The 72089-nt window shown below is 35.0% G+C and overlaps 1 protein-coding gene across 1 annotated transcript; it reads left to right on the forward strand.

Annotated features, from left to right (window-relative positions):
• The first annotated feature begins 18185 nt into the window (after positions 1 to 18185).
• LOC136030102 (transmembrane protein 183-like) lies at positions 18186 to 51927 on the forward strand. Its single transcript, XM_065708772.1, has 2 exons — positions 18186 to 18272; positions 44736 to 51927. The coding sequence occupies exon 2, from the start codon at positions 44742 to 44744 to the stop codon at positions 45762 to 45764; it is 1023 nt and encodes a 340-aa protein (XP_065564844.1). The 5' UTR covers positions 18186 to 18272; positions 44736 to 44741; the 3' UTR covers positions 45765 to 51927.
• The last annotated feature ends 20162 nt before the right edge of the window (positions 51928 to 72089 follow it).

The raw sequence follows: 72089 nt of genomic DNA on the forward strand, positions 1-72089 counted from the left end.
TATCTATATTCACAGGTGGGACACAGGGACACAACAACAATGGCGCGTAACTAATATGGCGCGTAACGACTTACGCGCGCGGGGGGGATTGGGGGGGGGCGAAGCGCCCCCACCAGCTAGGTGTTGGTGTTATTGTTAGCTATTTATTTATATTGTTAGCTATTTATAACGTAATTATAACAATTATGACAACATTATAACAATAACATAATACATTATAACAATAACATTAACATTATAACAACAACATAACAACAATAGCATAGATAATGCTAGGTTTTATGCTTTGTGGCAAAGTAATTAAACATTAAGCGGATTTTAAAACTATCACCATTAATTGGGCATCAAGAAATAGACAATAAATCCGTTTCTGGGAACAAAGCAGACACCATCTTCTAGGAAGATAGTATTATTTTTAATTTTTATTTTTAAGAGGGATTTATATTGAAAACTACCATTTTTAAATTTTAAGCGGTAGATAAAAATAGCATTTAATGGCAAAGAAACAAAATCAAAGTGCTCCAGCAACTTTTCTGTCAGAGAAGCCAATCAAAGCTTTCTGCATACTCTTCACTAGGCTGCCAAATTGACACATTTTGTGTCATAATGACACAAGTTGATGTTGCGTGACACAATGACACATTCAGTCGAAATGATCACACAATCGAAGAAAAAGACACATTTTTCAATAAAAAATTACACAATCGACAAAAATGACGCATTTTTCAAAAAAAATGACACATTTTTGTCATCCAAGTCTTGTTTTTTAAATGGTAATAAAAGAAAAGTAAAATTTCAATTTTCTATCTCCAGAAAAGCTACAAATTAATGGAAGGGAATAGCACTACCTAACGGCAGCAGTAGTACACAGACAGTGCGGAATACAGGACAGATGCCATTATCATATTTAAAATTTAAACCACGCGAAGAAAACAGCCATAGGCGGAACTTTCAAATCAAAATGCACGAAGAATATCTGGCTTCTTGATTGAGCATGTGATGTAGCCAACTCGAACGGACTTAATGGTAAAAAGTAAACAGTATGTAGCTTACCAAAGCTGTATGCATAAGCAGCAACTCCAATTTTTAGGAGTACATGAGGGGTATCTCACCTCGGACAATATTATAAATTTCAAGAGATATCTTTCCTTCAGAATAATCTATCAGGCTTAAAAAGGCACCAACAAATATGACAAAAATACTAGATTGGAGCTGGTTGAATGGCTTACATACTGAGTAAATAAAAAGCTTAGCCAATAAAGCCGATTACGTATAGAGCCGATTACGATTACGACATCATACAAAAAGTCTATTTTCAACTTACTGTCGGAATTGATTGTCCCTAAAACTTTTATAAATGTAAACTTGCCTCGTTGGCCGCCCAGACACAAATTCATAGTGTGTAACATTAATTTAATCGAATGTTCCTATTTCTTTCATGACGTCATAAAAACGTCATGATCCCAAGATAATAAGATAAGGTTAAGTTTACTCTTTTTTGAACTGATTTGGAAAACATTATATATTCAAAACTCTAAGTAAAGATTTGATAATTAAATATGATACCACTTGTAGCAAAAAAATATGACACATTTTGTGACACATTATGGAATCTGAGATGACACAAAAAGCACACTTTCGGAAAAAATATGATACACTCCTTAACAAAAATTCGACAGCCCTGACTCTTCATGCTGTCCTAGCAATGGACATCTAATTAGAATTCTGTTTTATAATTAATGAAAATAAATCAAATCCAACATAAGAAGCAATGGAAAATTATTTCTGTCTATTTTAAGTTTCAAATTTTTCATTACTTCTCATAGGATCTTTTTCTTTATTTAGATTCTTTATTTACTGTTTTAAATAATACAGTTTGACTTTACTTCTTGATTATGGATGTCCCTAACTTGGTCATATCTTTGCCAGGCACAATTTCTTCTTTTTCATTATTGATGAGCATTAGAATCCTTAAACTCAAAATTGATTCTTAATTTAGTTATCTAATTCAAGTAATTAATTGAAAAATTATTAATTAAGTAATCACTTAATCACTTTTAATTTTGAATTAATTTAAATTAATTGAAACTTATTAAATAAAAATTGATTAAGAGCAAAACTAATTAATTGATTAAAAAATTTATTTTTTAACTTGGAATTTTTAGACAGGCTAATAAAAAACTTACAATGAGGCGATGAAAGTTGATCACCAAAGCTACTGAGCCTCCGTTTTACAGCAAAGGTAGATCTTCTTCTTCTCTTTGGCTTTTCCTTCACTTCTTCTAAAACGCTATCTTCTTTTGATACATTTTCCATGGTTCCTATAATAAATATTAAAATGAGTAACAGCTATTAATGTGACAAGTTTGATTTATGGATTACAGATAGCGAGTGTTTCATGAGCTCCTTGGACTTTTTCTTTCATAAATCCAGTAAATGTTTCTGAAGTATATGAGTAGCAACAGATCCAGAGGATTATTTTAGGGGTACATGCATCCTCCAAAAGAGCAAAAGTTATCCTAATTACATGGACGGAGGGTCGAAGAACACCAATGGGAGAAGCCAAGTTTCATTGGTGCCCCACCCAAACCGTAATTTTAAATCCACCCCTGTCTATGCGCCAGTTTGCCAAGATGTAAAACTGATTACCTAAACTAATTAATTTCATCATTTATTTTATATGTCTAGTGTCTGTTTACCAACTCGTTTATTCAAATACTTTTCTAAATTATCTGGTATCTACTTAGGTAGTAAATATGCTATTTCATAGTTAAGTTAGTTAGTTCAGTTAATTTAGAGAGAGAAAGGTTTATTTAAACAACAATCGTAGCTTAAATGGTTAATTTGACGTTGGACTACAAAATTATATAATGACGTAAAAAAAGGATTGTGTAAGTCTACATGGTTCTCAGGAGAACAATGCATATACAATTATACTTCAACCCTTGAAGGTTGTTAGCTACCTCAAGAAGTTGAGTCTTGGCAGAACAGTAAATAACAACAAAGACCACACCGCCTTTCCATTACAAAATGACAACAACAACAAAAATAATAGAGAATCTATAGAGAATAATAATATAGAGTAGATAAAGTAGAGAATAACATAGAGAATAATAATATATATTATAATAATAATAATAATATAGAATAAAAATATTCTCTATAGAGAATAATAATAATATCTATAGAGAATAATAGAGAATCTAAGACAGTAGAAATCTTAAATGAATATTCTGGCTCTACACCAAATCAGGCTCTGCCTCAAAACACCACATAAATAAATAAAAATAAGACTTATAGTAAAATATGATTTTTTAAACTAAAATTAAAACAGCCCCAGAATTATTATCTCAGTCAATTTCAACCAGGAATCTTATAGAAGATATCATAGGCCAATTGCTACCCATAAGCTAAGCATAAATAATGACAAAGACCATAGTTTGTTTGCCAAGGATACCTCTTGGATAGAGCCAAAATATTCATTTGAAAAATGAACAAATTTCACAGTCTGTCAACGTTCAAACAAATTTCACAATGGAAGCACACACAGATAACAGGCTAAGACTAAGAAGCACTAGAATTTACTTCCTGTGGACTTGATCTGGTACCAAAAATTATTGTGCATGATACCAGTTCTACAACTACTACAACTAATAACTCACTGCAGCACCAAGCCGCCTGAGGCCAACACAGCTACGCACGCTCCTCCTCCAACCTAATCTATTTAAGGCCTCCCTTACATCCTCCCAGGAAGTTCCCATTTCCTTTAAATCTTTATTTATGACATCCTCCCAACCCAGACGAGGACGACCTGCTTTCCGTGTAGCCACAGACGGTTGGCCAAAAAGGACAATCTTCGGCAATCTGTCATCCTTCATCTGCAGAACGTGGCCTAGCCATCTCAACCTTTCTTTCATTATAGCATTAGAAAGCAGGATTGAACCACATTTTCCGTACAACCTACTGTTTGAAATACAGTCAGTCAGCCCGGTACCCAGAACAATCTGTAGGCCATTTCTCTGGAAAACATCAAGTAAATTTTCATCTGCTTTTTGGAGCGCCCATGCTTCAGAGCCATATTTGACCACTGTCATCACTGTAGCTTCCAATATTCTAATCTTGGTTTGCAGACTTATCTTTCTATTCTTCCAAAATTTTCTTAACAGTGAAAAATTGGTCAACACATCCTCTATCTTTTCTAAAACTGCACTGCTCTTCCCTTAAAACTTTGTCTACAGCATCTCTCAGTCCAAAAATTATCATATTACTAAGTAATTTGCAACCTACAGAGACCAGACTAATGCCCCGATAATGACGACACTTACTCTTGTCACCTTTCTTATGCAGTGGTTTAATTAAGGTTTTCCTAAAATCATTAGGTACTTCCCCTTTTTCAAAAATCACATTCATAATCTTTAGTAGCTTATTCCTAACCTCAGAGCCACCATATTTAAGAAACTCATTTATCACACTATCAGCAACTGGAGTCTTATTATTTTTCAATCTTTTTAGTACTGTCGCTAATTCATCCTCACAAAATAAATCTTCCTTCACATCCGCCCTAGTGATGAGCTAGATGATGCTGCTGCCTTCTTTGCACGAGCACTAAATTTTAGATGCTTGTCAACAATTACTCCAAGGTCAAGTTCTTCCAACACTAGAGAAAGGGACTGACCATAAGGAGAGTAAGTTGTATCGATATTCTTGTGTCCAAAGTGTAAAACATGGCATTTTGACACATTGAAAGTGAGTAGCCAAGATTTTGCCCACATGCTAAGGAGATCAAGATCTTTCTGAAGTTGGGAAGTATCCTCAAGAGTGCTAGCTGGACTACCTTGGAATCATCAGCATATAGCATCATCTTGCTTTTAAGCGCTAGAGGAGCATCGTTTATGAAAATATTGAACATGGTGAGGCCAAGCACACTATCCTGTGGAACTCCACTGACAAAAAGCTGAGAGGAGGATAGGGTAGTATTGCCATCTGCATTAAATAGTCTTACATGCTGAACACAATTCCTCAAGAAATCCAGAATCTATTTAGGAGCTTTTTCTTCCAAACCAATAGATTGTAGCTTAATCTCAAGTCTCTTATAACAAACTTTGTCAAATGCTTTTGAAAAATAAAGAAGAATCACATCAACAGGGATTCCCAATTCCAGTAGTTTTGTAATATGACTCAAGCATATTAGTATCAACTGATTTGTTGCCTTAGAAACCATGTTGAGAGCTGTTGAGAAGATAATTCTGATCAAGATGCTCAATAACTGCTTTGTTGACAATATGTTCAAGAAGCTTAACAACAACAGAGGTAATACTGATAGGCCAGCAGTTTTCTGCGGAATCTTTCCTTCCCTCTTTATGATTAGGGATAATATGTGCCACTTTCCACTCTGCAGGAAGCTTTGAGCTATCAAGAGATAGTCTGATGAGCTTTGAGAGTGGGCATGCTATTTCTGTTCTGCACTCATGCAAAAGACAGAGGTGGAGGCCATCTGGCCCTGCAGATTCATTTACATCCAACAAAGCAAGCTGTTTCAAAACAGACTCCTCAGCTAGCTGTAGAGGTAGCATTGGTTAAATAACAGTATATGAGGGAGGAGCCGGGAGCTGACTAGCAGTTTCTGGTGTGAAAGCTGATGCAAACTGGTTATTTAGGATCTCGGCTTTAATAGCTGGGTTTGAAACTGTCTGATCATGATGGGTCAGATCAGGAAGAGAGTGCCAATTTCAACATTTAACAGAAGCATACTGCCAAAACAGCTTGGGGTTATTTTTTTATATTTTCAGCTAACCTTTCTTTGTGACTCTTCTTCAGTTGTTTGACGGAATTGGTGGCCTCATTCCATGCCTGTTGATACTTCTGATAGTTTGCAGTTGTTTTCTTTTTTTTTAAGTGTTTCCAGGTTTGATTCTGTTTCCAGGATAATGACCCACCATCCTTCCTTCATAATAACTGATGAACAATTATATATCAATAAAAACAGTTTCACAAACAAAATCAAGCAAACCAACTTAGTTAAATTAAGCATTAAGATAAACATCTATATTAACCATTTCTCTTATATGGACTGTGTGACTTTCCACAAACAAATGCATAACCATGTGGCATTGCTTCCTCTGCAAGTGGGAAGCTCCATGCATAGTTTTTTGCTAATTTAACAGAAGCATATTAGCCATTTCTCTTGTATGGACTGTGTGACTTTCCACAAACAAATGCATAACCATGTGGCATTGCTTCCTCTGCAAGAGGGAAGTTTTATACATACTTTTTTTGATAATCAATTGGCAATCTCAGAATTTTTAATTGATAGCAACTTGGTCCTCCATGGTGTGAAACTGTAGTTTGGTGCCACAAAATGGCAGAAAGCATTCCCATTGCACAATCGTTTAGGTCACTTTAAAAAGACACAAGTACTAGCAATTATTATTTAAATGAGACCTCTCTTAATCTTCTAGAACTATCAGTTTGACGCTATCATCCCTGAAAAAAACAAAACAACAATAACAAATACACATACATTAGTGAAAATGCAAAATTCTACATTTTTGCAAATGGGAGCTTGAAACCACCCCAAAAGTACAGTTCTTCAACATTAGAAGTCTAACAGCATGATTTTCATTGACACTACTAGCCTTTTTGGATACGTTTCCCGATTTTTTGAAAATCAGGCAAATTTTATCAGGCTTGTACTGCTGATGTGCAACATTAAACTTGATGAACTTTAAATGTTTGGGCTAACATAAAATGCAAATTCTTTTGGTGTAGTAATTGTTATTAAATTCACTTTTTTAGAGTTTTGGTGACTATTGACCCAAGTTGCTCTTTACCTACTGTTCATTACCATGAACTGTTTAATTCTTCACCATGTACTCTGCATGCATTTTGGAAATACGAACTTGTGAAGTTTTACATATAGCCTAAAGGTATATCTGGTCCATTAAGTGACAGAGGAGGTGCAATTATTATGGTAGAAACCATTATAATTGGAAAGAATGTTGAACTTGGGAATCCAATAGTACCACCTTTTATTACTATACTGTTTTGGTAAGTTTTTTGTTTTCTTTATTAATTTACTAGCTAAGAGACAAGTTGTTTCATTTTTTGGGGGGGCTAGTAGTATTAAAACAAAACACACCATTCAATTCAAAGATGTATATATTACAAGGTTCATGGGATTTGCCAGTAAACATCTATACATAGGGCTACAGAATATATGATGGTAAATATGTAAACTACTGGATACCCAGGGCTAGATTTAAGTCTTTGGTACCCCTAGGGGAGACACAGAGATTTCTGGGGAAATCCCAAAAATTTGGGGATAGTTGAAGCCATGAATAGAAGGCAACTGATGAGTGGTGATCCAAAAGTAATAAAAGAGAGGGGTGATAACAAAGTCTCAGCTACCATTCTTGAAAGACATCTAACAGTTCATAAGCAGCTACAGAAATTATGTATTGTTTTAAAAGTCTTTATCTGAGAATGGGCAACACAGTAGCAAAGTGCACCTGGCATTTTGAGAATAAGTCACATCAGTCTAGTTTTTGTTAAGAAAAAATTGCCTGGTGTTTTTTTTTTTGGAACCTTTTGGCATTGTGCACCCCTAGTCCTTGGCCTATACATAAATTCTGGCCTGTGGATATCTAGTAATAGAACAGCTAGGCCTAATCATCAGCACCTAAACCATTGTTAAATCTCTGTTATGCCACTTAAAAAGAGGATTGTTTCACTCTTGTGTGTGTCAAAATCTTCTTAATATGTAAGTGATCAGTTTGAATATCTAATATATAGTGATGTCTTCAAATATAGTGATGGACAAAAGTGAAGGCTAATCTTGACCACATGTTTAGAGCTTGAGCGTAATCTGGAAAAATTTTGTCCAATCTTGGACACATGATCTTAAGGTTAGAACAACATATCCTAATCACAGACACAGTCTAGTCAATCTTGGAGAGAATCATTCTAAGACAACTTTTGTTCAACATATTACTTATAATTCAATAAGCTAGGGTGTGAGGCAACTTTTGCTTCATTAAAATGTTGACAAAGCAGAAGTCTTCAAGGATTAGCCTATAGTCGGCCAATCCTAACTAGTCCAGTCCTGACTAGGCCTATCAGCCTGTTCAAACTAAGCCTAGGTTATCTAAACCTATATAAATAATGTAGAAGATTAGGAGCTGGTTTTCCACTAAAAAGAAGATACTTTTAAATCAGGATATCTGTCCTAGATCTGTGAGTGTTACTCCACTGGGTATAGGTTATTACCCAAGTCAACATTTACCACCAGGAAGTCAAGCATGATCAAGAAGCTGTACAAAGCTATTTTACATCCACAGCTGGAATTTGAAATAAACCTGGCTCTGCAGTATAAAATGGACATTAAAGCACACAAGAGTGTTCTAAGACAAGCAACCAAGCTTATACCAGCTTTGCATGGCAAACCATATGAGTGCATTGTGTCCCTCAAACTCCATATCTTAGTTAATCAAATGAAGAGAGGAGATGTAATTACTACTTGTAAACTGCTTGAACCTTTCAAGGCATTTTCTCCTTGTCTCTTGCAAGTACAAAAAGAGGTCACTCAAAGAAGCTGCAGGTGCCCCATTGCCATCAATGTAAGCACCAGCCCTTGTTCTCTGTACATGATGTCCCTCACTGGAACAGCCTCTCTGAGGCCACTATCCAGTCCCAAACCATAGATGTGTTCAAGAAAAGGGTAAAATTATAGTTGATTGACTTTTGGCTATCTTGGAAAGGAGTTAGGTTAGAAAAATGAAAGTTTCAGGGATGGGTCTAAAGGCTAAAGTAGGTCCTGGAAAGGTATTTTGAAGTACCCACCTCACTCTTTCTCCCTCTAGAGGGTCCTGAAATTTGCCTACATGACAGGTCTATACCTATTGAAATTTTGAAAAAACAACATTTTACCTTAATCCTCAGTTACCAGCTGCCTTTTCTCTGCCTTTACTTCTACAAATACAATTCCTGTTATTTGGGTAGAATTCTAATTGAGTGACTTCTTGCTATCTCAGAAAGGGGTTAGGTTAGGAAAATGAAACTTTCAGGGATGGGTCTACAAGCTAAAGTATATCCCAGGAAGGTGTTTTAAAGTATGCACCTCCACTCCTTCTAGAGAGCCTTGAAATTCACCTACACAACAGGTCTACACTTGTTTAAATTTTGACAAAACAATATTTTACCTTAATTTTCAATTATCAGTTGCTTTTTATCTGCCTTTAGCTCTGAAAAATGTAATTCCTGTTATTTGAGTAGAATTCTAAGTCATATCAATTTTGTTTTGTTTGAAATTTAGCAAATGAATTTGCATATTTTTAAAACCTTATAAATTGGGATTGAGCAAAACTGTGAAGCTGAAAATAATTTTTTTGTACTTCATTCAAGCAGAAGATCTATTTTGCAAGTTTTCACTTTTATACCACACATATTTCTGAAGGTCATCAAAGGTCAGGGCCCTATAGAGAGGGAAGGAGTGGAGGTAGGTACATCAAAATAGCCTACCTTCCTGGGACATATCATAGCATGTAGACTACTTCTTTCAAGCAGAAGATCTATTTTGCAAGGTTTCACTTTTCTAACAATTATATTTTTATAGGTTATCAAAGGTCAGGGCACTCTAGAGGAAGAAGGAGTGGAGGTGTGTATTTCAAAATACCTTCCTGGGACATACTTTAGCCTTTAGACTCATCCCTGAAAGTTTCATTTTTCTAGCCTAACCCCTTTCAAGATAGCCAAAAGTCAATCAACTAGAATTTTACCAAGAAAAGAGTTGACTGTGACTTGCCAAACCATAGTCATGTTACACCACTAGCAAATATGTTCTACAGGATGTTCACCAACACCTGTAACCCAGTAATAATGGTATCGCACCTTTCGTTGTTGTTGTTGATTATTAACGTCTCCTCTAGAATCCAGCTTCTGTTGAGACGATCTTCCTTGTTCCACACTTTTCTCTTTGTTTCTTGATGCAGTAATCTGAAACAAACTTCATAATCTCTTTTCTCTCAGTCTTTTTTTTTTTTTTTTTTTTTTTTTTTTTTTTTTTTTTTTTTTTTTTTTTTTTTTTTTTTTTATAAACAATGAATACAGAAATAACACACAACAAGCAAATAATTCCTTTCCACCCTCTTCAATATTTATTCCATAACACTAGAACATATAAAAAAAAAAAAAAAAAAAAAAATCTTTTTTTTTTATAATTAAAATAATATATAATCCTAGCTAAAATCATCCATTCTGCCACTAAATTTCACAAATTTCAAAAACATCATTATCATTTCAAGTCTTATAACATCATCATTTATCCCTATCCCAAGCATAAGACTAACATTGAGACTGCCTAGCTTTTCTTTTTGGCATATAATTCTCATATCCTTTCTAAGTCTCTCATAAAAAGGACACTCAATTAGATAGTGATGTACAGTCTCATTCTGCAAATTACAAGCTTTACAAACAGGGCTATCAATTTTCCCAGTCCAATCCTAAATAGTCTAGCATTAGTACTTACATGACCTGATCGAAAACGGAATAACAAATTACAATTTCTCTTTTTCAACTTACTATAAATTTTACTATCAAAGTGGTTATGTTTTTTCTGGGCTACAAGCTGACCATGGATTAAATCCTTCAAAAGTCCAAATCTTCTTTTTCTCAATCCTCCTCTGATTGCTCTCAATTCCTTATATTCATTTCCCTCTACACAGTCATGGGGTTGTGCTGCTGCTATTTTTGCATGTTTATCAGCCATTTCGTTGCCTTGTATACCTACATGTGCTGGTGTCCATACAAGCTGAATTTCATATCCATTTTGGAGCAATTGGAGAAGTGTGTTGTAACAAAAGCTGACTTCTTGGTTTTGGTTTGAAGTAAAATTTTGTAAGCTCAGTATAGCAGCTTTTGAGTCACTACAAATAGCAAATTTTCGTTCTTCTTTGTCCTTTATTGTGGCCTTTTGGATTAAATCAAGCGCTATCTCTATTGCTTCAATTTCTGCTTCAAAGACTGTTGAGTATTGTCCTAGAGATCTGGATGCCACTAAGTTCTTCTGAGGAACAAAAGCTGCAGCTCCCACTCCCTTTCCTTCTATTTTGGATCCATCAGTATATATTAGACAGAAATTTTGAAATTTTTCTGTGATAAGTTTGTTAAATTCCATTTTTGTGTATAGTGGATTTCTTTCATTTTTTTGTATTTTTTCTATGGTACAGGGTATTTGCATCCAAAGCCATGGTGGGGTTTCTATGGGTTTCTTATATTGCAACATTCTAGTAATAGAGAAATTCAAGCCTTCTACTGTCATCAGTGCTTCTGCTTTCTCAAATGGGTTTAAATGTTTCCTTAGTTTATTTGGGTTCATGGTATGGAATAGCCCACGCTTGACAATATGTTTCTTGATTGGATGATTTTTATCTGATGTCCATAGTTTCTGAATATATTTAAGTAATAGTACATCTCTTCTTGTTGACAGTTTTTCTATGCCAGATTCAATTAATAAGAATGGAATTGGTGTGGTATGTTTTGCACCAAAAGCAATCCTTATAGCTGTGTTTTGTATAACTTCTAGCTTATTTAGCAGACCTTCATTTGCACTGCCATATATAGTGGCCCCATATTCAATTTTTGGTCGTATATACTTGATGTAAAATTCTCTCATTACTGCTGGGTTAGCTCCATACCTCCCCCCTGCCATCATTTTCAGAAGATTTATCTTTTTAAGGCATGATATTTTCAGATTTTCTATATGTTTGGTAAATCTCATCTTACAGTCCAGTATTATTCCTAGGGCTTTATATTCTTTTACTATTTCTATATTTTCTCCATAAAATTTCAAAACAGGTTGTCTGATATTTCTCCTTTGTGTTATTACCATGGCTTTTGCTTTGGATGGTTCAAATACTATATCTAGAGTACTTGCCCATGTTTCTATTTGGAGAAGTATTTGTTGGGCTTCTTTTTCAGCTTCCTCTACAGTATCCTGGACAGTCCATGTCTTATTGTCATCAGCAAAAATACAGCCATTGCATGCATCATCTTTAATAGGAATGTCATGTTCAGATATGTTATAATAATCAGGACCAAGGACACTTCCCTGTGGAACTCCTCTTTTAATTTGAACCTTGTTTTCTGATTTTGACTCTCCAACAAGTACAGCAACTTCTCTGCCAGACATATATTCTATTGAAAAATTCATGAGTGTGCCTTGGATGTTTGCTTTTACAAGTCCATTTAATATTTGTCGGTGGACAATGTTGTCAAATGCACCTTTAACATCTAGAAATATAAGTATCATGACTTTCCTGTTATTTAATGCATAGAGTGAATCTCTCAAAATGCTTAGAAGACTGTCAGTTGTGCTTCTCCCTTGCCGGAACCCATTTTGAATATCCTGAAGAATTTGTGTTTTTTCCACTGTGTAAACCAACCTTTTTTTGACCAGTCTTTCATAGATCTTTCCTACAACTGGCAGCAATGTTATAAATCGGTGATTTTCCACTAAATTATTTTTACCTGGTTTTGGTATCATTAAAGCTATGCCTTTTTTCCAACAATCTGGAAATCTTCCCTCTTTCCATAAAATGTTAATTATTTTTAATAGTTCTTGTCTCCATCTAGTTGGAAGATTCTTCAATAATGCTGGGTGGATTCTATCAGGCCCAGGGGCTGTTTCTGGCAATTTATTTAACACAACTTCTAGTTCTACATCTGTGAAAGGCAAATTGTATGGTTCATTACTTTTCTCCTCTGCAAGTTTTCTTGCTTTAGAAAATACTTTAGAGTGAAGGACTGTCTTTATAAATGGATCCTCTTTGCCTATGGTCTGACTTAGGTGCCTAACTCCTGCTTCAGCTTTCTTCTTGTCATCAAATATTAGCTCTCCATTAAATTGCACTGGGGTGTTTGGATTTGGAGGGTTATTTCTACTAGCCATTCTCTTTATAAATTTGTAGACTTTCCCATATGAATCTCTAAAATTTAAACTCTCTACAAACTTTGTCCATGAATCAATTCGAGCATCACTAGTGGCTCTTACAAATTTTGCTTTAGCTTGCTTTAGTTTAATGTAGTTCTCTGTAGATAGAATTTTTCCATAGTTGTTTGCTGCCCTATTCATTGCTTTCTTGGTATTTTCACATTCAGTATTCCACCATATAGGTTCTTTGTGGCGAGTCTTCCCTTTTTTGCTCTGTGGGATGATTTTTTCTGCTGTCTCCAGCAGAAGTTGTTGGAATTTACAAATTTTGTCCTCTATGTTTTCAAAAGAATTAAGTTCTTTCTCCAGTTCAATAGATCCCAGACTTGTTCTGTACTCTTTCCAATTAGCTTTTTTGAATATGAACCTTGGCTGGTTATCAATATTTGGGTTTTCAATTCTGCCTTCAATATCCACAATTACAGGAAAGTGGTCACTGATGAGGTCACTATTTATTTCTGAGGTGACAGCTGTCTTAGTTGCCATTCTACCACATGCAAAGGCTAAATCAATTGTTGAATATAAACCCCTGTGTGGATTTGCCCTAGTGGGTAACCCATATGGTGTCAAAAGAATTATTTCATCTTGTCCTTCTAGGATTTTCTCCAAGGCATTTCCACTACCATTTTTATTTCCACAACCACACCAAATATCAGAGTGGGCATTAAAATCCCCAACTATTAAAAACTCTTCTGTTGGTTTTACAGCATTTTTTACTAAATCAAAAACAGTCTCCAAATCCATATTATTTCCTTCTGGGTTATACACATTGGCTAATATCAGTGCTGGTTTTCTATATCTATAAACTCTACACAACAACACTTCTACCTTCTGATTTACTAATGATCCAAAATTTAATACCTGATGGTACACTGTCTTTTTGATGGCTGTAATCAATCCACCTCTTCTACCTTCTTCTCGATCCTTTCTAATTATGTGAAAATCTTTCATTAAACACGTATCTCTGCTTGTCAGCCATGTTTCTTGTAGGCAGATAATATCAATTTCTTTATTCTTTGCAAAGTTCTCAATTAAGTCCTTTTTAACTCTTTTGACTGATTGAGTGTTGAATGATAAAATTCTCATTTAAGGGCTTATGTTGATTAGCTTTAGAATTTCACTTGATTCTAGTTTCTCATTGAATAATGTTTTCATAAGAGAGCATAACTTCTGGACCCTTTCTTGTAATTCCAAGTCCCTCAAGTCAACCACTTCTGGTGCACTTGAAATAAAAATCACTAACTTTGTTAGAATGTCTTTTTGGATTTTGTTTTGTTCATTGATCTCTATGGCCTTTTTCTTATTTAATGCATCTGCATAGGATCTATATGCTATGGAAGCCATATTGAAGCCAATATTTTTTTCTTGAGATAATCTTAAAATATTTTTATTTTGATCTCTTACTCTACACAATCCAGAAGTAGAAGAATGGTTACCCCTACAATTTACACAGCTATACTTTTGGAATTTTTCTTCTTTTAATGTTACTTTCTTAAGTTCACAGTCTTTTGACTGGTGAGGACCTGCACATCTGAGACAAACTGGCTGTGGTGCCCTGCATTGTGCCTGCATATGTCCATACTTTTGACATTTGAAGCACTGGATAATAGGCCTTTGGTATCCTTGAACTTCTCTTTTCCTACCATATAGCCATAGAGCTGAGGGCAAGAGATTATTTTCAAATGTAATACAGACTGATAGGCTATCTTCTAATTGTTTTGTTTCTCTATTAAATCTTTTCAATCTTTTTACAGATTTCACATTAGCATTGGACTCAGATTCAAGATCACTTTTAATCTCTTCTTCAGTGATTTCTTTAGGTATTCCTCTTATTACTCCTTGACATCTGGGTTTAAATTCCTCAGCTTGGACTTCTGTTTCACCTATTTTCTTAATTGTCAATGCTTTTGCTACAGCAGATTCAGTAGGAAGAAATATTGTGACTCTCTTTTTATCTTTGCTCAGTTCAAATTCAAAGTGCTCAGGTTTTAATGCTTCTTTTAGGCTTAAAGTGGTTTCTCTTTCCATAGGCAAGATTTTTGTTTCAATTTTGCTAGACAAGATTACTCTATTGTCAAATCTGTCAAGAATCTGGATTCCCTTATTTTTTGGGTGGTACTTAGGAGGAGCTGTGTAGCGACTTTTTGCAACTCTATTGTTTTCCTCAATGAGGGTTGGGGATATAGCTCTCTTGGCTCCTTTTCCCAAGTCATGAGATAAACCTAGCTTAGGGAAATTTATGATACCCTCCACTTCTTTAGGGTTTGCACTGCCTAAATTCATGGCTTCATCTAAGGGAAGAGGGGGGTAATTTTCATCAATTGAATTCAAAATTTCAAATGAATTTGATGTAGGGACTGTAGCAATGAATCTATTTTGAGAGTGTGGTGAAATATAGATTTGATGCTGACTGTATTGACTATTGTGGGGGGCTAGAGTTGTGACATATGGTGATTGTCTTGCCTGATTAAATCCTGGTGTCTGCTGTATAACCTGACCCTGGTACTGTATAGCTTGAGACATAGGTACAACTTGTGGAATAAATGTTGTGTACATGGGGGCCTGCCCCTGCTCATTATTTGGACCTACTGCATTTGGCCCCATCATCACTCCAGGAGAGTGATGTGGATCCCAATTTACCTGCATCCCAGGTAAAACACACCACTATACCCAAAAAATTAACAAAAATATCAAACCCTCAATTCAAAAATAATATACCACGCTGAGCCGTTTTCCTCAAGTCTATCGCACCTTTCAAACCAGAATTACTTACCTTTCAGAATTTATACCTTTCAACCGAGTATTTGTCACAATGGGGATGCACCTCTTATTCTTTTTGCGCAGCAGAACGTTTTGGAAGAAAGGAAGAAAAAATAAAGTTTTGTACACAAACTATAGCATTTAAATTAGATCCAGCATAGAATACCTTAACTAGGAAACAATTTGGACAATGGAAGCCGTAATGTACATCAAAGCAATCGGATGCTGCTTTCTATTTCGGTTTTAGCAGGAATTGGCGAAATTCGGTAGAGAAGCACCAAAATTCAGTTGTACGATTTACTTTTTTTCTGCGAAGGAAGCTTTCTAGTTATAAATCATATTATTAAATATACTTAAAAATGAATCAAAATCTAAAATTTTTCCGTACATTTGAAAATAAATTGAGGATTTAGCTGAATCCTCTCTCTCTCTCTCTCTCTCTCTGTACTTCTCTCTTCTATTCAAAATACAAGTGAATTCTCTGAAACGGATATAGTAAAATGTAGGATTTGGTCAACCTTTTTTTTCGTCAAATCAATCCGATTTAAGCTAAAAAAATATAATATATTTTTTACCTAGAAATAACTTTTCACTTACGTAATTTCTTCCCTTACATTCGTTTGACCTATTTTATTTTTCATCCTTTTTTTGCTACAGTTGAACAGTAAGCAACTGATTGAAATGAGCGAAATATGGCCTTGGTTGCAAGAATTCAAGAATACACTTTCAGCCCCTGAGCCTACCTGAAAATATTCTTAATGTAGAATGATTGATCTGCGCTAAAATTTTCAATTGTGTTTAAAAACAAAAATAACGATTGAAGGAAATAATCCCCTCCCCAAAGTCGTCAGTATGCAAAATTCGAAACAAATCAAAATTGTTGGGGCTTTTTATGCTATTATAGGTTGAAGCAGTTCAAATCTCTTACTAATTAAATAAAATAAACAAGTTTCTTCAACTGAAAGCAAGTGAGCAACATCAAAACTTAATACGGACAGAAATTATTACGATTGGGTTGTCTCCCGGGGGGGACACTCATTGCTTCGCTCTTTACGCTAAAGTTTGGCTTTTTGTCTTATTTTCTTAAGAACGAATCTTGAAACACAAAGGCCGTTTGGTTAAAATAATAAGACTATTTAAAAGTCTCGGAAAAAAATCAGCGTTAAGAGCGAGGTACTGAGGAGGGGACACTCCGCTTTCTATGCATTATAATTTCTGTTCCTTTTTAATGATGGATTTCCTTTATAGATGGTCGGCTCAGTGGCCCCCGTTCATAGGGCAATTGACAGCAGATTATGAAACCTGGTCCAAAGAGGTCACAAGGATCCTGGATGCCGGGTGAGGTTGTGACTCCCTCCACAAACACGAGTAAGTACAAAGCTATAATTATTGGAAATTTTCTACTATGTTATACAAAATAGTTATCTCAACATTTTGAGAGAAAAAAAGGAGTGGTAGGGGGATTACTTGCCCTTAGCACTACATATAATATATCAAATATATCTAATATATCAAAATTCCGTTTTTAGAGTTTCGGTTACTATTGAGCCGCGTTGCTTATTACCTACAGTTCATTACCCCGAAATATTCTATATATGATACAGTGAGGTCGTTTTATGAAGGTAGGAAACTTTTATAGTAAAACACACCTTGTAATTCTCTAAATTCCAAAAAAATGCTGCTTAGCGGCATGCTGACTCACTTGAAAGACTGAAACAGATAATCTTTGATCCGAAAATTAAGAGAAAATTGCAATGAAACATACTGGAAACTAGAGCACAAAGATGGAATAACCAAGTGTAACTATTCTAGTATACGTTCTAGTATACCTATACGTTGTCCGTGATGAAAAATCACTTTCCGTGATTCCATAGCGAGATTTTAAAAGCCCTTTCATAGTTTTCTTAACCACCTATGATCACCATCAATAAACAAATGAAACCAAAACGAACAGAAATTACAATAAATAACAAAATCAGACTCGAAAGGAGCAAAAATTAACATAAGTAGGGCTAACAGCCCCCATGTTTAAGACTAGAAGACAATTTATACTTTACTGAAAAAAAAAAACAAATTATCTTTAATTTTCGGTTAAATATAGATATACTAATATTTTTTCCTTAAAGTCTTAATAATATTTCAATAGTACGAAGTCAAAAACGAGAATTTTTAAATGTATTTTCTTTTCAGTAAATTGCAAAATATGAGCGGGGTGCAGTGCTCTCCCTATATTTCAAAAAGTAAATTTTTATGTTGCTTCATTGAAATCTAATAAACTGCAGTCTATTTTTCAGAAATACCTTTTTGTACCTTTCAGTACCAGTCTTGATAGCGAAACAAGATGTTCCCTGCCCTGGAAAAAGATTTTTCAATCAAAAGCTATGAAAAAGGTACATTTTATGCATTTTGATTTAAAAATTGTTTATTCTGTGGCAACATAGCTTAATCAATTCTCGAAGAAAACAAAAAAAAATCATTTTTATTAGGAAATTTATTGCTGTAGGCATTATAAAGCTGTAATCTTTAGGTTTGTGGCTCTTAGCCGACTGTACAGAGAAGATTTTTTTCCTTTCTCTAGGGTAGTATGCACGACTATTCTAGGCTTCAACTGTATTCACTGAATAAACCCTTGGGATTTCTGATTAAAAGGAATTTTGGTAGCCTATAGGCTTACAGAGCTGGGGTGCAATTGGGTATGGGACACAAGGGATGACTGCCCTTCTATACTTTGGTTTGCCACCCTTCCAAACCCCAGTTTGCCCCACATCTGGAATTAAATTTTATACACAAATCTTGTCAGAACTAAGATCAGTCTCTTGCCTACAGGCCTACTTCAAGCCTCCACAGAAAGGTGTCAGTTTTCATTAGCATCTATGATACCATATGGCTCACTTTCCAGTTTTCACTTTTTTTTTGCTTAAATCCAAAAAATAGTGGTAAATATTGAGCAGTTCATATTACTGACTTACAAATAAAGTGAACACAGCACTAGATGCCATTTCTGTGCTCTTTCTGAATATAATAATCACTTCTCTCACAAATTTCAAATTTAAGCCCTATTTGAACCCTAGAAAATGACCAAAAAATTTCTAGTTTTGGAGTACAGAAAAGGCTTAAGATGTTGGTTATATTATAAATCCATTATTTAAAGTTAAATAATCTAAAAGCATTGATTTACTACCATTAAGTTGGATTAAAAATTCAAAACATTTTCTCCAGTTTTCCATCTGCCATGTTTCTTTTCTCAGCTTTGATATTGCAAGCTTTGGCTAGATCCAGCAGGATTATATCCACTGGTACTCTTTTTTCTAGTAGGTCAGTTACAAGACTATAAGACTCAAGAAGGTTTGTATCCACTGATTTCTTAGAATGAAAACCATGCTGGCTGCTGCTGATGAGTGAGTTAGCCTCAAGATGGTTAATGATGCGTTTGTTGACAATTCTCTCCATGAACTTGCATGCCGCACAGGTAAGGTTGATGCTGAAGTTTTGCTACCCTTCTTATGAATTGAGATGACTATTGCCTTCTTCCAGTCCCTTGGAAGCTTTCCTTGTGTTAGCAACAAGTTAAATAATTTTACCAGGGGTGCTGAAATAGCAGGGTTTAGTTCTTTCAGCAGTTGTGGACTCAGACTATCATGTCCAGTCAATTTGTTGGCATCAAGCTCCTCAAGCTGTTTGGTTACTTCTTTAAGTGTGATTGGTGAGTGTAACATCAGGAAGGGAGTGTGAGCCTGTTCTGCTGGTTGGAGGATTGATTGGAGGTCATCATTAGCAAACACTGAGGCAAACTGCTGATTTCAAAGGTTAGCTTTTTTGGAGACACAGAAAGAAACTAAGCTTTTATTCTCCAGGTCTTGTAATGAGTGTCTGCCTGGTTTATGCAGGGAGATATGTTTCCAGAATAACTTAAGGCTTTCCTTGACATTTTTGGCCAGATGTTCTTTGTAGTTTACAGTGAGTTTCTGAATTTCTTTTCTGGGGAGATTCCTGGTGATTTTGTACTTCTTGTACACTGTTGTTGTTTTTTGTTTCACAAACTCCTCCCAAAATTTTTTCTTCCTATTGCATAGTTTCTTGATTTTTGGGGTGAGGAAAGGTAGAGTTTTTGGTTTCTTTTTCCATGTCATGCTGGTATGATTGGCTTGGCTCTTGAGTAGGGTATTTTTTAGGATTTAGGAACATGCCTTCTACAAGAATTTTGTACAGTTTTTTAGTGAATCAGCATTAGATTTGGTGTTGCCTTGTTCTCTTGATGTGCAAAATAAGTACAGTAGAAGCTCAATTAGCCAGACTGTTGCCATTTTGCATACAGATAATCATGAAAACCAATTCAAGTATTCTTTTAAATTTTCTATTTCTACTTTTTTTTTCATCATTTTCATCATTCACTCTCTGATTTGCAAGTATACCTTGAAATAAGATCATCATTCTTCTTAATATTGCTTATTGTAGATATATCTATACCAAAGATAGCATTAGGTCATGGGTATGTAATACATGTCTGGGTATTTCTGTGCATATGTAGATACCACTTGGAAATATATAATTTGATGGGGGGTTGGTGGTCTGGATAATCACAAATCTGTATTATTGAGGGCTAGTCAATTATGTTTCTACTATATTTCAATGCAAAGTTCCCACTAAACTATTTAAATGTGGCCATTGTCTGATAAATTTTACTTCCCTCACAGCAAATTTTTCCAAAAGAAACAATTATATTTTTCTTACTTTAATTTCAGTCTGGTTGTGAAACACAAAAATTCTGTTTCTTAAAGAAAAGAAAAAGAGATACAAAAATAGAACCAAATATTTTCCAAAGTTGTAATACAAGTTCCTACCAGATTTTATTAGAATATATATGAAAACTTTTTTTCAATTTGTTGTTTTATGGACATAATGGAAAGATAATCAACCAATGAGAAATGCAAAGAGAGCTGTTTATCAGAAATTACTGATTAAAGATTCAGTTTTGATATCAATTTGTTAAGCAGACTTAAGTTGTTTTCTCTTCATGATTTCATTAGTTTTTGGCCATTGAAATCAATTTGCACAGGTTTCAATCAGATTTCAGAGGTGGTTTCACCTTTTTAGGTGTCTATAGCTCTAGGACAGTGAGGATATCTCCTCTAGTGCAATTGAAAACTATATGATGGTATGTTGAATATGTAAGTCATAAATCAATTACCCCATTGTATAAACTTCAAAAGTTGTACATTTCTTAAGTTTTGTAGACTGTAAGTCAAACTATTATACATTTAAAGGTAGAAGAAACTGCCTTGTGGTTTGATGTCCTTCTTCATGGCATTTTGCTATGAATTTATCCAGCCTCCTAGTTTTTTTTTAAAGAGAAGGGAGACATTGTAGTAAGAATTTGGCATATTAGGGTCCCCTTTGGGCATCAAGTTATATGGCCAAATCACTTGAGATGTCTTTTCTTGGTCATGCTGGACATTGTTAGCTTTTGGCCCCACATCTTCATGAGCTGGTGGCTGCTGATTTGTTGTAACTATTTAATGTTGCAAATAGTTCTGAGGGATTTCCAGTGAAGACCATTTATTTGTCATTTCCTTCTGCCTTTAGTGGTCAAACCTTACAGCCATATAGGAATTAGAATGCTTACATGCCAAGTATATTTTGAGTTCTGGTTTGAGCTCAATTTCTCATTTTGATGACAGAGATTTGTATGGTTGCCTGAAGGTAGGCCAAGCTTTGCTGATCCTACCTTGGACCTTATTCAATGCTCCACCCTTGGCATCCATAAATGATCCCAGATATTTGAACTCCATCTCTGTCAATATTATCTCTATTATAATGTATAAAAGAGTTGACTTCATCCTCAGTTGATAGGTATTTATTTTGAAATGCTGATTACAAGATCTGCCATATTTACAGTAGAGTGAGCTCCAGAGGAACTGAGTTGTAATATCTTGGTACAGTGGGTTGCAAACTGAAAACATGCTCGAAAATTTTAACTTGTGGCTTAGAGAATAACCTACTAATAGACTTTGGGATAAAAACATGATATTTGTCACAACCAAAACAAAGACTAGACATAAAAACAGAATAAATTGAAACATGGTCAAACAAGCACAATATCTTATTCCAATAATATGTCAGAAAATATTTATAAATATGGAGCCAATTACATCTTCTTCTGTAGTTACATTCTGGATGTAAAAAATACTTGCAAACTGATTTGGTTTTTTATTTTCAATTACATGCTGATCACCATTTTTTTCAGCTAATTTTTCTGTTTCCTTCACTTTCATTTGCCACAAGTTTCTCTTTTAACAATTTCTATATTTGGATAAGATTTTGCAGTAACTTTGTTAGTCTTTAAAACAAAAGTAATTATCCTCTTTCAAATTCAGCATACAACTAGAAGCTGTTATGTTTTTCCTGTATTCTGGAGCTTGATCCTCTACCATAGTAATAGAAGATTTGTCAGTGGGATTTTTATGTTCATTTACCTTAAATCACAGCTTGGAGCAATATAAAGATTATCCATCCTTGTGATGCTCCATGAAAAAAAGAATTCGTTTGGTGTAGATTGTGGCTGTTAGATTAGACTCTTGTGGAGGACTCTGCAGCTTCCCAATTGTAAAGGAACTCCTGGCAGAGCCATTCCCTATCAAGGTGGGACTTGAACATGTCAGTTGAAGTAGCAGAAACTGTTTTGTCAGAGAGCTGGTTCCACATATTGATGATTCTTTGGCTGAAGCAGTGGCTTCTATGTCTACTCGTGGAATGCTGCATGGAGAGCTTCAATGAATCTCCTTTAGTACCAGAATGCAAGGGCTGTGCAAAGAGACCAGGAAGTGTGTTTTTAAAGAGGATTGTTTTGGTTAAAATAATGTCACCCCTTTCCCATCAGTATGTCAGCGTTAGCAGCTTCAAATAACATAGTCTTTCTTTGTATGGAAATTTATTCATGTTGCCAACCATCTTAGTAGCACAACGCCGGATATCCTCAAGCAACTTCTTATCTTTTTTGAAGAAAGGGGCTGCCAATGACATTCAACCCCCCGCCGTGGATGTACAAGCGCCTTTATGATACCAAGGGTTTTATTTGCAGAAGATGAAATGGACTTAGCATGGCTGCTAAACTTTAATTGGTGATCTACAATAACCCCAAGATCTCTTTCATTGGAAACAGCAGAAAGGAAGTTGTCTTGAAGGAAATACTTAAGATGCTTGTTGTGTTTGCCAAAATGGGTCACTTGGCATTTATCAACATTGAAAGTCAGAAGCCACATGTTAGCCCATCTTCCTAGACTGTCAAGATCTGTTTGAATTGAATGCTGGTCAGAGGGAGTAGTCGCTTTTCCAACTAGTTTTGAGTCATCAGCATTAAGGGTAATAAGATTTGAAAGAAGGGTGGGTAGTTCGCTAACATAGAAGTTGAAAAGTTTTGGTCCAAGAATAGTGCCCTGGAGCACGCCACTTAATACAGTTGTGGGAGAAGAGAAATGAGGAGTTCCTTGTGAATCAAAATACTCTGACACTCTGTGATCTTTCAGAAAGGAAGCCCGCAATCCACTGTGCAACACCTTCATTGACACCTACAGCCCTCAATTTGATTATGAGGAATTCATGACAAACTTTTGTCAAATGCTTTGGACAGATCAAGAAGAATCATGTCGACAGGAAAACCCTTATCAAGCAGTGTAGTCACTAATTCATATGTTTGGATGAGGTAAGTTTCCACAGATCTACCAGATCTGAATCCATGTTGTGATGTGGAAAGGATATTATTGACCTCAAGATGTTCAATTAGAGCTTTATTAACAAATCTCTCAAGCACATTAACAACTGCAGAGGTTATGCTTATAGGACAGTAATTTTCTGATGAGTCTCTTCATCCCTTTTTATGGATTGGGGTTATATTAGATGTTTTCCAATCATGTAGTAGTTCCCCATTTTGAAGAGATAGCTGGAGCAGCATGCACATGGGTAACTGAGAGCTTTTCGACACTCCTTAAGAAGACGTGGATGAACACTGTCTGGTCCCTTTGACTTATTTACATCAAGCTTCTCAAGGCTATTGAAAACCATTACTTCACTTACTGACAGATCAGGCATAGGGAAAATCACTTCATACAATGGAGGATCTGGTGAGGAGGTACCTGAGTTTTGGGTAAAGGCAGAAGCAAATTGTGCATTTAGAATGTCAGCCTTATCTATTGGAGATGAGTGTAGTACACTGTGGTCAACAAGTTCAGGAATAGTATGATAATTTGGGTTTTTAGAAGAGACATATCTCCAGAAAGATTTTGGGTTTAACTTGATCTCAGAAGCTAATTTTTCCTCGTAAGCAGATTTCAGTTTTTTTTACAGAATCTGTTACATGATTCCGTACTGCCTTATAAATTGACAGGGTCTCCTGGTTCCTCTTCTTCATATACCGTTTCCAAGCTCTAGATTTCTGGTTATTCAGCTTCTTAACTTCCTTAGTGAGAAAGGGAAGTGATTTGGGCTGTTTCCTAAAAATAACCCTGGAATGTTTCTTTTCAAGAGCAAGGAGAGTTTTTTTGAGATTTAACCATGACTCATTGATGTCACTGGTGATAAGCATTGACCAGTTTGCATATGAAAAGTTCCTGCTGTATTGCCTCATAATTGGTGAAAGTCTGAGGACGAAATTTAGGTTGAGGATGACTATTTAGGGACACCACAGACAGAATAGCTAGGTAGTCACTACTAGCAATTGGCAGTAAATAATCATTACAAATGAGGGAATCAGTATCACGCAATATGACGAGGTCTAACAGCAAGGGATTCTGATCAGCTCTATAGCGTGTAGGCTTATCAATAGTCTGATGAAGAAAATTATTTGATAGGCAAGATAAAAAAGGTGAGTCTCTACTATTAGATGAAAAATATCCAGTTCTTTCAACCAACTCAATTGCAGGAAAATTAAAATCTCAAGTGATTATTAACTCAAATGAGCTAGGAAGGCATATTGAAGATGTCATTTCATCAATGATAGTTTTGAGGGCCAATTCACTATCTTCAAGGGAAGGAGCACTTGGACTTCAATAAATGCACCCAAGACGCAAATTTTTATTAGCAATGGAGATATCAAGCCATACACTTTCAATCAAAGAGATATCAAGCATAGTAGGATTTACAACACTAACCTGGATACTATCTCTTACATAAACACCAACTCCTCTTCGACAATTTGGGTACTCTAAGTTGCTACATAGTTGATATCCCAAGATCTGTAGGGATGTTTCAGTAACCGCCAAAAAACTATGTTTCGGTAACATTCTTCTTCTTCTTATTCAGCAGACGGGCTTTTCAGTTGATACTATTTAGCCCTTTTCCTTTTGGCTCACTCTGTGAGATCGACAGAGCTATGGAGCTGGTTTGTCTTGTATGATTTGTATCTGCTCAGATTTCTTGAAGTATATCTTTTGATACCAGCAGTTGAATTATAAGAGAGTATATATTGATCTCTGTGCTCTGCGGGAGAGTATGGTCAGCAAGACTCTTGGCTGTTAGTGGAATTTTGTGGTGTTTGAAGCATTCTACCATTTTACGTCGCAGGGTATACTGTGCAGACGTCAGCATATTACATTCAAATAGGCAGTGATCTATTGTTTCATTCTTAAGATTACATGACCTGCAAAGGGGGGACGAGGGAACTTCGCCACTTGAATTAGGAATCTGATATGAAAATGCCTGAAAATTTAGCCCATTTGAACCTGACCGAATCCTATGATAAATCTTGGAAAGGTGCTTACTTGGGAAAGGTGATGGGGTAGGATTCTTATTAATTATCAGTACCTCTGTAAATCTCCAGCGGTAAATATCTCTAATGGGGATTGGTCTCCCACTTGGCTGGTCAATATTTAAAGCATTTTTGGCTATTTCATCTGCCTTATGGTTACCTATTATACCTGAGTGGCTTGGAATATACTGTATATGAGTTAAAATACCTTTTGAAGCAAAAATATCAATAATCCTAAGACAAAGAAATGTGTCAATATCCATCTTATTTTGAGAAGCTGACGAAAGAAGCTCTAGGCTTGACAAAGAATCAGAATATATTATAATATTATTAATATTAACTTTCATATATTCATTAACCATGAGGAAATCTAGTGCCATGATTATGGCGTTTAGCTCGGCAGACATTACAGATGAATTATCTTGTAATCTCTCTCCTAAAGCGATATTATGGGTTGGGAAGAAAGCTCCGCTTGCCACTTTCTCATTCATTTTGGACCCATCTACAAAAATTTGGAAATAGTTTTTATAAGCAACATTATTTAGTTCGGCAAATTTTTTCTGAATAAAAGAAATGGGGGTAAGTTCTTTGGTCCACTTTGAGAAGTCAGTCTTTATTATGGGGGTTGACCAACTCCAAGGGTTTGGGGGAATGTGGGTGCAATAGATTTTACTGGCACTGGGAACTTCTTCTGGCTATTTGCATATTCATTTGCAACGCCTCTAAACATAGATGGATTTCTTAACCAGTTATGCAGGGTATGAGAATCATTGGCTTCAATTTTTGTAAGGTACTTAATTAGTAGAGATATTCTTCTTTCATTTATTGGTGATAGTCCACTCTCAGTAAGCAGAAACTTAGTTTTTGTTGGTTTCCTAAGACCAAATATAAGACGAATTATATCATTTTGTGTCGTTTCGATTTTTTGCATGTGGGTCTTAGCACAAGCACCATACACTATGAGGCCATAATCAATATGGGGTCTTATATATGATTTATAAAATTGGATTAGTGTTTTCTCATTACAGCCCCAAGGTGTGGCTAGTAGCCTTTTAATTATTCTTGTTTTTCTATAGCACTTTTTTATTGTATTTGTGATGTGGAGGTGGAAATTTAGTTTTTGGTCAAGTATGAGCCCTAGGTAATTAATTTGATTGTCCTCTGGGATAAGTATTCCATTTAATGTTAGCCTAGCATCATAATGATTTCGCTTATGGTGGAATTGGATAATTTTTGACTTTGTGGGTGCAGTAGGTAGGATGCAGAGGATACTATTGCAAAATGGTCAGTGCATAGATTTTCAATTTTCTTAATATAAATTTTATTTAGTATATTTATTGAAACAATTTGTAGGTCAATAGTTGAAAATTTACCACTTTTGGGGTTAAAATATGTATTTAGATTAGGAGGGGTAGCAATTGCTAAATCGGCATTATTTGAAATCAATCTTTCAATGAGCTTACCAGCTTTATTTGCTGGCTTATCCCCCCACAGAAGACTGTGGGCATTAAAATCCCCGCAGATGATTATGTTTTTTAGCATATTAGAATTAGTAATATAAGTGAAAAAATCCATGGCATCTGTAGTCTGGCCATTGGGGTTATAAAGACTTAATATGTATGTTTTTGTATTATTTATCCAAACATTGATGCCGATAACATCAACATCATTTGAAAAATCTGGGAAATTAATACCGCAGAATTTAATATTATTATTTAAAATTATAGCTACGCCACCTCCTTTTCTCTGAGAAGACCTATCCTTTCTCAGGATAGTATATCCTGGAAACTTTGTTTGTTGGTTATTAGTCAAATGGGTTTCTTGAAGGCAAGCAATATCAATGGAATTTTTATTCATAAAAGATAAAAGTTCATTTAACTTATATTCTGAAAGTGATCTTACATTCCACTGAAGTATTGAAATATGCTGCTTTGTTGTTTTAATTTTCATTTTGCTGTGTATCAATCTTTAGCTTTGCTAGGAGCAGAGCAAGATCTTTTTTTGCTTGGATATGCATGTGATTGGGTAGGTACAACTTTGCCAATTCGCTTATTATTTTTGCTTTTTGTGGTTGTTTTAGGTTCATTGACTGTACTGCATTAGAATTTAGTATAAATAGGCACATGTTAGGTGTTAATTCATTTGGATATTCTTCTGGCTTTTTGTTGATAATTTGATTAATACCCGTTAATACTTCTGATTCATTTCTACTCGGGAGAGGTGGCCATTCTGATATTCTATCATTACTTGTAGAGGCTGGAAGGTTTGTCCAGGGTGAACCTCTCTTATAGGAATGTGAGCTTGGTTGCTTTGAGGAAGGAGTCTTATTGGGGGTGCTTGATGCTTTTGGTAGAATGGTTGGTCTGTGGGTGAGAGGGTTGGGTGGTTTCATAAAGTTTTTGGTCAGGTGTGATTGAGCTGCATTTGCTTCCATTGCTGCAAAAGGGTAAGGTATGCTTTTTTCTGTTGCTATTTGGAGTGTTAGTGCTCGTTTTTTATATACAGGGCATAAAGTTTTATTAGTAGAATCGTGGGGACCATTGCAGTTGATACATTTTGGCTGATTGTTTTTACAATTTATCATTCCAGTGGGGTGGGAGTTTTTACAAGAATTGCATTCATGTAATGTTTCACTGCATGTGTTTTTTGTGTGTCCTAGTCTTAGACATTTTTGGCATTGAATAGGTTTTGGCTTGTAGGGCTTGTGGGGTTTCCTTTGTCCAAATAGGAATATCTGATCCAGGTTATTATTTTCTTCTCTTAGTGTGAATAAGAAAGACTTGCTTAACTTTTGGCCATTGGCATCTGGTTTACCCAATTGGGTTACATCAGCTACTGGGATTGGGTTACCAGTTCTGTCAGAGAGTCCTTCTTTTTGATCCTGAATAGGAATTTCTGGAGGGATGTTATACACTACTATTTTAGTTGGGTTTTGGTTTGGGGACCAGAGAACAGATTTTATTGGTATGTTAAGAAGAGATTTTGAATTCTGTAATATGTCTGCTGATTTAGAATCTTGAAGGGCTATTAGCAGAGATCCATCACGGTTAATGTTTAATGAAAACATTGATTTTAACATTTTAAAGATTGCAACCCTCAAAAGAGCTACCTTTTTTATCTCAAAGGGGGTATCTGGAGTGATTTTTAAGTAAATTCCAAGGTTTTGTGAGGGGAATGTTGGATTATGGGAAGGGGTATTATTTTTGATTGGTGAAATCTTTTTCCTTTTTTTTTGAGTTTCTTGATAGGACCTCTTGAAATTCATTTTCAGTCTCATCCTGTATTGTGACATACGCCCCGACTTCCACCATTGTATTATTCAATGACCCCTCATGTGAGCTTTGAGAAAGTTGACTTGACCAGCCAAGGGGTTGAATGTTTTCAGTGGTACTTGGGGTAGGGTCAGGGGGGATTTTTTTAGGTGGTGTTCTATGCATTGCCTATTGGAATAAGCTTTAATACAATCAAAAAAAAGAAGGGAAAAATTGATAATATAAAACCAGACTGTCTGCCACTCTTTCAAAGGGAGGACTTCACCATCCACAAAAAAACACTATAGTGTTGTCTAGAAGATGGTTTGGTATAAGATTGGTTCAACTGACTGCTGATAAATCTGGGTAAATATCACAAGAACTTTTATTATAAATTTCTTTAAGCGTTGCTGTAGCTTTTGTTCTGCTGTTGTAACAATTCAACAAAACTTGCAACATATGCTGCTTCTTCCCTAAGAAGCACTCCGGATTCTAGAAGCTTATTTGTCAGACAGTCAACATTGCTTGAAAGAACACGAAAAGTATTTCCAGAATGGGGCTTCTGACTCGGGATTTTTGGCTGTTGAGACTCAGAGGTAACATCAGATATGGTACTTGAAAAACTTAAATCTGCTGAATTCTGACATGACACAAACAAATTATTAGATATAACATTTGAATTAACATTAGCAGAAATAGCTCTTAAATTGACATGGGAAACATTTGGAGAAGGATTGGATGAAGCTTCACAAGAAAATCAACTGACAATTTATCAAAACGAAGCACTGGGGAAACAAAACTATTTACATGAAGATGCGTTGATATAACTAGGTTTCCATCGCGGATTGGTTTGGAGGGGGCCGGGGTGGGGCTTCCCAACTGCGATGAGCAGCCTCGTTTTTTGGAACAATTTGGCCCTTGAAGATCTTTCATGTATAATTAATTTAATTTCAACATTATTAACTTGACTGTTCCAGTCAATGTCATTGCTAATAACCTGGTTTGTCACTGTTTTCTCCAGTGATTATTAACTCAAATGAGCTAGGAAGGGATACTGAAGATGTCATTTCATCAATGATAGTTTTGAGGGCCAATTCACTATCTTCCAGGGAAGGAGCACTTGGACTTCAATAAACGCACCCAAGACGCAAATTTTTATTAGCAATAGAGATATCAAGCCATACACTTTCAATCAAAGATATATCAAGCATAGTAGGATTTACAACACTAACCTGGATACTATCTCTTAAATGAACACCCACTCCTCTTTGACAATTTGGGTACTCCAAGTTGCTAAATAGTTGATATCCCAAGATCTGTAGGGATGTTTCAGTAACCGCCAAAAAACTATGTTTTGGTAACTCTTCTTCTTCTTATTCAGCAGACGGGCTTTTCAGTTGATACTATCTAGCCCTTTTCCTTTTGGCTCACTCTGTGAGATCGACAGAGCTATGGAGCCGGTTTGTCTTGTATGATTTGTATCTGCTCAGATTTCTTGAAGTATATCTTTTGATACCAGCAGTTGAATTATAAGAGAGTATATATTGATCTCTGTGCTCTGCGGGAGAGTATGGTCAGCAAGACTCTTGGCTGTTGGTGGAATTTTGTGGTGTTTGAAGCATTCTACTATTTTACGTCGCAGGGTATACTGTGCAGACGTCAGCATATTACATTCAAATAGGCAGTGATCTATTGTTTCATTCTTAAGATTACATGACCTGCAAAGGGGGGACGAGGGAACTTCGCCACTTGAATTAGGAATCTGATATGAAAATGCCTGAAAATTTAGCCCATTTGAACCTGACCGAATCCTATGATAAATCTTGGAAAGGTGCTTACTTGGGAAAGGTGATGGGGTAGGATTCTTATTAATTATCAGTACCTCTGTGAATCTCCAACGGTAAATATCTCTAATGGGGATTGGTCTTCCACTTGGCTGGTCAATATTTAAAGCATTTTTGGCTATTTCATCTGCCTTATGGTTACCTATTATACCTGAGTGGCTTGGAATATACTGTATATGAGTTAAAATACCTTTTGAAGCAAAAATATCAATAATCCTAAGACAAAGAAATGTGTCAATATCCATCTTATTTTGAGAAGCTGACGAAAGAAGCTCTAGGCTTGACAAAGAATCAGAATATATTATAATATTATTAATATTAACTTTCATATATTCATTAACCATGAGGAAATCTAGTGCCATGATTATGGCGTTTAGCTCGGCAGACATTACAGATGAATTATCTTGTAATCTCTCTCCTAAAGCGATATTATGGGTTGGGAAGAAAGCTCCGCTTGCCACTTTCTCATTCATTTTGGACCCATCTACAAAAATTTGGAAATAGTTTTTATAAGCAACATTATTTAGTTCGGCAAATTTTTTCTGAATAAAAGAAATGGGGGTAAGTTCTTTGGTCCACTTTGAGAAGTCAGTCTTTATTATGGGGGTTGACCAACTCCAAGGGGGGGTTTGGGGGAATGTGGGTGCAATAGATTTTACTGGCACTGGGAACTTCTTCTGGATATTTGCATATTCATTTGCAACGCCTCTAAACATAGATGGATTTCTTAACCAGTTATGCAGGGTATGAGAATCATTGGCTTCAATTTTTTTAAGGTACTTAATTAGTAGAGATCTTCTTCTTTCATTTATTGGTGATAGTCCACTCTCAGTAAGCAGAAACTTAGTTTTTGTTGGTTTCCTAAGACCAAATATAAGTCGAATTATATCATTTTGTGTCGTTTCGATTTTTTGCATGTGGGTCTTAGCACAAGCACCATACACTATGAGGCCATAATCAATATGGGGTCTTATATATGATTTATAAAATTGGATTAGTGTTTTCTCATTACAGCCCCAAGGTGTGGCTAGTAGCCTTTTAATTATTCTTGTTTTTCTATAGCACTTTTTTATTGTGTTTGTGATGTGGAGGTGGAAATTTAGTTTTTGGTCAAGTATGAGCCCTAGGTAATTAATTTGATTGTCCTCTGGGATAAGTATTCCATTTAATGTTAGCCTAGCGTCATAATGATTTCGCTTATGGTGGAATTGGATAATTTTTGACTTTGTGGGTGCAGTAGGTAAAATGGATTTTTGGGAGAACTTTTCAAATTGGAAAAGTGCATTTTGCAACTTTGAATGCGTAATCTCGAAGGTATTGCCAGTTGCCCATAATACCAGATCGTCAGCGTACTGTAGATTGGTATGTGGGAGGTTCATGTCCCACAGAAAAAGTGAAAATAGGAGGCAGCTCAGGACTGCACCCTGTGGAAGGCCTTTGGTTATTGGAGTTTTGGGTGAAGAGGCTGAACCTACACAAACAATGAAACTTCGGTTTTCTATAAAGGATTTTATGAAGGATACAAGTTTGGGGGGTAGTCCAAGGTTTGTAAGTTTAACTAATAGAATCTGGTGGTCAACATTATCATAAGCTCCTTCAAAATCTAGGAATGCAGCAGTTAAGACATTATTTTTTGATAGGGATTCATTTATTGCATTTGTTAACACTATGAAAGCATCTGTTGATGAGTGGTGTTTCCTGAAGCCAGTTTGAGTATGAGGTATCAGATTATTCTTCTCAACAAACCAAAGCAGCCGATGGTAAATCATTTTCTCCATTAATTTTCCCAGCACTGGGGTAATCATTATGGGTCTATATGACTGAGGGTCATGTTTAGGTTTATTTTTCTTTAAAATTGGTATGAGAGATGAACATTTCCAGATATTAGGGAATGTGGATGTAGCCCATGCATGGTTATAGCAATTTAGGAGCTCCTGTTTGTACAAAGGGGAAAGATTCTTCATCCATATAGGGTGTATATTATCATAGCTACTTGTAGCATTGGCCTTGATATGCTGAATTGCATTATTCAATTCATGTATCGAGAAGGGATGGTTTATATATTCTGAACCTGGTCGGGGCTGGTAAATAGGATTTGTCATGATTTGTGTGGTGATATTTTGGTTTTTTGATGTTAGCTTTTTTGAGAAAAGGGAGGCAAATAATTTTGCCTTATCAGTGTCGTTATCATAGTGGGAATTCTCATGTATTAGTTCATACATAAGAGGGTTGGAGGATGTTTTTTTCCCACAGATTTTGCTTATAAGTCTATGTATTCTTGGCTCAGATGTTTCTCTGGAAAGATTATTTGCAAAATTATTCCAATAATTATATTTGGCATTAGTTATTGTTCTCTTGAGGTTAGCCTCTGCTTGTAATTTACTTAAATATGTGTCAGGGGATGGTTTTCTTAGGTATGCTCTCCTAGTTGCATTTTTTATTCTCCACATAATTTGGCAATCTTTTGTCCACCATGCTTTAGGGGTGTGTTTAGGGATGGTTTTCCTAGGTGAAGTTCTGGGGATAGCTTGATTAGCTGCATTTGTTAATATTGATGTCATAGCTTCTGCACACGTGTCAGCAGTTACAACTGAGGTATGAGATTTCTGGGTTAAACTTAGGACTTCTTCATTAAGCTTATTTCTAAACATGGTCCAATTTGCTTTGGTGTTGACATATTTGGGATATGTGGGAGGATGTTGGCTGGTTCATTTAAAGAGGATACTATTGCAAAATGGTCAGTGCATAGATTTTCAATTTTCTTAATATAAATTTTATTTAGTATATTTATTGAAACAATTTGTAGGTCAATAGTTGAAAATTTACCACTTTTGGGGTTAAAATATGTATTTAGATTAGGAGGGGTAGCAATTGCTAAATCGGCATTATTTGAAATCAATCTTTCAGTGAGCTTACCAGCTTTATTTGCTGGCTTATCCCCCCACAGAAGACTGAGGGCATTAAAATCCCCACAGATGATTATGTTTTTTAGCATATTAGAATTAGTAATATAAGTGAAAAAATCCATGGCATCTGTAGTCTGGCCATTGGGGTTATAAAGACTTAATATGTATGTTTTTATATTATTTATCCAAACATTGATGCCAATAACATCAACATCATTTGAAAATCTGGGAAATTAATACCGCAAAATTTAATATTATTATTTAAAATTATAGCTACGCCACCTCCTTTTCTCTGAGAAGACCTATCCTTTCTCAGGATAGTATATCCTGGAAACTTTGTTTGTTTGTTATTAGTCAGATGGGTTTCTTGAAGGCAAGCAATATCAATGGAATTTTTATTCATAAAAGATAAAAGTTCATTTAACTTATTTTCTGAAAGTGATCTTACATTCCACTGAAGTATTGAAATATGCTGCTTTGTTGTTTTAATTTTCATTTTGCTGTGTATCAATCTTTAGCTTTGCTAGGAGCAGAGCAAGATCTTTTTTTGCTTGGATGTGCATGTGATTGGGTAGGTACAACTTTGCCAATTCGCTTATTATTTTTGCTTTTTGTGGTTGTTTTAGGTTCATTGACTGTACTGCATTAGAATTTAGTATAAATAGGCACATGTTAGGTGTTAATTCATTTGGATATTCATCTGGCTTTTTGTTGATAATTTGATTAATACCCGTTAATACTTCTGATTCATTTCTACTCGGGAGAGGTGGCCATTCTGATATTCTATCATTACTTGTAGAGGCTGGAAGGTTTGTCCAGGGTGAACCTCTCTTATAGGAATGTGAGCTTGGTTGCTTTGAGGAAGGAGTCTTATTGGGGGTGCTTGATGCTTTTGGTAGAATGGTTGGTCTGTGGGTGAGAGGGTTGGGTGGTTTCATAAAGTTTTTGGTCAGGTGTGATTGAGCTGCATTTGCTTCCATTGCTGCAAAAGGGTAAGGTATGTTTTTTTCTGTTGCTATTTGGAGTGTTAGTGCTCGTTTTTTATATACAGGGCATAAAGTTTTATTAGTAGAATCGTGGGGACCATTGCAGTTGATACATTTTGGCTGATTGTTTTTACAATTTATCATTCCAGTGGGGTGGGAGTTTTTACAAGAATTGCATTCATGTAATGTTTCACTGCATGTGTTTTTTGTGTGTCCTAGTCTTAGACATTTTTGGCATTGAATAGGTTTTGGCTTGTAGGGCTTGTGGGGTTTCCTTTGTCCAAATAGGAATATCTGATCCAGGTTATTATTTTCTTCTCTTAGTGTGAATAAGAAAGACTTGCTTAACTTTTGGCCATTGGCATCTGGTTTACCCAATTGGGTTACATCAGCTACTGGGATTGGGTTACCAGTTCTGTCAGAGAGTCCTTCTTTTAGATCCTGAATAGGAATTTCTGGAGGGATGTTATACACTACTATTTTAGTTGGGTTTTGGTTTGGGGACCAGAGAACAGATTTTATTGGTATGTTAAGAAGAGATTTTGAATTCTGTAATATGTCTGCTGATTTAGAATCTTGAAGGGCTATTAGCAGAGATCCATCACGGTTAATGTTTAATGAAAACATTGATTTTAACATTTTAAAGATTGCAACCCTCAAAAGAGCTACCTTTTTTATCTCAAAGGGGGTATCTGGAGTGATTTTTAAGTAAATTCCAAGGTTTTGTGAGGGGAATGTTGGATTATGGGAAGGGGTATTATTTTTGATTGGTGAAATCTTTTTCCTTTTTTTTGAGTTTCTTGATAGGACCTCTTGAAATTCATTTTCAGTCTCATCCTGTATTGTGACATACGCCCCGACTTCCACCATTGTATTATTCAATGACCCCTCATGTGAGCTTTGAGAAAGTTGACTTGACCAGCCAAGGGGTTGAATGTTTTCAGTGGTACTTGGGGTAGGGTCAGGGGGGATTTTTTTAGGTGGTGTTCTATGCATTGCCTATTGGAATAAGCTTTAATACAATCAAAAAAAAGAAGGGAAAAATTGATAATATAAAACCAGACTGTCTGCCACTCTTTCAAAGGGAGGACTTCACCATCCACAAAAAAAACACTATAGTGTTGTCTAGAAGATGGTTTGGTATAAGATTGGTTCAACTGACTGCTGATAAATCTGGGTAAATATCACAAGAACTTTTATTATAAATTTCTTTAAGCGTTGCTGTTGCTGAGTTGAATGGTTAGCCACAATTCAAACAAAAATGGTAACAATTCAACAAAACTCGCAACATCTGCTGCTTCTTCCCTAAGAAGCACTCCGGATTCTAGAAGCTTATTTGTCAGACAGTCAACATTGCTTGAAAAAACACGAAAATTATTTCCAGAAAGGGGCTTCTGACTCGGGAAATTTGGCTGTTGAGACTCAGAGGTAACATCAGATATGGTACTTGAAAAACTTGAATCTGCTGAATTCTGACTTGACATGAACAAATTATTAGATATAACATTTGAATTATCATTAGCAGAAATAACACTTAGATCAACATGGGAAACATTTGGAGAAGGATTGGATGAAGCTTCACAAGAAATATCAACTGACGATTTATCAAAACGAAGCACTAGGGAAACAAAACTATTTACATGAAGATGCGATGATATAACTAGGTTTCCATCGCGCATTGGTTGGGAGGGGGCCGGGGTGGGGCTTCCCAACTGCGATGAGCAGCCTCGTTTTTTGGAACGATTTGGCCCTTGAAGATCTTTCATGAATAATTAATTTCATTTCAACATTATTAACTTGACTGTTCCAGTCAATGTCATTGCTAATAACCTGGTTTGTCACTGTTTTGAACACCATTGACCTCTCAAATGAATTTACAAAGAGCAATATAGCATTTTCTGAATTTTTATTTTCACTTGATTGATTTCATTATTCTTTGTTGTATCACTTTTTTGAGTTCCATATAGGGGTTCAGAAATAATGGTCAAAATGTAGCTTATTAACTCTTCTAGTCTGTCTTTTAATTTTAAAAGCCACAATGTGGACTCTGGTTTAAGAATATCAAGATTTGTCTGGCAAGCAAAATCTTTAACACAGGGTTTTGGATATGTTAAATTTTCACTGTCAACATATGAGTAAGGTTTGGTTTGAACTGATGCCTCATGTGAGCAGGTGTATAATTTTCCAATGGTGGTGTTAAGAGTGTAGAATGGGTTGACAGAAAAGACAGCCTGGCTCTCAGTCTGACAAGATAATTCAAGAGGGGTTGGGGCATCCCTTCATGTTGTAAATAGGGAGAGGCTGGAGTCAAAGAGGGAAACACCAGTCATTTAAGCTCTTTTAAGGTATTAAGCATTCTAGCTCTTGAATTTGGAGAACAAGGGGTGCAAGGTGAAGGTAAAACAGGTGAGTTTAAAGAATTTACCAGATTGATTGGCATTTTCTTAGAGAAGCAGTTAGGACAACACCAGCTCTCACTCCAATTAGCTGTATCAGTTTTGGCACACTTTTCTGTTCCTGCATGAAACAAGCAATTGCACCCTCCACATTTAACAGAGTTTGAAAAGACTCTCAGCCTACATTTGGGACCAACTAATCTTTGTCTAACCATTGGTTTTTAAGAGGTTAATAACCTGAAAGAAAAACTTGGCTCAACAGTTAACAACACAAGATCCTCACAGGCTGGATGCTAAATGAAGACTGATTAATCTATTCAATATAGATGCTGTCCAGACAAAACACTTCTTCAAAAGTGAGTAAGTGGGATGGTTTAATAGGTTACAGAATTTGGAGATCCTCTGATCTTTTAAATTGTCATTGCTGTCTGAGTCAGCTTGAGTATTTTTAGTCATCTACTTCACATGCCAACTCAAATACCTGGATAACTCATCCTTAACTTGGGATCCAACTGTAAATCACTGGAAACACCCCAAAGATGGACCACACAAAAGATAAGCAGACGTTTTCTATGGTCAACTCACTACCTGGAACACTGACGCCATTGAAGCTCCAATCCTTGCCCAGGACAGAGCACTCTGGAGACAATTAACAGGGCTGGTGTCTGGTTCCCTCTATGCTGGCAATGATGCCAAGCAAGAGATTGGCATCTTTGTCAGCCAAGTTCATTCAAGTCGAGTTCATTCTGGTTTCTGTTAAGCATAGAATATCTAACTTTTAATGATACACTTCCGTGGCCATAAAAGGCTGCATCAAATCATATTTGATGGGAAAACTTTTCTCAGGCTTTACTTTAGCATCTTTTTTGTGCAGCCTGCTTCATGATTTTTGTTGAGGACTCTAGTTTCCTTGGCATGTCACTTGCAAGAAACACTGTAGCATCATTTGGTCTCTTATTCTGGTCCAACATTTCATGATGTTTCTTGCAAATTTAGTTCACTGATGGCTCCTTGGGCTGTTGGCTGCCCTAGTGCGTTAACCCACCTTTGAAAGTAGGCAGTTTTCAGGGGAGGTTCCACAGCTTTGAGGACATCCTCTTTGGAGGATAGAGACTTGGACAAGATGCTTTAAGCCTTATTGTATGACCCATACCACCACAGAAGCCAAGAATATACCTTGCCACATGAACCCAAAATATCTCCAAAAGAGTTTGAATGTTTTTTTTTTTTTCCTTTTTAGGTTCAGAACCAATAGAACAAGTAAGCTTTTGTATTTGGCCTAAGATTATATCTGTAAATTGGTCCGTTTTTCCATTGGTGTCTAACTCTTTGACCCATTGATGTTTTGTTCTGTGTCTATATTTTTGAATGGAACTAAATGGTTATACAAAACAAATTAACCAAAATGTACCTTTTTTTTGCCCTGTAACCATTGATGACTTCTCAAAAATGGCATTTGCTCTACATTAACAACTATTTTAGTAAGTGAACTACACCCAATGTTATTAGTAGTTTTAATTGAGAAGAATTATACAATAGTCTCCCAGCCTATAATTATAATTGCTTGACGTAGGGAAAAAACTATCTATTTTTTTATTGCAATAAATTTTGATTGCTGTTTTTTTCAAACAACAGTAGACAATCAAGGCATGCGTCCTGAATTTCAAATGATTTGCCTCTTTTTATTCTGGGTTTGGTTAGCGATATCCCAATCTTTAGTTTACTCTTCTTTTCTGGGAATAAATTTGTTAGGTTCTTCCAAGGACAACATTATTATGGCTGATGACTAAAAACTGAATCAGATGTTGCTCTGCTGCATAATTGCTGTTTTGTTGTAAAGTTTATGTTTCTATTTTTTATCCTGTTTTTATGCTCATATAAGCATTTTCTTCATTTAAATGAATTCTCCATCAGATGTAGTTCTTGTTTGTAGTACTTACAATGCAGTATATATGTTTTGTTTCTTAATCCTCCTTGTGGAATACCTTTATAAATTAATTTTTTGAGCTTGTAAAGGGTGAAGTGAGAGATGGCAATGTTCTGTAAACAAGATAAAGGGAGTTTGTTTTCCTCAAATTTTGCATTAGAAAGCTTATAATGAGAATAATACTTTATTGATTAATGTCTGTTATAGGCTAGGAAATGCCAAATTTTTTATTTCAGGTAAAATGATATTAAAATCATAACAAAAACAAAATTTAAACAAGTCCAAATCTGCAAGAATGAAAGAAGCATATAACAATTGAATACCAGAACAAATTGTCAGTTCAACAAAGCAGAAAAAAACTCAGAACTTGAAACAAAAAACTAGAGTTCAAACTGTATTACAAAGGAACAAAAGAGTAGATGCAAGTTAATAATAAGTAAAAATATAAGAACAGGTAATAAATTAAACTAAAATAACAAAACATAAAAAACAAGGTTATGGGGAGAGGTGTTGTAAACTATTTTTTCAATGTATACAAGTTTATTTTTGATAACAGAGATGTTGCCAACTTGCTTCTTCAATTCTCTATCTTTTGCTTGCTACTTGAGGAGTTAATATGTCCAGCAATAGTATTTTAGATCAAGCAACATACTAAATCAAGATTTTCCTAGAGTAGGAATTCACCAGGCTTTGTGTATGGTGCCTTATGGTCTTTTGAGGTCTATAGGCTATTAAAATTAAAGGATTTCTCTCAGATACAGCAGCCTTATAGCTCACTCATGAGCTCATCCTTATAGCTAACTCATTTGTTCTCCTTTTTTCGACTTTCAACAAATATATAGATGGTGTTTTTGTAGCTTAAACCAAGTGCATGAAGCACAAACGTTGTTTTTCTCCAATTGGCATGGAACTTCAAAGGTAGAACTAGAACAAGGGTAGCTTAACAAGGGCAATAAAATTTTGGAAGAACAATGTAGCTGTATTGATTCTACAAAAATAGAGTAAAATTTGTGCCAACCTGCTTTAAAATTGCAGGCTATTGGCACACTTCAATTTAAATTCCAAAGCCAAAGGAGCTTCAATTACTGAGGTGTAGCTAGGGTTTTCAGTGCCTCAGGCATGCATTTTTTGTGTGAAAAGGGATGTCAAGTTTAACAAATAACAGTGGTTGTTTCTCCTTCTTCCTGTCAAACCCTCTAAACAGCTGAAGTCTCATTGGCATTTTATTGACAGTAATATGTGTTTTGAACAGTGTGATTTTATTTGTTTAAAAATCATCAAAAAACAAAACAAAAAAACACATTATAATAATTAAGATTACCAGAAAGATCAATAATGAAAAAAGGCAGCTTGCTTAATATATACTACTCCTGAATATACAATACATCCCTACTCCTATTGGTGGTAATTTTTGTTTTTTTTAAAGTTCAAATTGATTATTCATAATAATTTGTATTCCTTTTGCAAATTGTTTGTAGCAGAAACCGTTATCTTTGTATCTGACGTCTTTGTCCATATTCATTTCTGTTCGTTTTGGTTGTCATTTATTCTTTGATAGCAATTTCAGTAGTTTTTAGGTTTGAATTATTTATTATGTTACTGTGTTTTTGCTTGTCCTAGATTTTGACAAGGCTCTTTACTTTTTATTAAAGACTTCTTTTTTTGTTTTTTTTCTTTAAATTGATTTAAACAAAACGATATAATATTAGGTATTATTATCTCAAATATCTTGAGGTTTTTATGGTTATCTGAGACTCAACTAAAAAATAAATCTTTATTTAATTAGTTGCAACACTTCATTTGACCATTTCTATACAGTATAGTATCGCAAACAGAACTATTTTTTCAAAGTTCATTTTACCTTTTACTTAAGACTCTGTTTGGTAACTTAAAATTCTTTAACATTCTATATCATAAAGGGATACCCTTAAAATATGTTAATGAACCAATGAAGGTTTGTAGCCCAAGTTTCAACCAATATGCCATTTTGCTTATAGACCATTTGCCTCTGATTTCAAAGAACCTAGGGCCAATCAATTCAACCAAATCCAATCAACTCTTTTGCTGCTCAACTAAACCCAATCAACCATAGAACCAAGGCCAGAGACACTGAAATTCGTTTTTTTGAAGTGGTTGAGCAGAAACTTACACAACCATTATAATGCTCAACCAAACCCAATCATTTGAGTCAAATCAACTCCATCATTATATAACTCAACCAAACCCAATCAACCAAAGAACCAAGGGCAGAGACAATGATATCTGTTGGTTTGAATTGGTCAAGTGGAAACTTGCACAGCCATTATACCACTCAACCAAACCCAATCAACTTGACCATTATACCACTCAACTAAAGAACCAAGTACAGAGATACAGAGACAATGAAATCTGTTTGCTTGAATTGGCTGAGTGGAAACTTAAACAACCATTATGCCACTCAACCAAATATCTGCAAAAATTAGGAAAATCGGAAGTCTAATTTTTAATGGAAAGGGCCTCCTTATGTAATCATGCATTTTTTGGTAAATAGCAGGTGCCAAATTTAAAAGAAGGTAATGTGGTTGAAGAATTAGTGAAAAACGTCCTGTGGCAGTGCTGTGGGTTTGATCTCAGCTTGGTAATATGGAACCCAGAGTCCAAACTATACTATAGCAGGACATTGCAGGGCAGACACAAGGACCTTAAAAGTCAAGAATCGTCATTAATTCGATACAATATAATACAAATCAGCAGAAATAAGCTAAAAACGTATTGTACCAAAGAGCTTCAGTATTATCTTTTGGAACTGCAGTTGTCTTTGGTAATTGGCAGATTGTTCATGTTTGAATAAAAGCGTTGTCAGATTCAACTAATTAATTTTGCTCATTTATTTCCATGGTTTTAGTATGGCAACACATGTAAAATGTTATACTGTCCTAAAAACTTCATAATGTTGAAACTACCCAAAAAATCTAAGAAAATCATGGTTTTCAGGTATGAATAGACCTAACATGAGACTCAAGGTAAAAAGGGGTTCTGTTTTGGCGTCCTTTCTTCTTAAAAAAAAGGGAGGAGCACATCAGTGTTACCCCATCTGAATTATGATTTTCTTCAAAATTTAAGCTTGAGAGCTGAAAACCTCTGCTGAAATGTGTTGGATGTCACTGGTTTCAATGGCATACTTTTTTATTCAATTTGTCACTGTTTTCAAGGGATTATTAACATCAATATTTACCTTTGATGTACTTTTTAAAAGGAGTTTTGGCAAGAAATGTCAGAGTGTGACCCAAGTTCAGACTTTGTTATAGTAGTTGATGTGTTAGTTTTTGTTGTTGTTTTTTAGAACAAAAAGTGGGGAGGCTGAATAAGTTTGAAGAAAATAGAGAGGTCAAAGTTTTCTATTTGTATTTTTTATGATGTAATCTATTGGATCTGTACAAAACCTCTTAAACTGCATTTAGAAAAAGAAGTCTATTTTCTTGAGAATTTGGTTAAGCTTTCGCAGCACAAATAGGTCTATGTAAATCAGTATGAAAGACTGAATTTCAAGTGCTTTTATTTCACATGGAAAGTTTCGTCTTTGTGCAAAATTGTCCACGATCTCTTGTAGAATTTTGAAAAATGCTGATATATTTTTTTTTTGAGATTTGACAACTGGAATATGGATCTAAACGTATTGACAGTTTCAAACATCTATCATATTCTATACTAGCTGTTGGGGTGGCGCTTCGCGCCACCCCAACACCTAGTTGGTGGAGGCAGTTTGTGCCCCCCCAAATCCCCTCCGCGCGCGTAAGTCGTTACGCGCCATATGTTTTTAACTAAGTAAAAATTGCGAATATACAACATTCTTTGCTGTCCCACTGTCTGTGCATATAAATAGATTGTCAGGTTTACCGACTCTTGAACATGCAACATATAATTGTCCATGGGAAAAACAATCCGTATTCAGATCTATACCTCATTATTCTAATGATTGCCCTTGAGCTTTGTTGATGGTGATTGCTAATCGAACATTCCCTGTGTCCCGGTCATCATTTATATATCCCCCCTGTGCCCCCCCCCCGGCGTCCCCATTGTAGTTGTGTCCCTGGGTCCCTGTCGTCATTTATATTCCCTGTGTCCCGGATGTTATTTGTGTCCCGGTGTCCCAGTCTGTAATTTCTCTTTGAGTGTCCTGGTCGTCATTTATATTCCCTGTGTCCCGGTCGTCATTTGTGTCCCGGTCTCCCGGTCTGTAATTTCGTCAGTCGATAAACATGACCTCAGTCGACAAACATGCATGACGTCAGTCAACACACAAACAACTTATTTTTATATATATAGATAAATACGTGTTCATATTTTCTATATGAACAAGCATATTCTAGATGAATCTTATGATTGCTTATGATTGCCACCCCAACAGCTAGTATTCTACATAAATGTGTTCATATATTCTATATGAACAAGCATATTTTACATGATTCTCATGATTGCTTATGAGATCAAGCTTGCGGTAGTTGATGTTAACCTGGACATTCAGGGTTAGGATGAAATAAGCATAAGTAAGTAGCTGCCCCAGAAAAATATAAGGATTCTCTATAGACTGTACTACAATTTTAGGACTGCATAAAATATTTTGTAATTCAGTTCGTATTAATCCTTGGGTTGATTTTAAAGAGTTAAAAGTATGATAATTACTTAACAAAGTGTTTTAAATTTAAACATGTAAAAAGGGTTTTTTATTCTACCTATATTTCTAATTTATTAATTCTTACTGTATTGCTTTGCATCCACATGTACTTTCTTTTCTTAAAGGGGAATAAGAATATCTCTATCCAAAGGAAGGAATGCCGAAAATTCTTTGAAGATCGCTTAAAAACATGTGTATCCCATCCATGAGGAATATATCCTTTAATAATTGCAGTTAAAATATTCTATCAAAAAGAGAATCTGAACTGAAATGTCTCTTTTTTGTGGAAAGAAACAGAGTGGAGGAATATACTCCAGGTTTTGCTTTTGAGGGATGGAGAGACTATATGTAAAAATAAGGAATTCTGCAAATCATAAAAAAACTCAAAGTTTGGAGGGGGGCATGTGTCAACACAGGGATGGATACAAAATTAATATTTAGTGGACACCAGTAAAAATTTGGCTTTCCTATCAGTATTTTAACCCTAAACCCTAGTAATCATTGCAAATTTCTTAGTTCTGGGGATATGTACCCCTAAAACCCAATGTGCCCATAGTTCAGTCGCCGTTTACGCTCATGCCTGTCATAATGGCCGTGAATAACGGCTTATGCCGTTATTCATTAACGGTTTCTTTTCCTTTCTCTTTTCACGACATAGCTGTAACTATCAGATTGGTGTGCAATTAGGCCATTTGCCCATATATTTGTTTGGGATCTTTAGTGTGTTTTTTGTTGATTGCCAAAATAGGCGTTCTCTTGCATCAATTACTGAAACTGAAGCAGTAGTAAATTTTAATGCATGCTACCACGTTCAAAAAAGAGTTACTATATAAACTGTACTCTTTCATATTATTCAACTCTGTAATGGTGCATGTCCAGAGGCGTCAATTAAAGGAAATGTAGGGGGTATAAGTCTTGGGGGATTTCCAAATAACAGTAGAAAAGAAAATCGATAGAATATTTGGACAGAGATGCAAATCTAGGGGGGAGATTTTGTACAATTTGTTTCCAATGTATCCAATGAAAACACTCCAAAAAGCCGTTTTTCAATGAAAATACTGAAAACGTTAATTTTCAAAATATAAGTTGTAACAACAAAAAAATCTCTGCTCCCTAACTGACGCCACTGTGCATCTTTTTTCAAATGTGTGTTTATTGGTATATTGGTAGAGGATCAAGTTCTTTCCTCTCATTTTGTTGAATTTTCTTTTCTACTATTTGACCTAAATTTTGGGAGTTATTTATTGGTTTAGATTACTCGTATTCATTTCTTCTTCTTTTTTTCAGGTTAATATGGGCAAAAAAACAGCTGATTGTGGTGAAATATCACTGAACGATTTCGCGAATTCAAAAGCCCATGGAAGTTGCTCTAAAATAAAGAAGACCTACGTGGTCATGAAACCTTATGTTGACGAGCTTGACTGGTTTGATAAAGACATTGACGATTTTCTGATAGATTCTGATGAGGAACCTCCCAAACCCATTGTCAAGAAGAAAAAGAATAAAGTTTCTCCTTATGAATATCAGAGGGAACAGGGCAATACATACCCTATTGATATTTGGTATATTTTATCCTATTATATTTCACCAGAAGATGTTGGTAGGTTTGCATTAATATGTAAAAGCTCTGCAGCTGTGATTAATTCAATGGGCTTTTGGAGGAGGTTGTACAAAAATCATTATGATTCTAAAGCCCAACTTCCAGAGAGACTAAAGCCTGAATCCATGAAAAGGCAGTATGGATTGAAGACATATGTCATCAGAAGTTTATACCATATGTATCACCCTTTCCGTGAAAAAATTAAAGTTACACCAACACATCGCTCTGTTGAGCCTTATATTCTAAAAGGGTGTTTGTGTACTGCTACATGGCATAGAAAGCTACGGACTGGTAATTGGGAGTTTTTTTTTAAACTGAGAAGGCCTGGCTTTAGTGACTCAAATAAAAATAGAAACTTGTTAGAAATGTTATCAGACATTAGTTATAATTCTGAGAGTGGTTACAGAGTGCTTAGTATTGTATGCAATACATTCATTCTTTTTCATTGCCCAGTTGGGCAATTTGTCTGTGATATTAAAGTAGGACTCTCAGGCATGATGAATCAAAGCATTAAAATTCAGTTTGTACCTTTTAGAAAGGTAAAACATTCCGTAAATGAAGGTCTTATTGTTGAACTTCAACCAGTTGTCAAATACAATGTTATGCATTGGTGGCATCCTGAATATCCGCAAATGGAAGAACAGGAGTATGTTAAAAAGCAGAAAGAGGAATTTGCTATTATTAGTAGTGAGGCGTCTGCTTGGGATGATAGATAATGATGTTACTGTATTGGTGATCCTATTAATGATATTCATTTAATAAACTTGTTTTTTTAAGTTAAGTTTATCACATACAGGAAAAAGCATTTTTCTTAACAAGAGGCGTCTGCTTGGGATAATAGGTAATGCTGTTAGTGTATTGGTAATCCTGTTAATGATATTCATTTAAAAGCTTGTTTTTTTTAAGTTAAGTTTATCATATACAGGAAAAAGCATTTTTCCTAGCAAATTCTAGCAAAGAACAAACCACATTATCTTCACTTTTACCCAATCTGCTCTTTAAAGTAATTTTTATACATCATGATTTAAGTTTTAATATGGTGTCATTCATGATTGTATCTACCATATACGGTGTAATTTAAAAAATATACTTGACAACAGTTCAGGAAATCAGGTAACAGAGTTAATTAATCATGATGTCACATCCCTTGTCAGAAAGTATGTGTGTTATATCAGCTCGTATATAAAGATGCAGTTTTTTTTTGTAAAAAACTTTATTTATTACAATATTATCATTCATCAAAAACTGATTTTCCTTATTCAAGGTTGGTGACCAAGTTTCCTATACGGGGCTTTCGACAGTGGTAATTTCAATGGTGTACCTTTGTTTTGACCAGATGCCATTTCTGAGGGGCTCCAAGCTATTTTTTCGAAATTCCCATAAATTTGTTTTCAAATAACATACAATATCAGGATTCAAAATAATAGTTGCAATTTCTGAATCAGCTACAAATTTTTTATTTTTCCCCACTAAACAGTTTTTTTGAAAGTGCCTTTAAACTTTTTGTAACTATGGACCCTGGTTTGTTCTTTACTAGGTTGTAGCCATTGCTGCAGCCCTATTTGGACAAGAATGTGAGCACTATATGCACGTAGACAGTACCTTAAAAATGAGAGGAATATTTTGTTTTCCATGACCTAGCATCAGATAAAGTGTTTGTGAACCTAGCATCTGATAAAGTCATGTTTGTGAAGTGCGTATTAGTATCTATTCTGTTTTATTGTTTTTAGTTTTAAAAAAGAACTAAAAAGTGTTTTCTGTCCCATTTTTTCAAAATTTTCAAATGCCCACAATTTTTTTTTTTTATTGTTGATTTTTAGGTCTAGATTTGGGTTTTCTAAACGGATTTTTCAAAAGAAAGAAAAAAAGGGGGCCCTCCTCGCCCCCTTGCTTTCCTGAGGAGGATCCCTGGATCATTATTAGAGAGAGGAAAAATAGTGCTGTTCCATCTTCTTGTATAAATGAAAATACATATTGTTTTTGGTGAAAGTGTAGCCCTTTTTATCAAAACATTTTGTACTTTTGATAAGTGTTGCCAGGTGAAATTTTTTGTCTTGTTTTTGGTGCTTTTGCTAGATGTTTACTTTTAAAGAATTTATGATCTACACATCTTTTATCTTTATTTATCTTTCAAAATATGGTTGTTATTTTAATGTAAACAAATTGAGACTATGCAGTATTAGTATACGAAGGTGCTCACATGTCTAAGTATTATGGGTATTATAGGGTCTCTCAGGGACGGGGGAGGGTGAAGAAGGCGCATTCTTAGGCCACGATTTGTTTTCTCAGCAGGTTTTCGGGACCTGCAGAGGCTGCACATAATAAATGCTAGATAATATATACAAATTTTATCTAACTTAATGGGCAAATACAATATAACTTTTTAGCTTGCCTGAACTCAGGATAAGAGACCTTCTTTGCTCCCCCTCAACATTAGTCGTGACCTATCCCCGAAAAAGTCGAAAAATTAGCACCCTGAAAATAAACTTTTTGACTTTACCCCTCCCCCCTCACAGGATAAATGCTCAGAAACTTAGCCGAGGTTGTTACTTAGGAGTGCAAGGGATGATTGCAATGTGCTTTAATATTTGTCTTATGTGCCACACAAGGCAAATGGGCCATATAACAAACATTTTTGCAATAGCGAAGATATATTCCAAACTCAAATGTAAATAAGATTGCCTCAGTAAAGCAATGTGCTAAAATATGAATGCTCATTTGAAGTTAAAAAATAAGGCATATAGTTTAGATAATGTAACATCATAATTATAAGTGAAGTTTAAGATGCTGCCACACTAGTCATATTATGTCAGCTTTACACGTTTTTTGCACACAGCTTAATTATTACTACACAACCAGGTCCAATGGGCCCCTAATCTAGTCTAATTTTGGAATAGCAAATTGGGTGCACGAATTGAGCTGAATTGCTGGCAGCATTATGGCTAGTTTTGTGGCTATTCCTAAAAATCTGAAGTTAATATTGCAATACAGAAGAATAGAATTAGAATATTGTAAATACGTATTTCACAAATCCTACACTACTATGGTCAATATTGCAGATTATCGTAAAACTTTAGGAAATAGTGATGCTAAAAGACCCTTGCTCGAGATCTTCATGATTTACACCACATTTTTCGATGTGCTTAATTTAATCTTCAAATTTTCAACTGCTGTAGCAAATTAGTAAATTAAATGGCAGTAATTGTCTTAAACCAGATCAGAATATAACCCATGGTCTAATATATGTTAGATGCAGTTTCAAAACATATAGCATCAAAGACTGAAAAGTCACAGGCATCTAAAAGAAACAGGTATATACGACGGAGGGGAGAGTAGTAGATCATTGGTCCCATACAATCACCCTTGGAAGAAAAAGGAAAAAAATCATGCATTCACAATCTTTTTCAGGCAAAAAAATGAAACATTCCACATTTTTGTCAATAGGAGCTTGAAACCTCTATCTCTTCAATATGCTCAATTTGGTGGTGTGATTTTTATTAATATTACTTAAGTTTTTTGGGGTTTCTTCCTTTTTGAAAATTGGGCAAATTTTCTCAGGCTTTTAACTTTGGTAGGTTTCATCAAACATGAATTTATTTATTTATTATCAGCATAAAATACTAATTCTTTTGATGAATAAGTTATTATCAAAAAATTAGTTTTTTAAAGTTTTGTTTACTATTTGGCCGCGCAAATCCTTTCTTGCAGTTTGCTGCCATGAACTGATTGAAAGACTGCTCTGATAAACTACAGTAATATGAATGATTTGTAGGATCAGTAATGACCTTGATCAATTACAACCCCCCTATGGAAACAGTTTATGTCCTTAAGGAAATGGGATACGGAAGAAGTGGAGAAAGACACTGTGGAGTAGTAAAAACGATTTTTTGAATAAGAAATGCCCAGAAGCCTAGGATTTCATGGATAATACCCCCCCCCCCCCCTTCCCCTTTGCACGTCCCTTATAAGAAGTTATACACAATTTATCCTCAAGTTAGTGTCAATCCTTTTGCATAAATATGAACCTGGAATTGATTCAACAATTGGATCATATTTTGGTAGGTGATTTAGTTTAATGTGGCGAAGCTTTTACTGGGATTTATGTATAAAACTTAACTTTTTTCTCGTTGTTTTAATTTTTCTACGATTGAATTATTCATTTAATCAGGGGTGTAAAAGATGCAGCTCGTGAGTTAACCTCAGAGGAGGTAGACGCTACGCCTTCAAGAATGATTGAAGTTAGAATATTGGTGGAAAATACGATCTTTTCCAAAATAAAGACAAATTCTGGACACACTTTGGGTAACTCCAGGGGTTTATATTCACGCTAGTATTTACATAAGCATATGCGTTCATACTTATGCTATCTAATATAACATAATATCTAATATAGTATAAATCAATACACACAATAAATAGTGTAAATCAATACACTTTTAGCAATAAGCTAAAAGTTGCAAACCCCTCATCGCTGAAGATAATTGTAGCCTAATACCCGATTATTGCTTACAAGTCCCCTAAATGTCTTACTACTGGAACTAAATTGGTCTTACCATCAAATACACCGGAAACAAATAAGAGGTACATCAACTAGCAAAAATTACGAACCCTTCATTGCCGAGGATGATTATGATCTAACAGCTGACTGTTGCTTAAAACTCTCCTATGCGTCTCATAATTGCTATTTGCCAATCTTTTTGGTATCGCCCAAACGTGGCATTAGGGGAACTGTTTTTGCTCTGCAAAAATTTGACATTTCAAATATATGAAATATCAAATATATTCAAGTATATGATTTCTTAGACCACACTGCTTTTCCATTTACGAAAAAAATAATTGAAGAAAAAACGGGTTTAATTTTTTATAAAGCAGTGACAACAAAATAAATAAAAACTACACTTTAGCTAACAAAAAATAAAAATACTCCGAATATTTCGGCCCCACGTCCGGGAGCCTTTCTCAACGGAAAAAAAAAAACAACAAAAAAGGAGAAAATTACAACAATTTAAGACTATTTTTAAGACATTATAAAAATGCCACGACAACTAAACCAACATAAAAAATATAAACAATCAAATATATAAGAAACAAAAAACTCACATTTTAAAACAAAGACTCCCGCAACTGACTGTAACTTTAGAAAAACTCAAGTAATTGTTTGTATTGGTACTTTCCTCTGCCACAATCGATGTATAAATGGGTTCCTATTAAAAATGAAAATTATAAATACTTGCAACAATACGAAAAGAGGTCACCCAACCCCAAATCCAATCAACATCTTACAGGTTAATGAAACAAAGTTATGAATTATAAATTGAATGAATTTTTCCATTTGCTATTTTAGCTGCCGTCCGTTGACTTCTTACAGCATTGACCATGCTTTGACCTCCGTTCGCAAGGTTATTACTTGTTTCAGGACAATTATGCAAATCACTCCTCATTGAAGTTTTTGACTGGTCTTTAATTAAACTATTATAGATTGAATTTATTTTAAATTCCCCTTCATCTCTATTGATATTAATACCCCCATAGATGATCTTTTTTATTTCTATAATTTCTCTGAAACTTTGTAAAAATCCTACAGACTTATCGACAATTCTTGTCTGATCAAATAAAATACTATGATGAGGAAAATTATACACGTGATCCGCTATAGCGGATTCAAAAGTATCAGGTTTTTTATTCTGGCGAGCAATCTATCGCATTTTTGTGTTGCTGTAGCCTATTTTTAAAATTCTTCTGTGTTCTACCTACATAAAATTTACCACAAGAGCACGGAATTTTGTATACCCCCTGTTGTATATTTCTTGGAACTTTATCTCTTCCGTTATTTAGCCATGAGCTTATATTTTGTCCTGATTTAAAAGCTGTTTTTATATTACGTTTTTTTAATCCTTTCCTTAATTTCTGTGACAACCTTGGAAAAATAGCAATGAAAAAATCCATTAAATTTATAATTCATAATTGTGTTTCATTAACCTGTAAGATGTTGATTGGATTTGGGGTTGGGTCACCTCTTTTCGTATTGTTGCAAGTATTTATAACTTTCATTTTTAATAGATTCCCATTTATACATCGATTGTGGCAGAGGAAAGTGCCAATATAAACAATTACTTCAGTTTTTCTAAAGTTACAGTCAGTTGCGGGAGTCTTTGTTTTAAAATGTGAGTTTTTGTTTCTTATATATTTGATTGTTTATATTTTTTATGTTGGTTTAGTTGTCGTGGCATTTTTATAATGTCTTAAAAATAGTCTTAAATTGTTGTAATTTTCTCCTTTTTTGTTGTTTTTTTTTTTCCATTGAGAAAGGCTCCCGGACGTGGGGCCGAAATATTCGGAGTATTTTTATTTTTAATTAGCTAAGGTGCAGTTTTTATTTTATTTTGTTGTCACTGCTTTATAAAAAATTAAACCCGTTTTTTCTTCAATTATTTTTTTTTGTTCAAGTATATGAACTTTATTTATTTGAAACAACGTTTTGCTTATCATTCGCCGACCAAATACCTTCTATGCTTGAATACGTGTGAATTTTTTTTTTTTTTTGGAAAATAAGACACAACTTGGATCCAAGCTTTCTCACTGAGGATTAATCCCAATGGCAGTCCCGCCTACAAATATTCTTCTTTTCTGTTTATCTAAAAGTTGTTCTTGGGCAACAAGAATTTGCTCAATTTTTTTTGCTCATTTAGTGGTTCAAATCAGGTCGACAGATTTCAGATTATGAATTCGGACGCCAGTTCTTTTATTTGTTCTAGTCGTAACACATTGACTATTTGTCCGTTTCCCACTTATTCGTATTTTGTTCTTATGCAATTTTAGGAATTGGAGTTAAGTTGTAAACTCATTTGTGTCAAATTAAAATATATACTTTGTTTTTAACTGTTTTATTACTTATGCTTGAGTAGAAGTATGCATTGAATAGAATATGTAGACTTATGTATTGAATATGTGTGAAAAAAGAATAACATTGCAGAACTAAGACAGACAACTATTCCAGGAATAAGCAGTGACTTGTACCCAACATGGTGTAAAGGATTCTGTTGTCTCAGTTCTTATAAAAAATTAAAAAAAAAACTAGTTTTTTTAACTGAAAGTAAGGAGCGACATTAAAACTTAAAACGAACAGAAATTACTCCGTATATGAAATGGGTTGTCCCCTCCGCAATCCCTCGCTCTTTACGCTAAAGCTTTTAATTGTTTTAAAAAGTAGAATTGTGGCAAAGAGTCAAACTCTAGCGTAAAGAGCGAAGGATTGTGGAGGGGACAACCCATTTCATATACGGAGTAATTTCTGTTCGTTTTAAGTTTTAATGTCATTCCTTACTTTCAGTTAAAAAACTAGTTTTTTTTATTTAATTTCTGAACGTTTTTGAATTAATGCATGTTTGATTTTGGCTCTCCGCACATAAATTAATTAAATGAAATTTGTATATTAATTCTTTTCTTGGCTAAATGGCTTTCTCTTAGTTTTGATCAGACGATTTTGAGAAATAAGGGGTGGGGAAGGAGGCCTAGTTGCCCTCCAATTTTTCGGTTACTTAAAACCGCAACTAGAACTTTTAATTTTTAACGAACGTTTTTATTAGTAAAAAAATATACGTAACTTAAGAATTAACTTACGTAACAAACATTTATATTCTTATATTTTTATTATGTATACGAGGGGGTTTATACCCTCGTTAATAACTCGCTCTTTATACTGACCCCTGAATCAGAAAGGCCGTAGAATAAATAGTTGAAATTACTAAAAATACTTTATCATAAAGAGCGAGGTATTTATCTCCTCCTAAATACCTCGCTCTTTATGCTAAAGTATTTTTAGAACCCCTCATATGCCTAATAATCTCTGTTCGTTTTAAGTTTCGATGCTACTCCTTACTTTCAATTGAAAAAAGTTTTCATGTTTTTTTTTCATTGTTTTTTTTATAGTAATGCTAGAAAATCCTGCGCCCTTTTCATTGAAATTTTCTCCCCCCATGACATATTCCTCCAAGGAAAGATCCTCTCACATAGCCCCCTCCCCTCAACTCCGCCCCCAAACCAAGAAAATCCCCCTGAAAACGTCTGTACACTTCCCAATAACCATTATTGTATGTAAACACTGGTCAAAGTTTGTAACTTGCAGCCCCTCCCCCAGGGATTGTGGGGGAGTAAGTCATTCCCAAAGGCATAGTTATTATGGTTTTTGACTATGCAGAACAAAATGGCTATCTCAAAATTTTGATCCGTTGACTTTGGGAAAAAAATGAGCATGGGAGGGGCCTAGGTGCCCTCCATTTTTTTTCGGTCACTTAAAAAGGGCATTAGAAATTTCCGTTAGAATGAGCCCTCTTGCGACATTCTAGGACCACTTGGTCGATACGATGACCCCTGGAAAAAAAAACAACTAACAAATAAACACGCACCCGTGATTTGTCTTTTGGCAAAACATACGAAATTCCACATTTTTGTAGATAGGAGCTTGTAATTTTTGCTGTAGGGTTCCCTGATACGCCGAATTCGATGGTGTGATTTTCGTTAAGATTCTATGACTTTCAGGGGGTGTATCCCCCTATTTTCCAAAATAAGGCAAATTTTCTCAGGCTCGTAACTTTTGATAACAAAGACTAAATTTGATGAAACTTATATATTTAGAATCAACATGAAAATTCGATTCTTTTGATGCATCTTTTAGCATCAAAATTCCGTTTTTTAGAGTTTCGTTTACTATTGAGCCGGTTCGCTCCTTACTTCAGTTCGTTACCATGAACTTTTTGATAAGTGGCATGAATCAGCTGGTTGAACAAGGTAATCCCTGCTGTGAATACTCCTGCACTGGAAGAAATTGGCAGAGCCATGAATGCTGCTATGCTGATCTTTAATTGTCCAGAGGAAAGCGTTTCAAACTATACACAAGTAAAAATTATTGGTGGATTTGAGGAGGAATTGTAAAATTGTTATATATTTCTGAAATTTTTATAAGAAAAAGAAAAAAACACATTCAGATTAAGTTTGTTTAATAAACAGAGTAGGTCAGTGCACAGTTTTCGTTTCTTGATTTCACAAAAACATTTCACAAACATAATAAATAATGAAATAAACATACGGAAAGTTTGGTTCAATCCCGCTTTCTAGTTTGGTTCAATCCCGGCTTGGGCTATTCGTCGTTCCAAGAACAAAATTGTTTGAATTCTCACAAAAAGATGGCGTATTTCTGGAAAATTATTATAAATTTCTGGGAGATGAACACTAAGCGATGACCGTTTGTTTAGCTAAGCCATCAAGTAGTTCATTAACCCCTGTTGATCAGACCTTATTTTGACTCTTTTTCACAAATCTTATTTTTAAAACAATAAAAACTTTAGCGTAAAGAGTGGGGCGTTGAGGAGGGGACGGTACCTTTCATATACGGAATAATTTATGTTCGTATTAAGTTTTAATGTCGCTCGATACTTTCAGTTAAAGAAACTTTTTTCCCCTAAAAAGAGCACTTTTATTTATTTTTTCCGTTCGAATGAGCTCTCTCCCGGTTTTCTAGGACTATTGTCTGAATACAATTCTTCGTGGGAAAAAGATAACAAAAAAATACACGCTTGCGTGATCCTTCTTCCTGCAAAAAACACAAAATTCCACGCTCATGTAGATAGGAGTTCGAAACCTATAGGAGATTCTCAAATATCTTGAATTTGATCGTAAGATTTTCGTGAATATCACTTGGGTTTTTTAGAATGTCTCTCTCCTTTTTAGAAAACCGAGCAGATTTCATCAACCTATTAGATTTTGACGGATAATTATTCAATTAAACTTTCTGTAATGCAGTTAAAAAAGAAAAATAACAATAATAAAGGCCATATCCGGATAGCAATGGATGATAAACCATCAGTCTACACTTATCCATCTTCACCAAGTTGATTATTTTAATTCAAAATACTTTTACCCAGTATGTCTTATAAACATGCTTTTCCAACTTAGTATGTTTTTGCAAAGTAGGCTGTAAGAAAGTGTGGTTCAATCCCGCTTTCTAGGGCTATAAGGAGAGAAAGGTTGAGATGGCTTGGGCAGGTTTTGCGGTCCCATTCCTTACCAACATTTGTTTTTATTGGATGAAGGATGATAGATTGTCCTTTTCGACTAATCGTCTAGGGATAAACAGAAAATAGGTCGTCCATGGTTGGGATGGGATGTTCTGTAAATAAAGATTTAAGGGAAATGGGAAATTCTTGGGAGGGTATAAAGAGGGAGGCCTTGGATAGAATAGGATGGAGGAGGAGCACGCGTGGAGCTATACTGGCTTCATGCAGCTTGGTGCTGCGGTGAGTTAGTAGCAGTAGGCGTAGTTGTCACGTTCAAAAATAAATCATATGATATAAATTTCATTTACCATTCTGCAAATACCCAGGACAAACCCTCCATGTATAATCGTTTTGTCGATAATAACAGCCAAAAAACCCTAAATACATTTTTACTTTTCTGGTTTTAAGTAAAGCGTAACTAGACGAAAAACCATATCATTCGAACTAGCCGAAGTCGAAAAACCATAGCCAACAAAATGCCCAAAATAACTCTTTTACTTTTTTCGCTTTCATGTGAAGCGTAACATAATGCCTCTTGAATTATTGTTACTAATTCATTAAACTAAAAGAAAGAAAGAACAACATACCAAACAATAGTACAAGATGATATTAAAAGAAAGGCTAGACCCACTATTAAGCAAATGTAGCATATTTATCGTCTGAAAAGTGACGCCGCCAACGTGAGTCAGGTCACTAACGTCGTTAAACCTCCGTCTGGACGACATAACGGCGCATAATTTCCAAAATGCTAGTGCTCTATTGATTGAACATCTCACATTTTATATCAGATGTGTATTGATACGGGTCAAGTGCCAACCTCATTTGGTTCAGAGTTTACTGCTTATGCCTGAATTAATTAGTAAATATTTTCTAGACTATAAAAGTTTGACTCTTTCTCTTAACTCTACATCTTAAAACAGTAAAATACTTTAGCGTAAAGAGCGGGGCGTTGAGAAGGAAAAGCCCCTTTCATATACGGAGTAATTTCTGTTCGTTTTAAGTTTTAATGTCGCTCCTTACTTTCATTTAAAAAACTTGTTTGTTTTTTTTATTTAATTTCTGAACGTTTTTGAATCAATGCATGTTTTGTTTTTGGCTCTCCGCAGAGGAATAATTAAAACGAAATTTGTATATTTATTTTTTTTGGCTAAATGGCGTTCTCATAACTTTGCTCGAATGATTTTGAGAAAAAAAGAGCGGGGGAGGAAGACTAGTTGCCCTCCGGTTTTCGGTTAATTAAAAAGGCAACTAGAACTTTTAATTTTTTACGAATCTTTTTATAAGCAAAAGATATACGTAACTTATAAATTAGCTTACGTAAAAAACTTTTGTATTCTCATGTTTTTATTACATATATGAGGGGGTTCTCCCCCTCGTCAGTACCTCACGCTTTACAGTAAAGCTTAAATTTTGTCCCAATTCATTAAGAATGACCCCTGAATCACAAAAGCCGCAGAATAAATAGTTGAAATTACTAAAAATACTTTAGCGTAAAGAGCGAGGTATTAGGGGGAGGTGAGCCCCTTATATGGGTAATAATTTCTGTTCGTTTTAAGTTTTAATGCTGCTGCTTACTTCCAGCTGAAGAAAACTTTTTTTATTTATTTTTTCATTGTTTTTTTTTTAAGTAATGCTAGTAAATCCTGCGCTCCCTTCATGCAAATTTTCTCCCCCCATGACAAATTCCTCGATGGAAATTTTCCCCAGCATATCCCCCTCTTCTCAACCCCTGCCTCCAACCAAAAAATCCTCCTGAAAACGCCTGTACACTTCCCAATAACGATAACTATATGTAAGCACTGGTCAAAGTTTTGAACTTCTAACCCCGTCCCCAAAGACATAGTTATAAGGTTTTTCGACTACGCTTAATAAAATGGCTATCTCATAATTTTGATCCGTTGACTTTGGGAAAATAATTAGCGTGGGAGGGGGCCTAGGTGCCCTCCAATCTTTTTGGTCACTTAAAAAGGGAACTAGAACTTTTCATTTCCGTTAGAATGAGCCCTCTCGCAACATTCTAGGACAACTGGGTCGATACGATCACCCCTGGGAAAAACAAAAACAAACAAACAAATAAAACGCATCCGTGATCTGCCTTCCGGCAAAAAATATAAAATTCCACATTTTTGTAGATAGGAGTAGGGTTCTACAGTAGGGTTCTCTGATACGCTGAATCTGGTGGTGTGATTTTCGTTAAGATTCTATGACTTTTAGGGGTGTTTTCCCCTATTTTCTAAAATAACGCAAATTTTCTCAGGCTCGTAACTTTTGATGGGCTAGACTAAACTTGATGACACTAAATATTTAAAATCAGCATTAAAATGCGATTCTTTTGATGTAGCCATTGGTACCAAAATTCCATTTTCTAGAGTTTTGGTTACTATTGAGCCGGGTCGCTCCTTACTACAGTTCGTTACCACGAACTGTTTGATATATAGATTAAAAGGGACCGTGTTGGTACTCAATTGTAATACAAGAGCTCGATATTGGTATGAAAATACAATTTCTAAATTAGGCGGAGCCTGTATCCATAAATTGACAAGAAAAAATGACGTCATGTTTCAACAACAAACTAGTGAGAAGATGACGTCAGATAAAGCATAAAGAAGATCTCAACGAGAAGATGACGTCATTTAAAGCATAAAACGAGTGGGACGCTTCAATTTGTCATATACATACATTTCAGAGTTAGACTGAAAAACATCAATCGTAATTTTTATACTACGGTATAATGAAAACTGAAGGATCAAGTTCTGAAAAGCACTTTAAATTAGCTGCAGAAGAGTTAAAAGGAGTTGGCAAGCGAGACATGAAAGGTTTCCAGCCTGTGTTGAAGAAAAAAGAGTTTATTTTCCGAGTTGGAGCAAGAGGCTATTCAAAAATGAGCCAAAGAAGTATATATACTGAAAAGAATATAGTGGCTGATGAGCGTAAAAAAGGGGAATACCTGCCAATGTTGGCAAGGGAAGAATATATGTCCCTAGGAAGAAAAACCTCACATCCAAGGCAAAGATATGAAGAAAAAACTTCAATTCATCCCCGAGACATGGTATACACGGCAGATGGAAACAAAAATGAATTTTATTGGCAAAAAGAGAAGAGGTACAACTCTTGCAGTGGCGATAAGGTTATTACACCTGAAAGGGCTCAACAGCGAAATTTGGCAGCTCTCGAAAGAAAAAGAAGGGTAGCCAAGCCAAAAGAAATTGTACCTGTCTTTCCAGAACATTTTCAATTTGCAGTCAATTTTCCTTTTGGCCCTGTTGATGTATACGAAATGTTGAAGGCGAAGTTGCAACCTTGGAGGGATCAAGAATTTGGTGGCTGGCATTTGCGCGGAAATAAAGAAATACCAGATTGGGTCTGGTATACCTATCTTTTTTATAAGTAATATACGCTTCTATCAATTTTTTCTATTAATTTCCTCTTCCAGGACTTTGACAAAGGGGTTTTGTAGCCCTGCCTTTTTATTAATTCACAAATACCTTTTGGCAAATACTGCCAATTTTGCAAGTACCTTTGGCGAAATTGGCTAGCGCGTGCATATTAAAATAAATAGACTTTAGCACCTCTCTGGGGTCATTTTTTTAGTTAGCTTTATTGTTTTAGTAGAAAAGAGTGAGAAATTGTTGTTCGTTTTAGGATTTAACGTTTATATCAAGCCTAAGGTTATGAACTTGAAGTTAGTACTATTTATACTATATAAGTTCCGTTATTAGTTATTACGTTTTAAGTTATATGTAACAATTTAATTACTTTAAATTTATATGTTTAAATTAAAAATTTTCGATATCAGTTTTAACGTCACTCTCTAAAGACATCACAAAACTTTAACCAGAAGAATAAGAAGAAGGTGCAATATTTTGAAAATATAGAAGCAGTATTCTCAAAATACTCTAATACCCAATATTTGATTAATATACAAAAATAAAAATCCACAAGAAGGCTATTGAAATACTTAGAGGCTTTGCTTTTTTTCAATCAATTTACAAAAAGAAAAAAAATTGCTTTCAAATTACAGTAATATGTATTATTGCTGCACAGTCTACAAAATTATGATGCAAAAAATATTGCTGTGCAGTTTAGGCAAAATATCTGCAAAACTGGGTCAAATTAACTGACGCGTAGTATTGCCTGAAGTTTCTAGAATTCTTAAAAACGAGTACTTTTCTGATAACTAACTTTACGAGAAAGTACCCCAGTTGGACCTGAATAGCTTACCTATGTCTTCAATGAATATCTATGTGGATATGTTTTTCTTTTCTTTGTCTGTTTTTTTAGCTACTCTGCTATTTATACATATTTTACAGTGGGTTAAAAATTAATGACTATTATTATTACAGGGAGAAACAGTGACTTGCACTCAACCTGACATAAAAGATCCTGTTGGTTCAGATTTTATGAAAAATAAGCGGCGTGAGCCTGCTGGTCAAACAAGACAGTTCCTTGCTTCGAATGCTCCTCTACTGGGAGAAATTGGCAGAACCCTGATTGCTATTATGCTGCTCTTCAATTATCCAATTTGAGAGGAAAGAGTCCAAAAATTTATACAACTAAAAATTATTGGTCAATTCGAGGATGAGTTGTAAAATCGTTATAAGTGTCTGGAATTATTATAATAAAAAAGAATAAAAGACACATTGATGCTAAGTTTTCTTTAATATACAGAGTAGGGTTATGTTCAGTTTTTCTTTCTGGAGGTGGGGTTGGCTTAAAATTTGAAGAAACTAATTTTAGGGTGCCGGTGTTAATAACTACTATTTTGCTAAAAATACAAAATTCCACATTTTTATAGATAGGAGCTTGAAACTTCTACAGTAGAGTTCTTTGTTACGCTGGATTTGATGGTGTGATTTTTGACACAGTAATATGTAGATCAAAAATGCAAACAACAGTCTAAGTAGGTGTAAATACTATCATTTAAGAAATTATGTTTCTTCTCTACAAAGAGATCAATTGCTGTAGGCTATAAGTTTTGTTTTTTAATCTAAATAATTAAAAAAAAAAATTGACAGAAGCTAGTACTTTTTTTTAGTGAGGATGGAATTCAAAACCAACATAAATTATTACTGCACAGTTTATGCAGAATATATTTGTAAAATTGGGTCAAATATACTAGGGCGTGGTATTGCACTGAGTTAGTATAACTCCGAAAAACTAGCACTTTTCTGAAAACTAACTTTAACAAAAGTATCCCCAGGTGGACCTGAATAACTTAGCAATAAGAACAAGACTGTCACCCTTTTATAACCAAACGCATTAGTCAATTTAACTAAGGAGGCTTGGATCCCAATAAAATTTCTTAAAATTGTTTCTTACATGCCTAATGTGTCTCTGGTGTTTTCTTTTTTCTTTTTTTTTTATCGCCACCCGTGCATTTTTTTCTTTTTTGTATATTGATTGAAGTAACATAAAAGAAAAAATTTACCTAGAGTTTTTTTTCTTAGACTTCTTGTTGAATTTTTTTTTATCTTTATTAAAGTATTTTGTAAATTTGGAGTGTGTCCAGTAGCTAGATAAAGACGGAATAAGGACACTAGAATTAAATATACAACTTTTCATTTGTTAATAGTACTAACTGTAACGTTTAAAATTATACTGGTAGTTTAAATATAAGAAATTAGACACTTTTTTCCAACAGAGGAAAAGGTGCCCCCAGGTGGACTTAAATTCTTCTTTAAGAAAACAATATTTTATCACAGACTTCCTAGTCCTAACGGCTAGCACATTCAACTATTAATTTTTTAGAATTTTCGTCGGAAAGGTCAGTCATTTAAGTTTACTTGGGGATAGCTTGATTTTGCAATGTTCTAATATTTTTTCAAGCTTAACAATTAAATTGTATCTCAATGGATTCCCTTCCTCAAGGGAATCCATATATGTATTCCTTTGTCTGAAACTGCTTATTCTGTTATTCTTTTTTTTTTTTACAAATATTCCCTGCATACGTCTACATATTCTATTCCATGCATACTTCTACTCACGCATAAGTAATAAAACAGTGAAATATAAAGTATCTATTTTAATTTGACACAAATGAGTTTACAACTTAACTCCAATTTCTCAAATTGCATAAGAACAAAATACGAATAAGTGGGAAACGAACAAATAGTCAATGCATTACGATTAGAGCAAATAAAAGAACTGGCCCCCAAATTCATAATCTGAAATCTGTCGACATAATTTCAACCACTAAATGACCCATAAATTGAGCAAATTATCATTGCCAAAGAACAACTTTTAGATAAACAGAAAAGAAGAATATTTGGAGGTGGAACTCCTCATGAGATCAATCCTCAGTGAGAAAGCTTGGACCCAAGGGGTGTCTTATTTTCCAAAAAAAAACACATAAATTTCACTCGTATTCAAGCATAGGTCGGGTAATTTAAATTTAAATGTTTTGAATTTAAAAAACTTTGAATAAATTCATATATTTGAATTATGTTTGATATTTCATATATCTATAAGTTAATATTCCACACGTGTGCAGAGCAAAAGCAGTTCCCCTAAAGCCATGTTTGACCGATACCAAAAATTGGCCAATACCAATTGTGAGACATATAGGGGAGTTTTAAGCAACAGTCGGCTGTGAGCTCATAATCATCTTCGGCAATGAGGGATTCGTCACTTTTGCTAGTTGATGTGCCTATTATTTGTTTCCCGTGTATTTGATGGTAAGACTAATTTAGTTCCAGTGGTAAGACATGTAGGGGACTTGTAAATAATAATCGGCTGTAAGGCTACAACTATCTTCAGCGATGAGGGATTTGCAACTTTAGCCAGTTGGTGTACCTAGTATTTATACTAGGTAAGACCAATTTAGTTCCAGTGGTAAGAAATGTAGGGGACTTGTAAGTAATACTCGGCTGTTAGGCTACAATTGTCTTCAGCGATGAGGGGTTTCGCAACCTTTGGCTTAAGACAATAATTAAAATAATCTTTAAATTTTAATGCCACGTTTGGCTTAAGACAATAAAATGTGTACTGGTTTATACTATATTAGATATTATGTTATATTATGTAGCAGAAGTATGAACGCATATGCTTATATAAATACTAGCGTGAATATAAGCCCCTGGAGTTGCCCAAAGTGTGACTAGAATTTGTCTTTATTTTGGAAAAGATCGTATTTTCTACCAATATTCTAACTTCAATAATTCCTTGAAGGCGTAGCGGCTACCTGTTCTGAGGTTAACTTACGAGCTGCATCTTTCAAACCCCTGGTTAAATGAATAATTCAATCGCAGAAAAATTAAAACAATGAGAAAAAAAAGTTAAGTTTAATAACTTCCCAGTAAAAGCTTCGCCACATTAAACTAAACCACCTACCAAAATATGATCCAATTGTTTAATCAATTCCAGGTTCATATTTATGCACAAGGATTGAAACTAACTTGAAGATAAATTGGGCATAACTTCTTATAAGGGACGTGCAAAGGGGGAGGAAGGGGGGAATTATTATCCATAAAATCCTAAACTTCTGGGCATTTCTTACTCAAAAAATCGTTTTTACTACTCTACAGTTTCTTTCTCCACTTCTTCCATATCCCATTTCCTTAAGGACATAAACTGTTTCCATAGAGGGGTTGTCATTGATCAAGGTCATTATTGATCCTACAAATCGGAATTTTGATACCATTATATACATCATAAGAATCGTATTTTTATGCTGATTTCAAATGTATAAGCTTCATCAAGTTTAGTAGTACCCATGAAAAGTTACAAGCCGGAGACAATTTTATTAGTTTTCGAGAAAAGAGGGATATACCCCTCAAAATTCGTAGAATGTTAATGAAAATCATGCCATCAGATTCAACGTATCAGAAAACCTTACTATAGAGGTGTCAAGCTCCTATCTTCAAAAATGTGGAATTTTTAATTTTTTGCCAGAAGAAAGATCACGGACGCGAGCTTGTTTGTTTCTTTTTTTGTTTTTGTTTTTCCAGGAGTGGTTGCACGGACCCAGTGGTCCTAAGACGTCACGAAAGGCTAATCCCAACGGAAATTAAAAATTTTAGTGCCTTTTTTAAGTGACCAAAAAAAGTGAAGGGCAACTAAGCCCCCTCCCACGCTCATTTTTTCTCAAGGCTGCCGGATCAAAATTTTAAGATGGCCATTTTGTTAGCATAGTCAAAAAATCTTAGAAGTATGTCTCTGAGGGCGACTTAATCCACCACAGTCCTCGGTGGAAGGGGTGCAAGGTATGAGCTTTACACATAGGTATTCATTATTCGGAAGTATACTGACTTTCTCAGGGGACTTTTTCTGATGGTGGGGGTTAAGGGTAGGGATTACGTAAGAGGATATTTTCAAAGAGAAATTTATCATGGGGGGAATAGAATTTCCATGAATGGGGGTATATTTTCCAGAATTATTAAAAAACAATAAGATATTAAAATTTAAAAAAAAGTTTTTTTTAACTGAAAGTAAGGAGCAACATTAAAACTTATAACGAACAGAAATTATTACTTATATGAGGGGGTTCTTCCCCTCCTCAATACCTCACTCGTTACGCTATGGTATTTTTAGTAATTTGAAACGAGATATTTGTTTTAATTAAACGGTCTTTGTGATTCAGGGCTCATTCTTAAAGAATTGGAACAAAATTCGAACTTTAGGGTAAAGAGCGACATATTGACGAGGGAGTGAACCCCCTTATATACGTAATAAATATATACGAATATAGTAGTTCGTTACGTAAGTTAATTTGTAAGTTACGTGTATTTATTACTAATAAAAACGTTCGTAAATAAAATTAAATTTCTAGTGGCATTTTTAAGCAACCAAAAAACCCAAGGGCAACTAGGCCCCCTCCCGCAACCCTTTTTCTCAAAATCGCCCGATAGAAACTTTGAGAAAGCCATTTACCCAAAAAAAATATATACAAATTTTGTTTTATTATTTATGTACGGTGAGCAAAAATCAAAACCTGCATTAATTCAAAAACGTTCAGAAACTAAATAAAAAAGCAAGTTTTTTCAACTGAAAGTAAGGAGCAGCATTAAAAGTTAAAACGAACTGAATTATTACGTATATGAGGGAGTATGTCTCCTCTTCAATACCTCGCTCTTTACGCTAAAGTATTTTTATCAATTTCAAAAGAGCTATTTATTCTAATTAAATGGCCTTTTTGATTCAGAGGTCATTCTTAAAAAATTGGTACAAAATTGGAACTTTAGTGTAAAGAGCGAGGTACTGAAAGGGAGGAAGCCCCTAATATACGTAATAAAATTCTATGAATATAGAATTTGTAAGTAACGCATGTTTATATCTAATAAAAACTTTCATAAATAAAATTTAAGTTTAGTGGCCTTTTAAGTAACCAAAAATTGGAGGGCATCTAGGCCCCCTCTCCCATCTCTTTTTTCTCAAAATCGTCCGATCAATACTTTGAGAAGGCCATTTTGCTGAAAAAAGGGTAATTTGTATGCAAATTTTGTTTTAATTGTTCATCTACGGTGAGCCAAAACCGAAACCTGTATTAATTCAGAAATGTTCAGAAATTAAATAGAAAAAACAAGTTTTTTTTTTAATTGAAAGTATGGAGCAACATTAAAACCTTACATTTTCTTCTTTCTTTTAAAGGGTAACATAATGCGTCTTGAATTTTTGAATAATGCGTCTTGAATTGTTATTGCTAATTCATTAATCTAAAAGAAAGAAAGAATAACGAAACAAACAATTCTGCAGCACAGAATTTAAGGGCGAGACAGACTTGGTGTTTTCTTTCGTCGTTCCAAGAACACAATTGTTTGAATTCTCACAAAAAGATGGCGTATTTCTGGAAAATTATTATAAATTTCTGGGAGATGAACACTAAGCGATGACCGTTTGTTTAGCAAAGCCATCAAGTAGTTCATTAACCCCTGTTGATCAGACCTTATTTTGACTCTTTTTCACAAATCTTATTTTAAAAACAATAAAAACTTTAGCGTAAAGAGTGGGGCGTTGAGGAGGGGACGGTACCTTTCATATATGGAATAATTTATGTTCGTATTAAGTTTTAATGTCGCTCGATACTTTCAGTTAAAGAAACTTTTTTCCCTTAAAAAGAGCACTTTTATTTATTTTTTCCGTTCGAATGAGCTCTCTCCCAGTTTTCTAGGACTATTGTCTGAATACAATTCTTCGTGGGAAAAAGATAACAAAAAAATACACGCTTGCGTGATCCTCCTTCCTGCAAAAAACATAAAATTCCACGCTCATGTAGATAGGAGTTCGAAACCTATAGGAGATTCTCAAATATCTTGAATTTGATCGTAAGATTTTCGTGAATATCACTTGGGTTTTTTAGAATGTCTCTCTCCTTTTTAGAAAACCGAGCAGATTTCATCAACCTATTAGATTTTGACTGATAATTATTCAATTAAACTTTCTGTAATACAGTTAAAAAAGAAAAATAACAATAATAAAGGCCATATCCGGATAGCAATGGATGATAAACCATCAGTCTACACTTATCCATCTTCACCAAGTTGATTATTTTAATTCAAAATACTTTTACCCAGTATGTCTTATAAACATGCTTTTCCAACTTAATATGTTTTTGCAAAGTAGGCTGTACGAAAGTGTGGTTCAATCCCGCTTTCTAGGGCTATAAGGAGAGAAAGGTTGAGATGGCTTGGGCAGGTTTTGCGGTCCCATTCCTTACCAACATTTGTTTTTATTGGATGAAGGATGATAGATTGTCCTTTTCGACTAATCGTCTAGGGATAAACAGAAAATAGGTCGTCCATGGTTGGGATGGGATGTTTTGTAAATAAAGATTTAAGGGAAATGGGAAATTCTTGGGAGGGTATAAAGAGGGAGGCCTTGGATAGAATAGGATGGAGGAGGAGCACACGTGGAGCTACACTGGCTTCATGCAGCTTGGTGCTGCGGTGAGTTAGTAGCAGTAGGCGTAGTTGTCACGTTCAAAAATAAATCATATGATATAAATTTCATTTACCATTCTGCAAATACCCAGGACAAACCATCCATGTATAATCGTTTAGTCGATAATAACAGCCAAAAAACCCTAAATACATTTTTACTTTTCTGGTTTTAAGTTAAGTGTAACTAGACGAAAAACCATATCATTCGAACTAGCCGAAGTCGAAAAACCATAGCCAACAAAATGCCCAAAATAACTCTTTTACTTTTTTCGCTTTCATGTGAAGCGTAGCATAATGCCTCTTGAATTGTTGTTTCTAATTAATTAAACTAAAAGAAAGAAAGCCCATACCAATACCATACCAACAATTATGCAACACGATATTAAAAGAAAGGCTAGACCCACTATTGCGCAAATGTAGCATATTTATTGTATGAAAAATGACGCACCGTACGTGAGTCGGGTCACTAATGTCGTTAAACCTCCGTCTGGACGACATAACGGCGCATAATTTCCAAAATGCTAGTGCTCTGTTGATTGAACATCTCACATTTTATATCACACGTGTGATGATACAGGTTAAGTGCCGACCTCATTTGTTTCAGGGTTTATTGGTTCTGCCTGGTTTACGAGGTTTCCGTAAACCTTTAAATTGAGGGTTTTATCAGAGCGTTGTTTTCATAGATCTGTAGGAAACCTAACTGAAGGAAACCTATATATACTGTTATGTACGAATTAAGCTAGAAAAAGGTTTGATTTTATTGTAATGTCCCATGTGGTTACGCTACAGTCTTACCGGTATAGGTACAGTTATGTACGAGTTAAGATAGAAAAGGTATTTTAAGCAGGTGAAAAATATATATGCAGTAATATCTCAAAGAAGATCTATATTCCTAGCGCAATGGTTTTAGCAAATAAATATCCTGCTGGTTCTATGTAATAGAAGGAGGTAATATCTTATTGGTAGATCAACATAGACAGTTGAAGGAACATCAACATTACTTTACCGATGTTTCTGAGCAACGAGGTTAGAAATCCTTTCCCCGTTTTTAGATACTTTAGAATAAACTTTGGTACCAAAATTACCAAGCTAATGCACTGATTTTTATGACCCTGCTTGATTTTAGTGTTATGTCCCGTGTGGTTACCCTACAGTATTACAGGTATTGGTACAGTTATGTACGAGTTAAGATAGAAAAGGGTTATCTAAGCAGGCCTATACATTTGACTCGTAGATTAAGACACGTTTCAATCTTGACTCCTGTGATGTCTAACGCATTGACAACAATTGTGACTAGGACAACCAATGGTGGAGTCTACTTTTACGGTGGTGGTTTTTACGGTTAATGGTGGAGTCTACTTTAATGGTGGAGTTGACCTTTACGATCTTACTTTGATTTGTTACGGTGATGACGTTCTGTTGATTTGTTGCAGACTTTCTGCTGATCCAGGCTGATCCAGAATCTTTATCTCGGGTTAAGACTTCTTAGGGCCTAGAGTAAACGCTACAAAAAGTGGATTCTTTGTTTATAATGCCTGTGGAAGAGGTATTGCTTCTTTATCTGTTAATGTGGCCGGTCCAGCAAAAATAAAGAGTGTACTCTGCTGAAATATTTTGGCCTTATTTATGGTCAGAAAAGTAGAGTACTCGAACTCACTCATTAGACTCAGGAATGCAACCCAGTGAGAGAAAAAAAATCAGTAGATTTTAGTGTTGATTTGTTTGATTTGGTGATTTGATTCAATAATCTAATAAATCATATACTGATTTTTCTGTTTAAGCATTATAAAGTATCATTAGAAATAGTGATTAATCGCCAGGGATGGCAGCCAGTGTTTCCATTCTAGGGGTTTCCCCCGTATAATAGGGATTTTTAAGGTCTATTAGGGGCTAACTTTTTCATTTAGGGATTTGAATATTTTTACAAGTCTTCTGGATTTTTTAAAGAATTTCCAGATTTATTTTCTAAATCTAATGATTTTTCACGATAAAGTTCATATATTCATTATTCAGTCAAATAGATCATAAAGCAAGCTAATTAATAAAAAAAAAGAATATAAATAGTGGTCCATTAAAACTCCCAATATGTGCCAAATCAGTATTTATGCAAATTTACAGTCTTTGATTTAGCAGCTGATTTAGCAGGTGATTCCCTGCGAATGTGATAGGTGATATATCAGGTGATTCCCTGCGAAGCCATATTCTATCAGGCGAATGCGAAAGGTGATATATCAGGTGATTCCCTGCGAAGCCATATTTTATTCGGACATTGAATTCTTTGTGTAGAGTGATGAGTAGTTTTCTGAACACTTTCCTAATATAATTGAGGCAAGTTTTGGGATAGCGTCTTATCTGAAAATTCAGGTGATTGCACAACATACCAATTTAGCACAAATATTAGGATTCCACCTAGGAACTGACTTCCTTGGTGAATACCAAAACTTCACCTACTATTGTCAGTATGACTTTGGTGCTTCTGATCTCGCCTAAGCATTGTGGATTCACGTTTTACTACTACGTATCTCTTGATGGAGATTAGTCTTGGTAATATGCAATATGGCTGGCTTCACTGTTTCAACCAGGTATAGGTCACTGGCCTAAAATTGGATCTGAGACTTTTTACAAAATGCTTGACTACCATAAGCAGGTCTGTCTTTGAGGACCAGGGACAAGCAGGAAGTCGAAGCAGCCTGATTCAAGGCTAGTTTGCTTTTCATTTTGGAACCAAAATCAAAGCTTTGTAGGATAATCATCACAGGAAAGTTATTTACAATTTGCTTCAAGGGGCAGTGTAGTGCTGAAATAAGGGCCGATCTAATACACCTTACGTTCATCCTGAGGAAAGGAAGTGTTACCCCGGTGATGGTATTCCTATGCGGGGTTTTGATTGGAGCATGTTCGTGACAAATCCTGCCGGTCAGGTCTTTGTAGGAACTAGGAAGTGATGATAGAAATGCTAGTAGTTAGTTTGTTAGGAGCTATAAAATACATAAGATTTTGTCCTATCCCAGTTTACATAGATTATTTTCGTTGATTTCTATCCAAACTTAACTTTTTAGCATTCTGACCATCGGTCTGTGTATCGCAAGTACCGATCTCCTGACTCCCTGTCTTTGGCTAGACGTGCAATGTGTGATTGGGGGCATGTCACCCAACACTTCCCGTGTTTTTCACCAGATTTTTCCAGGTAACCATTTGGATCTGAGTTAACTCATGGCTGAGCTTCCAGAGTCACACTACTGACCCCTGTTCCAAAACAAATAGACAGGACTCGAGCCCGTGTCGTACTACCCAAAGGAATACAAGAAAGGCTACGACAAACATACCATATTGGGTCTGTGTATCGCAAGTACCAATCTCCTGACTCCCTGTCTTTGGCTAGACGTGCAATGTGTGATTTGGGGCATGTCACCCAACACTTCCTGTGTTTTTCACCAGATTTTTCCATGTAACCATTTGTATCTGAGTTAACTCTTGGCTGAGCTTCCTGAGTCACACTACTGACCCCTGTTCCAAAACAAATACACAGGACTCGAGCCCGTGTCGTACTACCCAAAGAAATACAAGAAAGGCTACGACAAACATACCATACTGGAATTTAAACTCTCTTAGACGTGATTTCGCAGACCATTTTAGTGTGTTGGATAAAAAAGTTAGCGGTATGAATGAATTTTTTGAGGTTTTCAGAGCTCAGGATACACGAATATGTTTAAAAGTTAATCGTAAGGAGGCTACGCCTCTTAAACTCTGAATAAATAAGGACAAAGAGGTGAGACTACTTAGCGAGGAAATGAACCAAGCAGACGCCGTCACTTACGTAATTAGTGATTAAAGCCGTAATAAGTAAAGTTAAATTATTGATAAAGTCGGTGAACGCAGCAATGACGATAATATTTAGAACAGCTAGGTATTGTGGAGTTTGTTTTTACTGTCGAGCAAGCTTAAAAAAAAAAAAAAGTCTTAGAACTAAGGTTTCAATATTTGAAGCCATTGCAATGGCAGCATTTGGTTATTGCTTTGAAGTGTGAGGAATTCCAAGGGTTAAGGAAGGTGTACTCAATTTCTTAGAATGAAATGTGTAGACTATATTCTTCTAACTGTTAGTGAAGCTGGTCATAAACATTTAAAAACTGTGGATCGATCCTACTTTCTAGCACTATAATGGAATGAAAATAGATTAATAAATCTAGATGAAGATTATACGTCCTCTATAATTGTGTTCTTTGGCAATCTAGTTGCCACCAAACAAAAGCAGGACATCTTTTGAATGTAACGGGAAAAATCCTAAGATAGGATTTAAAGGGATTTAGAAGTTTATCGGAGGAAGAGGGAATATTCAAACTGGTTATGGTATATAAGGAATTTTGGCCACTTTTTTGGCTTGGTTGCTTTTATTATTGTTAGTAACTGTATTGTACTTCTTAAAATTTTGATGCTATGATTTTGTGGCATGTTTTAGTATCTAACCAATCAATAATAATTTAATTTGGCTGATCAAAAGGCTTTGAAAAATGTATAAATAATAATTATTAAACTTAAAGCTGCTACAGACAAAGTTTTTAACAAAAGATCCTTGTGGTCTTAGGAAAGGGAGAGGATTTGTCCGCTAAATTTTTACTCCGAGATTAACAATTTAGAAGTCTTTTAATTATCTATTCCATCAATAGCAATTAAATCTGGCTGATGAAAAAGCTTCGAAAATTATCCAAATGTCCTTCGGCCCGCCAGACAATTTCATGTACTCTGTCTCATGGCCCTTCAGCCAAGAAGTTCAAGATAAATATTACTTATATTATAATTATTAAACTTGAAGCAGCTGTAGACAAAGTTCTTAACAAAAGATCCTCGTGGTTTTAAGAAAGGGAGAGGATATGTTTGCTAAATTTTCACTCTGGTATTAACAATGTAGAATACTTTTAATTATCTAACCCATTAATAGGTATTTGATCCGGCTGATGGAAAAGCTTTGACAAGTGTCCTAATCTTCTTTGGCCCACAAGACAAGTACATGTGCTGCGAACAGGAGTATTTTTTCCCGTGGTTAAGTCAGAAGGTGATGTTTGAAGTTGGTTTGGTATTGAACCAGTAGATAAGCAGGGTTGTGTCATCTCTCCGTTTATGAGAATTAATTGAAAAAAAACTTCCACCAAATAAGTTTTTTAAAGGAAACTAAAGGGCCACATTAAACCAAAAATGAGCAAAAATAAAGTCAAATAAGTTTCCACCGTAAAACCACCAAAAAACAGCCGTCAATAAAAAAAATTAAAACCTAAAAACAAACATAAATAAACTATATTTTTTTAAATAAATAAGGTCAATTATAAGCGCCCTTATCACATCCACCCACTTAAATATCTTCTCTCTTCATTCCTTCTGAAAACAAGAATATAATTTATTCTTTACTGAAAACAATCCTTATTTTGAGCAGATTCCTATTTCTTATAATATCGAAAAAAAAATTCATAAGCAAAATTATTGATCAAAACAACAAGCGAATCTGGATAGACATTTTAATATGCATATACTGATGTTTAATTCTTAATGCTTGAATAATTTTGAGTTTATTAGAGTTAAAAAGTCATTTTGGTTTTTTGGTTTCAGTAAAGGGCAAATTTTGCTCTTGTCTTCAGAAGGCATGGGGGGGGGGGGTATCAGCCACACTCATCATAGTTTCTGCTGGTTTTTAGTTTGACTAATTTATTGAGACTTAAAATTTAGACTTGACTTATGCAAAGGATTTGGGAGTCCTAAATCCGATATGAATGAAATTTTGGAAGCTTTGAGAGCTGTTCAGAAGGCTGATCTCCTTGAACTAGATATAAATTAGGGTGAAGAGGTGAAATTAGATAACGAGGAACTAGATCAAGTGGAAAAATTAATATAATGTGAATATCATTTAATAGGAAGGATAATGAATACAGTTAGGATATAACAAGTACAATAATCGAAGCATAGTAATCTTTTTTAGTTAAATAGTCTAGGAGGATAAAAGGATGATACCCCAAATTATGATTAGAATATTGGAAGAGCAGACTAAAAGAACATGATAAAGATGTCCTTTGGGCTACATTTAATGACGCTCTTGCGTGCTAGAAGCCTAACAAACTGAGGATAG

This window comes from Artemia franciscana, chromosome 8, assembly GCF_032884065.1.
Source record: "Artemia franciscana chromosome 8, ASM3288406v1, whole genome shotgun sequence".
Taxonomy (NCBI): Eukaryota; Metazoa; Arthropoda; class Branchiopoda; order Anostraca; family Artemiidae; genus Artemia; species Artemia franciscana.

Excerpts from the sequence above, each read along its gene's own strand:
- LOC136030102 (XM_065708772.1), top strand. The coding sequence starts at position 44,742 with ATGGGCAAAAAAACAGCTGATTGTGGTGAAATATCACTGAACGATTTC.